The following is a 72,089-nucleotide window of genomic DNA, read 5'->3' on the forward strand; positions in this document are numbered from 1 at the left end:
GGTATGGCCGTACCGGGAGCGCTGGTGCACCCGTTTACCATCGCACTAAACGGAAAAAAATTCGCATATAAAGTGATATGTCATAGACCTAAAAACATTTTTCATGGAATTTATTGAGCGACGGAAAGTGTAGCCCTAGTTTAAATCCGGTCACTTTCCAGCTGATTCGGCGGGACACCGCAGGAAGCCGCATGGATTCCCAGATAGCTAGCGCGCACATATGGCATGTGATATGTGGTGCGAAGGTGGTGTCCTACCACTACGCGGAGGTCTCGCGCAATACTAAAATGCACCCCATGTAGCTGCTTCACAAAAAAAAACCGTTTTGGCACCCCGAAAATGAAAAAACCATCGCCCATGGGTCGGATTGGAAATCCTCTCCTGGGACCTTGCTTCCCATCCCAGGGACCACACACATGCCAAATATGGCCTCGTTCCGACAAACTATGCGGTGTCACGGGCCGTTTCCTACTCATTTTCCCTAAAAGCTATAGAACTCCGGACGTGATAGCCTTGTTTGTGAAGGGTTTTCCAAAATAATTTCCGTATCCTAATTCCGACTTTTAGAGTGGTTAGTAGGACACATAAAATTACGCCATGTGGCTCCGCGTGATTTTCTGACTTCGTTTAAATTGCCATTTGGCCAAAACGGCCCCCCATGGAGATGCGGTATGGCCGTACCGGGCGCGCTGGTGCACCCGTTTACCATCGCGCTAAACGGAAAAAAATTCGCATATAAAGTGATATTTCATAGACCTAAAAACATTTTTCATGGAATTTATTGAGCGACGGAAAGTGTAGCCCTAGTTTAAATCCGGTCACTTTCCAGCTGATTCGGCGGGACACCGCAGGAAGCCGCATGGATTCCCAGATAGCTAGCGCGCACATATGGAATGTGATATGTGCTGCGAAGGTGGTGTCCTACCACTACGCGGAGGTCTCGCGCAATACTAAAATGCGCCCCATGTAGCTGCTTCACAAAAAAAAAACCCGTTTTGGCACCCCGAAAATGAAAAAATCATCGCCCATGGGTCGGATTGGAAATCCTCTCATGGGACCTTGCTTCCCATCCCAGGGACCACGCACGTGCCAAATATGGTCTCGTTCCGACAAACTATGCGGTGTCACCGGCCGTTTCCTACTCATTTGCCCTAAAAGTCATAGAACTCCGGACTTGATAGCCCTGTTCGTTAAGGGTTTTCTAAAATAATTGCCGTATCCCAATTTCATCTTTTGGAGTGGTTACTAGTACACATAAAATGATGCCATGCGGCTCCGCGAGATTTTCTGACTTCGTTTAAATTGCCATCTGGCTAAAACGGGAACCTGAGGACATATAAGAAATTGATTGAATTATTTCTATGTTAACATGGTACTGTACATGATTCAAATATGCATGATTTTAACATGAACAGATAGAGGATGTTTTTCTGAAGATTTTGATACCTCATACGCATTTTTCTGACATCATATGAATTAGTTATGATTTTTACAAAATTAGACAAATTTGAAAATTGCCTACGTCGAGGGTGGCCGTCGGCGTAGCCCTATCTACGCCTAGGGCCAAAGATATGCCGAGGGCTGCCCTCGGCGTAGACCTCGCTACGCCGACGGCCGCGCTACGCCGAACGTCGAAAGGGCAGGCTGGCCTGGCCGGGCCATACGCCGACGGCCCCGACTTTTGGCCGTCGGCGTATAGTCTAGCCCTCGGCGTAGCCTCCCATTCCTGTAGTGTTAATGCGATGATTACTGACTTCTTTTCCTTAGCTTCTAAATGCTTGTGCAATCAAAAAATACCCACAACTTAATATCATTCCATCTGCTGTTATATGGAGCATGTGGAATAGTAGGAACAATTTAGTTGTTAACCGAAAAACTTAGATATCCATGAAGTAGTTGTGGGAAAATGATTCTATCCTATCTGCGAACATGGAGAATGCTATTCAAAGACCAGATTTTGGAGCCTGTGGATCAGTTCAGAGCTCTCTTGATCATAAATGAAGATCCTCCCGTTGCTTATGCCGGACTGAACTGCACGTCTGTCAGTTGGAAATGATTCTATCCTATCTGCGAACATGGAGAATGCTATTCAAAGACCAGATTTTGGAGCCTGTGGATCAGTTCAGAGCTCTCTTGATCATAAATGAAGATCCTCCCGTTGCTTACGCCGGACTGAACTGCACGTCTGTCAGTTGGATCACAACCTGGAAAACATTCTCTTCGACCTCGCATAGTGGGCGTGCTACAGAAGCTTACCTGAAGGAGCACCCTGAGAAAGCTGAGGATGCAGTTCATGTGATCTGGTTGAACACAAAAATCCTGGGCGTCAGGAAGCTGGGGGTTGGGGTCTAAGAGCATCTCCAGCCGCGTCCTCCAAACCGCGCCGGATTGAGCGTTTGGGGGACGTGTTTTGTTCGTGCCGTCTTTAGGGGACGTTGCTCCCCAGCCGCGTCCTCCAAACGCCTCCTCCAAATGAATATTGGTGCACGAAAATAAAGATTTTCATTCAATTTTGATTATATATTACAAAGTTTGAATGAAAAAGGCTAGATTTCATCTAAACCTAGACTACTGATCGCCCGGCGGTGCGTTCGACGGCCCCGCCCCGTCGTCGCCTCCCCTACGCCGCAGCTCCTCATGCGTGCCTCCTCTCCTTGCGTTCGGCGGTGGTCAGACGGTGCCGCTCCCGCCGCGCGTCCTCCTCCTCCGCCCTCCCCTGCTGGGCCGCCTGGAGGGAGAGCTCGACGGCACGACGAATCTGCGCCTCTTCGCGGGCACGGGCGTCGTCCTGGAGCTTCTTCTCCGACTCGAAGGACTCGACGAGCGCGCGTTGCTGATCGGCCGTCTCGTCCGGGTGCGGCCCGTCGTCGTCGGACCACTCGAACTCGTCGTCGTCGTCGTCGTCCTCCACCTCGGTCTCCTCCGCCTCGGCCTCCTCCTCCTCCATTGGCGCCTCCTCCTCCACATCTGTTGGCGCCTCCATCATTGCCGCCGCCAACACGGCGTCCTCCGCCGCCAACTAGTCCGCCCGCCTCCCCCATAACGCCTTCAGCGCCGCCTCCCGCTGAAGACGCTCCTCCGCCGCCAGCTGCCGCTGGTGCTCGACCGACTCCCGCCGCCGGTGCTCGATCGACTCCCGCCGATCTCGGTACAGCGCATCCCGCTCAGCGAGCTGGCGCTGGCGCTCGTCAGCCCACCGTTGCTCCATCTCCGCCCGGTACCGGCACCGTCGCGCCTCCTGTCTCGTCGAGGCGTTAGACGCCGCAACGGTGGCGTCCTGCTGCTTGATACGTCCAATTTGCATCACTATTTTATATCATAATTTGCTGTTATTCATTGATATATTTCATATTTGGATATGATACTTATGTTATTTCATCTATTTTGCATGTTTCATGATTATTGGAGGATCGCGCACCGGAGCTAGGATTCTGCTGGAAAAAGCACCGTCAGAATGCAATATTTCGGAAGATCAACAGTTGATGGAAATTATACGAAAAATCCTAATTTTCCAGATGACGAAGGGAGCCAGAAGGGAGAGAAGAGGGGACCCGAGGTGGGCCCACCCCATAGGCCGCCGCCTTGTGAGGAGGGGGCCCACAGCCCCTCTCGCCTCCTTTTCTTCGCGTATGTCTTCGTCCCGAAAACCTAAGCTCGAGGGGTACGTCGCGAAGAGCCATAGCCGCCTCCGCGGGGCGGAGAACACCAGAGAGAAAAGAGCTCTCCGGTAGGCTGAGATCTGCCGGGGAAATTCCCTCCCGGAGGGGGAAATCGACGCCATCGTCACCGCCATCGAGCTGGACATCACCTCCATCACCATCACCATCATCTTCATCATCATCACCGCCGTCTCCACCGCTGCACCTCGTCACCGTTGTAACAATTTGGGTTTGATCTTGATTGTTTGATAGGAGAAACTCTCCCGGTGTTGATTTCTACTTGTTATTGATGCTATTGAGTGAAACCGTTGAACCAAGGTTTATGTTCAGATTGTTATTCATCATCATATCACCTCTGATCATGTTCCATATGATGTCTCGTGAGTAGTTCGTTTAGTTCTTGAGGACATGGGTGAAGTCTAAATGTTAGTAGTGAAGTATGGTTGAGTAATATTTAATGTTATGATATTTAAGTTGTGGTGTTATTCTTCTAGTGGTGTCGTGTGAACGTCGACTACACGACACTTCACCTTTATGGGCCTAGGGTAATGCATCCTGTACTCGTTTGCCAATTGCAGGGTTGCCGGAGTGACGAAACCCGAGCCCCGTTGGTATATCGATGCAGGAGGGATCGCGGGATCTCAGAGTTTAAGGTTGTGGTTAGATTTATCTTAATTACTTTCTTGTAGTTGCGGATGCTTGCAAGGGGTATAATCACAAGTATGTATTAGTCCTAGGAAGGGCGGTACATTAGTATAGGTTCACCCACACAACACTTATCAAAACAATGAAGATTAATTAGCCGTATGTAGCGAAAGCACTAGACTAAAATCCCGAGTGTCCTCAAGAACATTTGGTCATTATAAGTAAACAAACCGGCTTGTCCTTTGTGTTAAAAAGGATTGGGCTACTCGCTGCAATTATTATTCTCGCACTTTACTTACTCGTACTTTATTCATCTGTTACATCAAAACCCCCTGAACACTTGTATGTGAGCATTTACAGTGAATCCTTCATCGAAACTGCTTGTCAACACCTTCTGCTCCTCGTTGGGATCGACATTCTTACTTATCGAAGATACTACGATACACCCCCTATACTTGTGGGTCATCAAGACTATTTTCTGGCGCCGTTGCCGGGAGTGAAGCGCTATTGGTAAGTGGAATTGGTAAGGGAAATTTCTACTATTTGTGCTGATTTTATTTCTGCCTGTTGCTATAACTCATTATGGAGAGATCTTCTCTTGAGTGTTTATTTGGGAAATCTACTACTACTGCAAAGGTAGTGGATGAGGCGCCAGGTAAGGAAGAAATACCATACAAAATACCTATGAAAATTATTGAACGTATAGTGGGTAACAGTTATACGGGGGATGGAACTGTCCACCACGGAGATCATTTACTTGTTCTTACATGAATTATGCGGTTTATTCAAGTGTGCAGGTATTGTTATGGATGAAGTGAGGAAGAAACTATTCTCTGTATCGCTGTCTGGTAAAGCGGCGCATTGGTATAAATTACTGGACAATGGGGATTCTCTTGAATGGAATGATATTGTGCCCCGGTTTTATTCTAAGTTCTATCCTCCAAGTGAGATTCACAAAGATCGGAATCGCATATATAATTTTTGGCCTCATGAAGGAGAAAGTATTGCCCAAGCGTGGGGGAGATTGAAGTCTTTAATGCTCAAATGCCCCATTCATGAGCTTCCTGGTAATATTATTATTGATAATTTCTATGCAAGACTTTCTTTTCAAGACAAGACCTTGCTGGATACTTCTTGTTCTGGATCATTTACACGCAACAAGGAAGAGTTTAAAAGGGACCTTCTTAATCGGATCCAAGAAAATACTGAAGGATGGGAGAACGACAAGGATAGAGAATCAGGTATAAATTATGATTATAAATGCATTGAAGCTTTTATGGATACTGATAAATTTCGTAATATGAGTGCTACTTATGGTCTTGATTCTCAAGTTGCTGCAAATCTTTATAAAGCTTTTGCTTCTCATTATGAATTTCCTAAGAAGAACTTTGATAAGTATCATGAACCGTATAAAGATAAAATTGATTCATCTATAAATAAATGTGTTGTAGTTGAAATTGTTGATCATGTTATTCCTGAAGCTTATATTGAAAAAACTCCTTTCCCTGCTAAAATGAAGGAGTACTCTGTTATAAATAGTGCGGTTCATAAAAGTGAAAAGAAACCTATAGAAACGGAAGAACAAATAAAAGTTGAACTCTGCTTGTTGCAATTGTTAAAGATCTTGTGACTGAAAATGTGGAGGATGGTCATATTATTTTTCGTGAAGATGCCTCTAATATTGTTTCGCATCCTAATAAGTCTAGGAAAGCTAGTGTTCCTATGCTATCTGTTAGAATTGGTGATCATTGTTATTATGGTTTATGTGATATTGGTGCAAGTATTAGTGCTATTCCTTATGAGGTTTACACGGAGATTATGCACGAAATTGGTTCTTGTGAACTTGAAGATATTGATGTGGTTATTCGGCTGGCTAATAGATAAACTATCTCTCCAATTGGTATTATTCGAGATGTGGAAGTTCTATGTGGTAAGATTAAATATCCTGCTGACTTTTTGGTACTTGGTTCTGCTGCTAGTAAATATTGTCCTATCATTTTTGGTAGACCTTTTCTAAATACTTGTGGAGCTATTATAGATTGCAAGAAAGAGAAAATTTTGACTAAATTTGTTGGTGAATCTTATGAGTTTAACTTCTCTAAATTTACCAAAACTCCTTATAAAATTGATTCGCCTAATAGTGATTTTGAAGTTGAACGAGTGTGCATCTATTGCTCTTGCTCCTAGTAATCCTTTGCGGCAACATTTGGAGAATAGTGAGAGTGAAGTTTTTAGGGAAGAAAGAGATGAGCTTGATGAAATTTTCCTTCGTCAACCTATTCTTAAGCATGATTTACCGGTGGAAGATTTGGGTACAACACCACCACCAAAGGAAGATCCTGTCTTTGATTTAAAATCATTGCCTGATAATCTTAAATATGCTCATATTGACGATAAGAAAATATATCCTGTTATTATTAGTTCTAAGCTTTCAGAGTTTGAAGAAGAAAGGTTATTGGAAATACCGAAGAAACACCGAGGTGCTATTGGCTACACTCTTGATGACTTGAAGGGGATTTCTCCCTCTATTTGCCAACACGCCATTAATATGGAAGATGATGCGAAGCCTGTTGTTGAACCTCAGCGTCGTCTAATTCCTAAGATGAAGGATGTGGTAAGAAATGAGGTATTAAGACTCCTTGAAGCTGGTATTATATATCCTATTGCTGGTAGTAGATGGGTGAGTCCTGTGCATTGTGTTCCTAAGAAAGGATGAATGACTGTTGTGCCTAATGATAATGATGAGCTCATACCTCAAAGAGTAGTCGTAGGGTATAGAATGTGCATTGATTATCGAAAAGTTAATAAGGTTACTAAGAAAGATCATTACCCTTTGCCTTTTATTGATCAAATGTTAGAAAGGTTATCTAAAAATACTCATTTTTGCTTCCTTGATGGTTATTCTGGATTTTCACAAATTGCTGTTAAAACTAAAGATCAAGAGAAAACCACTTTCACTTGTCCCTATAGAACATATGCTTATAGACGTATGCCTTTTGGTTTATGTAATGCTCCTGCTACTTTTCAAAGATGCATGTCTGCTATTTTTCATGGCTTTTGTGAGAGTATTGTAGAGGTATTCATGGATGATTTTTCTGTCTATGAGAATTCTTTTGATAGTTGCTTGCGAAACCTTGATAAAGTTTTGCAGAGATGTGAAGAAACTAACCTTGTTCTTAATTGGGAGAAATGCCACTTTATGGTTAATGAAGGAATTGTATTGGGACATAAAATTTCCGAGAGAGGTATTGAAGTTGATAGAGCTAAAGTTGAAGCCATTGAGAAGATGCCCTATCCAAGGGATGTTAAAGGTATTCGTAGTGTTCTTGGTCATGCTGGGTTTTATAGGAGGTTTATTAAAGACTTCTCTAAGATTTCAAAGCCTCTTACTAATCTTCTCCAAAAAGATGTACCTTTTGTTTTTGATGATGATTGCAAGGAAGCTTTTGAAACTCTAAAGAAAGCCTTAACAACTGCCCCTATAGTTGAACCTCCTGATTGGAACTTACCATTTTAAATTATGTGTGATGCTAGTGATTTTGCTGTAGGTGCTGTTCTTGGACAGCGAGTAGATAAAAAACTGAATGTTATTCATTATGCTAGTAAAACTCTTGATGCTGCTCAAAGAAATTATGCTACTACTGAAAAAGAATTGTTATCTGTAGTCTTTGCTTGTGATAAATTTAGATCTTATATTGTTGATTCAAAAGTTACAATTCATACTGATCATGCTGCAATTAGATACCTTATGACAAAGAAAGATGCTAAGCCGAGGCTTATTAGATGGGTACTTCTTTTGCAAGAATTTGATTTACATATTGTAGATAGGAAAGGTGCTGATAATCCTGTTGCTGATAATTTATCTAGATTGGAAAATATTGCTTATGATCCTTGATGTCTACGTTCCCCCTCCTTTCCTGTAGACAGTGTTGGGCCTCCAAGAGCAGAGGTTTGTAGAACAGCAGCAAGTTTCCCTTAAGTGGATACCCAAGGTTTATCGAACTCAGGGAGGAAGAGGTCAAAGATATCCCTCTCATGCAACCCCGCAACCACAAAGCAAGAAGTCTCTTGTGTCCCCAACACACCAAATAGGTGCACTAGTTCGGCGAAGAGATAGTGAAATACGGGTGGTATAAATAAGTATGAGCAGTAGCAATGGTGCCGAGAAAAGTGCTTGGCGTGTAGTTGATGGTGGTGGTATTGCAGCAGTAGTAACGCGATAAAACGATAAACAAGCGGTAGTAACGCAAGTAGTAGTAACGCAGCGGTAGTAAACAAGCGGTAGTAACTCAGCGGTATTTAGGAACAAGGCCTAGGGATTACACTTTCACTAGTGGACACTCTCAACATCGATCACATAACGGAACGAGATAAATGCATACTCTACACTTTTGTTGGATGATGAACACATTGCGTAGGATTACACGAACCCTCAATGCCGGAGTTAACAAGCTCCACAATAATGCTCATGTTTTAGTAACCTTAAGTGTAAGATAGATCAACGAGACTAAACCAAGTACTAGCATAGCATGCACACTTGTCACCTTCATGCATATGTAGGAGGAGTAGATCACATCAATATATCATAGCAATAGTTAACTCCATAATCTACAAGAGATCATGATCATAGCATAAACCAAGTACTAACACGGTGCACGCATCGTCACCTTTGCACACATGCGGGAGGAATAAACTACTTTAATAACAAATCACTAGAGTAGCACATGGATAAATTGTGATACAACATGCTGCAATCTTAAAGAGATATAAATAAGCACCTCACTATGCCATTCAACAGTGAATAAGTATTCTGTGAAATCTAGCCTAAGAGACCCACACGGTGCACACACTGTCACCTTTACACACGTGGGACGAGGAGTCTCCGGAGATCACATAAGTAAAACTCACTTGACTAGCATAATGACATCTAGATTACAAGCATCATCATATGAATCTCAATCATGTAGGGCAGCTCATGAGATTATTGTATTGAAACACATAGGAGAGAGATGAACCACATAGCTACCGGTACAGCCCCGAGCCTCGATGGAGAACTACTCCCTCCTCATGGGAGCAGCGGCGGTGATGAAGATGGCGGTGGAGATGGCAGCGGTGTCGATGGAGAAGCCTTCGGGGGCACTTCCCCGCTCCGGCAGCGTGCCGGAACGGAGATCCTGTCCCCCGGATCTTGGCTTCGCGATGGCGGCGGCTCCGGCAGGTTTACGTGGGTTTCGTCAATTGGTATCGGGTTTTCTGATCCGGGGGCTTTATATAGGCGAAGAGGCGGCGCGGGAGGGCTGACGGGGGGCCACACCATAGGGCGGCGCGGCCCCCCTCCGGCCGCGCCAGCCTAGGGTTTGGTGGCCCTGTGGCCCCCTCCGGTCCTTCCCGGGTGTTCCGGATGCTTCCGATGAAAATAGGAACTTTGGCGTTGATTTCGTCCGATTCCGAGAATATTTCGTTACTAGGATTTCTGAAACCAAAAACAGCGAGAAAACGAGAAGCGGCACTTCGGCATCTTGTTAATAGGTTAGTTCCGGAAAATGCACGAATATGACATAAAGTGTGCATAAAACATGTAGATAACATCAATAATGTGGCATGGAACACAAGAAATTATCGATACGTTGGAGACGTATCGGCATCCCCAAGCTTAGTTCTGCTCGTCCCGAGCGAGTAAAACGATAACAAAGATAATTTACGGAGTGACATGCCATCATAAACTTGATCATACTATTTGTAAAGCATATGTAGTGAATGCAGCGATCAAAACAATGTGTATGACATGAGTAAACAAGTGAATCATAAAGCAAAGACTTTTCATGAATAGCACTCAAGACAAGCATCAATAAGTCTTGCATAAGAGTTAACTCATAAAGCAATAATTCAAAGTAAAGACATTGAAGCAACACAAAGGAAGATGAAGTTTCAGCGGTTGCTTTCAACTTATAACATGTATATCTCATGGATAATTGTCAATGCAAAGCAATATAACAAGTGCAATATGCAAATATGTAAGAATCAATGCACAGTTCACACAAGTGTTTGCTTCTTGAGGTGGAGAGAAATAGGTGAAGCCGACTCAACAATAAAAGTAAAAGAATGGTCCTTCAAAGAGGAAAGCATCGATTGCTATATTTGTGCTAGAGCTTTGATTTTGAAAACATAAAGAGAGCATAAAAATAAAGTTTTGAGAGGTGTATGTTGTTGTCAACGAATGGTAGCGGGTACTCTAACCCCCTTGCCGGACAAACCTTCAAAGAGCGGCTCCCATTTTATTTTATTTTTGGATGGCACTCCTTCCAACCTTTCTTTCACAAACCATGGCTAACCGAATCCTCGGGTGCCTGCCAACAATCTCATACCATGAAGGAGTGCCTTTTTATTTTAGTTTTATTATGATGACACTCCTCCCAACCTTTGCTTACACAAGCCATGGCTAACCGAATCCTTCGGGTGCCGTCCAACAATCACATACCATGGAGGAGTGTCTATTTTTGTTTGTTAATTTGGGACTGGGAATCCCATTGCCAGCTCTTTTTGCAAAATTATTGGATAAGCGGATGAAGCCACTAGTCCATTGGTGAAAGTTGCCCAACAAGATTGAAAGATAAACACCACATACTTCCTCATGAGCTATAAAACATTGACACAAATAAGAGGTAATAAATTTTGAATTGTTTAAAGGTAGCACTCAAGCAATTTACTTTGGAATGGCGGGAATTACCATGTAGTAGGTAGGTGTGGTGGACACAAATGGCATAGTGGTTGGCTCAAGTATTTTGGATGCATGAGAAGTATTCCCTCTCGATACAAGGCTTAGGCTAGCAAGGTTGTTTGAAGCAAACACAAGGATGAACTAGTACATCAAAACTCACATAAAAGACATATTACAAGCATTATAAAACTATACATTGTCTTCCTCGTTGTTCAAACACCTTACTAGAAATTATCTAGACCTTAGAGAGACCAATTATGCAAACCAAATTTTAGCATGCTCTATGTATTCTTCACTAATAGGTGCAAAGTATATGATGCAAGAGATTAAACATGAGCACAACAATTGCCAAGTATCACATTACCCAAGACATTATAGCAAATTACTACATGTATCATTTTCCAATTCCAACCATATAACAATTTAACGAAGAGGAAACTTCGCCATGAATATTATGAGCTAAGAACACATGTGTTCATACGAACCAGCGGAGCGTGTCTCTCTCCCACACAAGCATGATGTAATCCAATTTATTCAAACAAAAACAAAAACAAAAGCAAACAAACGAGACGCTCCAAGAAAAAGCACATAAGATGTGATGGAATAAAAATATAGTTTCGGGGGAGGAACCTGATAATGTTGTCGATGAAGAAGGGGATGCCTTGGGCATCCCCAAGCTTAGACGCTTGAGTCTTCTTGATATATGCAGGGGTGAACCACCGGGTGCATCCCCAAGCTTAGAGCTTTCACTCTCCTTGATCATAGTATATCATCCTCCTCTCTTGACCCTTGAAAACTTCCTCCACACCAAACTCGAAACAACTCATTAGAGGGTTAGTGCATAATAAAAATTAACATGTTCAGAGGTGACACAATCATTCTTAACACTTCTGGACATTGCATAAAGCTACTAGACATTAATGGATCAAAGAAATTCATCCAACATAGCAAAAGAGGCAATGCGAAATAAAAGGCAGAATCTGTCAAAACAGAACAGTCCGTAAAGATGGATTTTATTAGGCCACCAGACCTGCTCAAACGAAAATGCTCAAATTGAATGAAAGTTGCGTACATATCTGAGGATCATGCTCGTAAATTGGCATAATTTTCTGAGCTTTCTGCAGGGCAGTGGGCTCAGATTCGTGACAGCAAAGAAATCTGGAACTGCGCAGTAATCCAAATCTAGTACTTACTTTTCTATCAACGGCTTAACTTGGCACAACAAAACTCAAAACTAAGATAAGGAGAGGTTGCTACAGTAGTAAACAACTTCCAAGACACAAATATAAAACAAAGTACTGTAGCAAAATAACACATGGGTTATCTCCCAAGAAGTTCTTTCTTTTTAGCCATTAAGATGGGCTCAGCAGTTTTAATGATGCACTCGCAAGAAATAGTATGTGAAGCAAAAGAGAGCATCAAGAGGCAAATTCAAAACACATTTAAGTCTAACATGCTTCCTATGCATAGGAATCTTGTAAATAAACAAGTTCATGAAGAGCAAAGTAACAAGCATAGGAAGATAAAACAAGTGTAGCATCAAAAATTTCAGCACATAGAGAGGTGTTTTAGTAACATGAAAACTTCTACAACCATATTTTCCTCTCTCATAATAACTTTCAGTAGCAACATGAGCAAACTCAACAATATAACTATCACATAAAGCATTCTTATCATGAGTCTCATGCATAAAATTATTACTCTCCACATAAGCATAATCAATTTTATTAGTTGTAGTGGGAGCAAATTCAACAAAGTAGCTATCATTATTATTCTCATCAAGTGTAGGAGGCATAGTATAATCACAACAAAATTTACTCTCAGCAGTAAGTGGCATCAAAGGACCACTATCATTATAATCATCAGAAATAGGAGGCAAAGTATCATCAAAGAAAATTTTCTCCTCAATGCTTGGGGGACTAAAAATATCATGAAAACCAGCTTCCCCAAGCTTAGAACTTTCTATATCATTATCAACAATGGTGTTCAAAGCGTTCATACTAATATCACTACCAGCATGCAAATAAGATTTCATAGGTTTTTTAATTTTCGCATCAAACAATCCATATTTTAAATCAGGAAATAGAATAAGAAGCTCACTCTTGTACATTATGCCAAACTAGTGTAAACAAGAAACAACAAGATGCAATTGCAGGATCTAAAGGAAATAGCTTTGAGCACACACACAACGGCGCCGAGAAAAATACTTTACACGGGACCGTAGTATGAGAGCCTTTTTACCTTTCCTCCCCGGCAACGGCGCCGGAAAAGTGCTTGATGTCTACGTTCCCCCTCCTTTCCTGTAGACGGTGTTGGGCCTCCAAGAGCGAGAGGTTTGTAGAACAGCAGCAAGTTTCCCTTAAGTGGATACCCAAGGTTTATCGAACTCGGGGAGGAAGAGGTCAAAGATATCCCTCTCATGCAACCCCTGCAACCACAAAGCAAGAAGTCTCTTGTGTCCCCAACACACCAAATAGGTGCACTAGTTCGGCGAAGAGATAGTGAAATACGAGGTGGTATAAATAAGTATGAGCAGTAGCAATGGTGCCGGAAAAGTGCTTGGCGTGTAGTTGATGGTGGTGGTATTGCAGCGGTAGTAACGCGATAAAACGAGTAAACAAGCGGTAGTAACGCAGTAGTAGTAACGCAGCGGTAGTAAACAAGCGAGTAGTAACTCAGCGGTATTTAGGAACAAGGCCTAGGGATTACACTTTCACTAGTGGACACTCTCAACATCGATCACATAACGGAACGAGATAAATGCATACTCTACACTTTTGTTGGATGATGAACACATTGCGTAGGATTACACGAACCCTCAATGCCGGAGTTAACAAGCTCCACAATAATGCTCATGTTTTAGTAACCTTAAGTGTAAGATAGATCAACGAGACTAAACCAAGTACTAGCATAGCATGCACACTTTGTCACCTTCATGCATATGTAGGAGGAGTAGATCACATCAATATATCATAGCAATAGTTAACTCCATAATCTACAAGAGATCATGATCATAGCATAAACCAAGTACTAACACGGTGCACGCACTCGTCACCTTTGCACACATGCGGGAGGAATAAACTACTTTAATAACAAATCACTAGAGTAGCACATGGATAAATTGTGATACAACATGCTGCAATCTTAAAGAGATATAAATAAGCACCTCACTATGCCATTCAACAGTGAATAAGTATTATGTGAAATCTAGCCTAAGAGACCCACACGGTGCAGACACTGTCACCTTTACACACGTGGGACGAGGAGTCTCCGGAGATCACATAAGTAAAACTCACTTGACTAGCATAATGACATCTAGATTACAAGCATCATCATATGAATCTCAATCATGTAGGGCAGCTCATGAGATTATTGTATTGAAACACATAGGAGAGAGATGAACCACATAGCTACCGGTACAGCCCCGAGCCTCGATGGAGAACTACTCCCTCCTCATGGGAGCAGCAGCGGTGATGAAGATGGCGGTGGAGATGGCAGCGGTGTCGATGGAGAAGCCTTCCGGGGGCACTTCCCCGCTCCGGCGGCGTGCCGGAACAGAGATCCTGTCCCCCAGATCTTGGCTTCGCGATGGCGGCGGCTGCGGCAGGTTTCCGTGGGTTTCGTCAATTGGTATCGGGTTTTCTGATCCGGGGGCTTTATATAGGCGAAGAGGCGGCGCGGGAGGGCTGACGGGGGGCCACACCATAGGGCGGCGCGGCCCCCTCCGGCCGCGCCGGCCTAGGGTTTGGTGGCCCTGTGGCCCCCCTACGGTCCTTCCGGGTGTTCTGGATGCTTCCGATGAAAATAGGAACTTTGGCGTTGATTTCGTCCGATTCGAGAATATTTCGTTACTAGGATTTACTGAAACCAAAAACAGCAGAAAACGAGAACTGGCACTTCGGCATCTTGTTAATAGGTTAGTTCCAGAAAATGCACGAATATGACATAAAGTGTGCATAAAACATGTAGATAACATCAATAATGTGGCATGGAACACAAGAAATTATCGATACGTTGGAGACGTATCAATCCTGTTCCCGTTAATGATAGTTTTCCAAATGAACAATTGGCTGTAATAAAGGTGAGCTCGCGAGACAGTCCTTGGTATGCTGATTATGCTAACTTTATTGTTTCCAAGTACTTGCCTCCAACCTTTTCAGCTCGGCGAAAGGAGGAAATTCTTTTATGACTTGATGCATTATTTTTGGGATGACCCACACTTATATAAAGAAGGAGTGGATGGTATTCTGCGAAGATGTGTTCCCGAATATGAACAACAAGAGATATTGAGTAAATGTCATGGTAGTGCTTATGGAGGACATCACGCCGGAGATAGAACCGCGCAAAAGGATCTACAATCAGGTTTTTATTGGCCAACTCTCTTCAAAGATGCAAGGAAGTTTATTTTATCTTGTGATGAATGTCAAAGGGTTGGTAATATCTCCAGACGCAATGAAATGCCTATGAATTATACTCTTGTTATTGAACCGTTTGATTGTTGGGGATTTGACTTCATGGGACCTTTTCCCTCTTCGAAGGTAACACTCATATACTTGTTGCTTGTTGATTATGTTACTAAATGGGTGGAAGCCATACCTACAAAAAGTGCTGATGGTGAGACCTCTTTAAGAATGCTTTTAGACATTATTTTTCCTAGATTTGGAATTCCTAGATATATTATGACAGATGGAGGTTCGCATTTTATTCATGGTGGTTTTAGAAAAACTCTTGCTAAATATGGTATTAATCATAGAATTTCTTCCGCTTATCATCCTCAAACTAGTGGGCAAGTAGAACTATCAAATAGAGAGATTAAATCTATCTTGCAAAAGACTGTTAATAAAACTAGAAAGAATTGGGCTAGTAAATTGAAGGAAGCACTATGGGCTTATAGAACTGCTTATAAAAACCCCATGGGAATGTCACCTTATAAAATGGTTTATGGAAAAGCTTGTCATTTACCTTTAGAACTAGAGCACAAAGCTTATTGGGCTGTTAGAGAATTAAATAAAGATCCTAAACTAGCCGGTAATAAGAGGTTGCTGCAATTAAGTTCTCTAGATGAATGGAGAAGTGAAGCTTATGAAAATGCTAAACTCTTTAAAGATAAAGTTAAGAAATGGCATGATAGAAGGATTATCAAAAGAGAGTTTAATATTGGGGATAAAGTCCTATTGTATCGGTCTCGTCTCAGATTCTTTGCAGGAAAATTACTCTCGAAATGGGAAGGACCATATGTTGTTGAGGAGGTGTATCGTTCAGGAGCAATTAAAATTAGTTCTCTCCAAGGCAATGCCACGCAAGTGGTGAATGGACAAAGACTCAAGCATTATATCTCAGGTGATTCTTATAATGTTGATGTTGATGTTATTCGAGTGGAAACACCGGAGGCTTTCATCAAGGGTCAAATTGACAGTCCGCCAGAACTCGACTTTGAATAGGTAACAGTACAGGTAATAAAAATTTCGCGATTTACTTTCCGAACATTGTTTTTGCTGTTTTTGGAAAATATGAAAAATTACGAGATCGAAACGGAGTGGAGGAGACGCACGAGGGCGTGCCCCCATAGGCCGGCGCGGGCCCCAGCCTGGCCGCGCCGCCCTATGAGCTGGCCGCCTCGTCGCCCCTTTCCGACTCTGGTTCGACCTGGTACTTTCCGTTTGTTGTGAAATTTTTTGCTATATAATCCCCCGGACCCCTGGAGGTCCGTATATCGTTTTCTCGACGTGTTTTGTTTTGAGCTGTTTCTGTCAGGATCTATTTTCAATCTAGGAGCACCATGGTCTCCAACAACAAGGACAAGGAGCCTTCGGAGGAAGGTATCCAAGACCCCGAGTTGAAGGAAGAAGTCAAGGAGGATGAAGAGGAAGTCGAAGAAGTTCCGCGAGTACGCCCGCGCACCACCGTTGCAAGCATCGGAGTGGTGTCAAACCCGTTCAACGCCAAGAAGAGTGCACGGATTAGCACCGGAGGAGGAGTTCCACGTCATTACCTAGCTCCAAAGACATCTTCTTCAGGCACTTACCATCCCTTCCACAATCTAATCTACAATAATCAAATTGAAAGGACTCCCAAGGCAGCATTGCCTAGCAATTGGGATATAGATCGTTCTAACACTGCAGGAAGGACGAAGCCTGAAGCTGAAGGGTGGGGAAATAACTCCAAGAATTGGGACTCGCCGTTTGATATACTTCTTAATCGCGTCGAGCACAATTCAGAGATGATCCATAACCTCATGTACAAGATTGATGAGCTTCAGGAGCTTGTGGAGAAGCTTGTCGGGAATTCATCACCACCATCGCCAAAGGAGTAATTCATCATCGGTATTGGCATCCCCTTGGTTTGTTCCAAGCTTGGGGAGTGCCGCGGTATCACATCATCACTACCTTTTACTTTTTACTATCAAGTAGTGTCATATCATGAGTAGGGAAGTTATCATATAAGATGGGTTGCGGTTTGGAAGTATCTCTCCTTTAGTTGGTTGTCTATGTATCCCTTGGTGTGAGTTATCGTTATGAAATATTAATGAGAAGTCTTATCATTTACATATTGCACACCTTATTTTAGTTTGCAATTTCTATTATATGATTGATTTTGATTTTAGTATTGGTACCACTTTGGGAGCATTGAGTAAATCTAATTGGTTTTGGCAAACTTAGCATTGGTCAATAGCAACAACACCTTGAGGTTTAAGTAGAAAAGAGAAATACATATAGTTGTTTCATTGTCTTCCTTTCTTGTTAGCTCATAGCTTATTATTCTGAAGTTAAAATTGTTTGTGCTTACAAGAAAGATGCATGATTGTTTCTATCACATGTATATTCGTTTGTTTCCCTCAACTTTTATGCTTGCTAATTAACCTTGCTAGCCAAAGACCTGTACTGAGAGGGAATGCTTCTCGTGCATCCAAACCTGAACCCAAACCTATGCCATTTGTGTCCACCATATCTACCTACTACATGGTATTTCCTGCCATTCCAAGTAAATACTTCATGTGCTACCTTTAAACAATTCAAAATTTATTACTTCTTATTTGTGTCAATGTTTTATAGCTCATGAGGAAGTATGTGGTGTTTTATCTTTCAGTCTTGTTAGGCAGCTTCCACTAATGGACTAGTGGCTTCATCCACTTATCCTATAATTTTGCAAAAAGAGCCGGCAACGGGGTTCCCAGCCCCAATTAATCAACTTTCATTAATAATTCTCTTCACATGTTTTGCTCGATTCATCGAGTAAGCAACTTAATTTTGCAATAGACACTCCTCCATGGTATGAGATTGTTGGAAGGCACCCGAGGATTCGGTTAGCCATGGCTTGTGTAAGCAAAGGTTGGGGGAGTGGCATCCTTAAATAAACTAAAGTACATGTGTAAACAAAAGAGAAGAGGGATGATCTACCTTGCTGGTAGAGATAACGTCCTTCATGGGAGCCGCTCTTTGGAGGTCTGTTTGGCAAGGGGGTTAGAGTACCCGCTACCATTCGTTGACAACAACAAACACCTCTTAAAATATTGCTTTTATTCTCTTTATATGATTTCAAAACTGAAAAAGCTCTAGCACATGATTTAATCCCTGCTTCCCTCTGCGAAGGGCCTGTCTTTTACTTTATGTTGAGTCAGTAAACCTATTTCCCTCCATCTCAAGCAAGCATTTGAGTTGTTGTGATCAAACTATTATATTGTGATTTGCTTCATCATGTCTTTTATTCTTCCTTGTTTAGTACAAGTTTTATCTGAATGAATATAGCTTTAAAAGTTATCAATGATCATTATGATTGAGTATGCAAGATGAGCCATATAAACTTTAACATGAGAGCGCTGCTCAATAGATAAGTATAATCTGTTAACTGTTCTCTGACCAAAAACAAAGTTTGCCATCACCAATTATGATTTCTTATGCACCTTTATTTGTGATTACCTTATACTTGCTTCAAGTTGAGTTATATGAGGAAGTTGTTTACTAGAATGTCTTGTGTGAATGAATATGATGCTTCTTGTCCGTATTTGATTTATCGACTCTTCACTCCATAAACATGTGGTCCTGTTTACCGAGTTCAGTTTCGCTTGGGGACAAGCGAAGTCTAAGCTTGGGGGGAGTTGATACGTCCAATTTGCATCACTATTTTATATCATAATTTGCTGTTATTCATTGATATATTTCATATTTGGAGATGATACTTATGTTATTTCATCTATTTTGCATGTTTCATGATTATTGGAGGATCGCGCACCGGAGCCAGGATTCTGCTGGAAAAAGCACCGTCAGAATGCAATATTTCGGAAGATCAACAGTTGACGGAAATTATACGAAAAATCCTAATTTTCCAGATGACGAAGGGAGCCAGAAGGGGGAGAAGAGGGGACCCGAGGTGGGCCCACCCCATAGGCCGGCGCGGCCCAAGGCCTGGCCGCGCCGCCCTGTGAGGAGGGGGCCCACAGCCCCCTCTCGCCTCCTTTTCTTCGCGTATGTCTTCGTACCGAAAACCTAAGCTCGAGGGGTACGTCGCGAAGAGCCACAGCCGCCTCTGCGGGGCGGAGAACACCAGAGAGAAAAGAGCTCTCCGGCAGGCTGAGATCTGCCGGGGAAATTCCTTCCCGGAGGGGGAAATCGACGCCATCGTCACCGCCATCGAGGTGGACATCATCTCCATCACCATCACCATCATCTTCATCATCATCACCGCCGTCTCCACCGCTGCACCTCGTCACCGCTGTAACAATTTGGGTTTGATCTTGATTGTTTGATAGGGGAAACTCTCCCGGTGTTGATTTCTACTTGTTATTGATGCTATTGAGTGAAACCGTTGAACCAAGGTTTATGTTCAGATTGTTATTCATCATCATATCATCTCTGATCATGTTCCATATGATGTCTCGTGAGTAGTTCGTTTAGTTCTTGAGGACATGGGTGAAGTCTAAATGTTAGTAGTGAACTATGGTTGAGTAATATTCAATGTTATGATATTTAAGTTGTGGTGTTATTCTTCTAGTGGTGTCGTGTGAACGTCGACTACACGACACTTCACCTTTATGGGCCTAGGGGAATGCATCTTGTACTCGTTTGCCAATTGCGGGGTTGCCGGAGTGACAGAAACCCGAGCCCCCGTTGATATATCGATGCAGGAGGGATCGCAGGATCTCAGAGTTTAAGGCTGTGGTTAGATTTATCTTAATTACTTTCTTGTAGTTGCGGATGCTTGCAAGGGGTATAATCACAAGTATGTATTAGTCCTAGGAAGGGCGGTACATTAGTATAGGTTCACCCACACAACACTTATCAAAACAATGAAGATTAATTAGCCGTATGTAGCGAAAGCACTAGACTAAAATCCCGAGTGTCCTCGAGAAGGTTTGGTCATTATAAGTAAACAAACCGGCTTGTCCTTTGTGCTAAAAAGGATTGGGCCACTCGCTGCAATTATTATTCTCGCACTTTACTTACTCGTACTTTATTCATCCGTTACATCAAAAACCCCTGAATACTTGTCTGTGAGCATTTACAGTGAATCCTTCATCGAAACTGCTTGTCAACACCTTCTGCTCCTCGTTGGGATCGACATTCTTACTTATCGAAGATACTACGATACACCCCCTATACTTGTGGGTCAGCACTGCTCCTGCCACGCTGCTGCCGCCGCGGCCTCGCCAGCAGCGGGGCCATGGGCGCAGGATGCCGCAGATCCGCCGCCTGCGTCGCCTCCCGCTGCTGGCGGGCCTGCTGCTGCATTGCCTCCCGCCGCTGCTGACGGTGTGCACGCCATCGCTCTTCCCGGGCCGCTGCTGAGGGGTCGGTGTCGACCTGCGTTTCCGGGACTGCAAGTGGAGGGGACGGCGGTGGAGGGAAGTGGCCAGCGCCGGGGCGGTTCGCCATTGCTACTGGTGGTGGAGGAGACGGCGGTGGAGCGACGAGGGCTGTGTTTGTTGCCGGCGGGGTGTGATGGCTACCGTTGAGCCGGGAGACCTTTTATAGACGCCGGCGTCGGGAAGAAAGCGCGGGAACAGGCGAGAAGATGCGGGAAGATCGCGCGGGAACGGGCGGTGGCGTGCGAACGCCGGCGACGCGTGGAGGCTGCGCAGCAACGACGAGACGTCTCGCCTGCCCCTCCGTCGCCATTAAGGCAAAGATGCCGCCGTGTGTCACTGCGCGCGAATAACTTCCGTCGCGAGGTAGGCGACGGTTAGGTTAAAATTAACTGTGCCGCTGACGGGTCGGCCCCGCCACTCCCCGCCTCGCTTTTCGTTGTGTCCGGCGTGCCCGGTGCGTCCCCTGTGGGACGGGGACGGGCTCGGGGCGCCGGACACCGTATGGGGGCGCGCCGGACAAAAATGGGCTTGGGGACGCGGCTGGAACAGTTTTTTTATCCGGCGCGCTCCAAATCCCTTTGGGGGACACGGCTGGAGATGCTCTAAGTTAAGTAGTTTTTGGGTGTGTCAGTTCCAACTTATGTATTACTCCCTCCGTTTCATGAAATTTGTCTGAGATTTGTCAAATCATGTGGCCCATACACCATTATTACACCGTCCAAGGCGGTAAGCCACCCACCGGCGAAAAACTACGGTGATGGAGAAGTTCCGGACAGAAATGTTGTCTGCATTATAGCAGTCCGAACGCCAAAGCAGCAGGACTAGCCCCTTTGTACCATCAGCATCGATCGCGGCATGGGAGTCGAAAAGAGTCCCTGCAATCTCATTTCTACAGTAATACTGTCCATGAAAGCAGTCAATTTGGAGTCCTGCATACTGATATCATTTTGCAGCGCATGCAGTGAATAAGTGCCCTAATTGCAGCCCTTGTAGACGGGTGATTCAGTCCCCTGAGATGCGAGAGTGTTTCATCCATTGGAAACTAGTTAAACCACAAGCAGACCCTGTAAAGTCTAAATGGCACACGAACAGACCAAATTTTACAAACAGGTACAGATAAATGGTCACAGACCAAGTCCAAGTCACACGACGAACACAGTGGCTACTAGCAACAACAGCTAACAAATCCTGGAACTGAAAGTCCACAAACACAAACACAAAACCGACAAAGTTTACAGACAGACAACACATAGCAGGCATCTAAATGGCACACGAACAGAGCAGAAATTTTACAAACAGGTAGTACAGATAACTGGTGCTTCAGACCAAGTCACACCACGAACACAGTGGTTACTAGCAGCAGCAGCTAACAAATCCTGAACTGAAAGCCTACAAACACAAATCGGCAGCCACCGCCCATGGCGCCGCGCCTATCATTCCAGGAAGGTGTCATCTCGCTTGCGCACCTCCACCTTGAGTGCGTGGTCGTCGCCTACCCCTACCCCGCGCAGCGCACGGAAGAAGCAGACGTCGCCGACGCCGAGGCCGTTGTCGACGCAGAACTGGTGCCACCCATACCTGAGCGTCGCGCGGGTCTTGCCATCCGCCCGGACGTTGTGCTTCAGGGACACGCTCCACTTCTCCCCGCGCATCCGCAGCACCACCTCTCTCCTCCTGTCGTACCCGTGCGCGTTCTGGAACGCCGGCGGCACGTTCTGCACCGCCAAGGCAAGGAATTAGCACAACTGAGCTAGTAATTGTACATGATGTTCTCAGCGTCTCATTACCAGGTACTGCTTCTGCCTGTCGCCCAGGTGGCTCGGTTTCAGCGTGACCGTGAACTGCGACGTCAGCGCGTCGTCCATCTTCATCTCCGCCGTGCTGCTGCTGCTGATGTCGTTGCTGACACTGTCCATGCTGTTGTTGGTGCCGCTGTGGCTGCTGGTTCCACTGCCTGTGTCTGGCCAAATGCGAAATCATCCTTCTTAATTCTGTTCTTGCAAGCTAAGACATACTAGAAGAGAAAGAAGAAGCGTGTGTACTGGTGTCGTCGTCGTCGTGGTAGTGTCTGCGGCACATGCTTCCGTCGAACACCTTGACTGTGAGAACGGCGTCGCCATCGTAACTGAAGACGAGGAAGTTCCCGAGCCCAATGTCGTGAGCACGGGCGAACGGCTGCCAGCCGCGCTCCAGGTACATGTGGCCTTCGCCGTCGAACAGCACAGCCACGTCCCACAGGCGACGACCGCCGCTTGCTTCCCGCAGCTTCACTTCACGGGGCTCTTGCCCGTCCAGCAACTTGGCGAACTTGTCAGGCACCCTCTGCAGCAAGGATCAAGCTCAAGCAGCGTTCAAAATTTAACCGACAAAACTTCAGATATCAAAGTGTAGAAAACAGCGAGGAGATCATATCCAACTAGGATGTACTATGTACCTACCAGTTTTTCCCAGGTATTTTGGAGTATGATCATGAAGAACTCGAAATCCGACAAGTCTGGGAAGACGGCCGTCTCCGCTTCCATCTTTAGCAAAACCCTCTGTTTCTTCTTCCTCTTGCTCCTCCCTCCGTCGCCTCTCACATGTGCAGCAATGGTATTAATTAAGCTTCTTCTCCCGGATACCTCCTACAGGCTACAGCCTCCACTCAGCTCCTTATCGTTCATGCTACAGGAAAAGTAAAGATGGATGCATCAAAGCCACTGCTTTCATCTTTGTAGGTTCCGTCTTCATGTACAGTAGTTTCCATCCCATGTCGGCTTGTTGGGCTACTTCAGGAAGATCGCAGCCGTTACGTGTCGACCTCCAGTGGTGGGCTGTAAGTGTTAGCTCCAAAATAGCCCTTCCATTTCAGCACTAGCTGTAAGTGTAACTATGACATTTAGAGCGTCTCCACTAGGATCCCCATACAGCATCCGACGTAGCTGTATTTCGGCTTCTATAGCAGGGCTTTAAATGACAATGGGGGTGGTGGGGGGTGACTCCTAGCCGTGTTCTCCATAAAATAATTCAAACATTGAATTTATTAAAAAAATGATTTAGATAGTTCAGCGACAGTTTGTACAAAATTTGGAAAAAGACATAGAAATTTAAAAGCTAAAATTAATGGTGGCTATGGCCGAGGCCTAGGCGTCGGCACATCACCGCCGCGTAGACGTCCTAGTCGTTGTCAGGCTCCTGCTTCGGCGGCGGGCGTCGACGTGCCTGCGTGGTCTGTTCGACGGGCCGGCGCCGCCATCGTCCTCCAGGTCGACGAAAAATCTAAGGTGGCGTGCGCGCTCGGCCTCCTCGCGGCGGTGCTCCATCTCCAACCACTGCTCGAGGAACTTGTCCGTCTCCTCGAACGAGGAGCTCTCAGCGATGCACTGGCCCAGGAACCCCTCTGGGTGCTCCTCGCACTAGTACAGAAAAGTGTACCAGTCGCGTGTCATTTTTGGCTACCAATCCCGGGCCACCTCAACAGTGGTAAGTCTTACCAGTCGCGTGTGTACCCGACACGCGACTAGTATGGCAGGTCCTAGTCGCGTGCGGGTCTAGACGCTGCCACTGAAGTACTAGTCGTGTGCGTCGGTAAGGTCTGATGCTAGTGTGATTTTTTGCAATTTTTAAAAAAAGATAGGACCATTGCCCAGCGTCCACCTGATATTACATAAAACACCCTAAAAAATAAAAGAAAGCAATCGAGTCCATGTCATCTCCTTGTGGCGTTGACGAGAGGAGATGGCCAGTAGGAGGTCGTCGAAGCCGGCGTCGGCGGTGGCGAAGCATGGCATCAGAGCAGGTTTCGACGGAGGCCGGAGCAGGGCACCGGATGTGGGTGGAGGATCAGGGCACCTGATGTGGGCGAAGGAGCAGGGCGCCGGAGGTGCTCAACATCATTGGAGAGGAGGTGGTCACCGTCGGAGAGGAGGTGGTTGCTAAAGGTGGTACTCGTCTTTGGGGAGAATGGGAAGAAGTGGAAGAGGATGAGAGAAGAAGGTGGAAGAGGAGGAGACGAGAAGGTGGAGAAATGAAAGAGAAGTAGAAAAGAAAGGTGGAAAAGTGGAGAGGAGAAGGTGGAAAAGTGGAAGAGGAAGAGGGGATAAGGTGGAGAAGGGTAGATAAGGTGGGAAATTTTAAAAAATTGAAAGGACGAGATGTCGCCTAGAGGGGGGGTGAATAGGCGTTTAAAAACTCTTACAGATTAGGCTTGTAAGAATGCGGAATTAAACTAACGTTTATTTCACAAGCACAAATCCTAAATAAGCTAGGCTCAACTAAGTGCAACAACAACAACTAGAGCTAAACAAGATATGCACAAGATGTATGTAGCACAAGTGATATCAAGATATATGTACTTCAAGCACGATGGCTATCACAAGGAAAGTAAGCTCGGGTATAAAAATAACCGAGGCATGCGGAGACAAAGATGTATTCCCGTGTTCCCTTCCTTTGCAAGAAGGTACGTCACGTTTGGAGAGGTGGGGGTCCCACGAAGGATTCCCCAACGCCACGAAGGCTCACCTTCTTCTCCGAGCCAAAACCACGAAGGATAATGGCCCTTTCCTTATGGTTAGTTTTTCCTCCACTCCGGAGATGGCAAGCTCCACAACCACTTCACAAGCTCCACGAAGGAGAATCCCGGGCCCCTTCACAATCTTCCACGAAGAGGTCACCGGGACACCAACCAAGCCAACTAGGAGGTCACCCTCCAAGAGTAACAAGCTCACGGTCTCTCACTCGAACTAATCGTGGTGGAGAGCTCAATACTATGCAATGATACAAAGCAAGAACATTAGAGGTGTTCAAATCCTTCACACTCAAATCCCACCCAAGCAACAAATGCTAGGATGAGATTAGAGAGGAAGAACAATGGAGGAAATCAACAAATGATCCCAAGATCTAGATCCCAAGAGTTCCTCTCACTTAGAGGAGGAATGGATTGGTGGGGATTGTAGATCTAGATCTCCTCTCTTAGATCCCTCAAGAATGAGCAAGAATCATGGGGGAATCAAGAGATCGGGTAAGTTCTTCAAAGTCAACAATGGAGGAGAGAGAGTGGAAGAACTTGTATAGTGATACGTCTCAAACGTATCTATAATTTCTTATGTTCCATGCTACTTTTATGAAGATACTCACATGTTTTATACACACTTTATGTCATTATTATGCATTTTCCGGTACTAACCTATTGACGAGATGCCGAAGAGCCAGTTGCTGTTTTCTGCTGTTTTTGGTTTCAGAAATCCTAGTAAGGAAATATTCTCGGAATTGGACGAAATCAACGCCCAGGGTCTTATTTTTGCACGAAGCATCCAGAAGACTGAAAGGATTACGAAGTGGGGCGACGAGGCGACGCCACGCCAGGGCCGCGCGGCCAAGGGTGGGGCCGCGCCGCCCTGTTGTGTGGGCCCCTCGTGTCGCCCCTAAACCTGCCCTTCCGCCTACTTAAAGCCTTCGTCGCGAATACCCCGAGCACCGAGAGCCATGATACGGAAAACCTTCCGGAGACGCCGCCGCCGCCAATCCCATCTCGGGGATTCGGAGATCGCCTCCGGCACCTGCCGGAGAGGGGAATCATCTCCCGGAGGGCTCTTCATCACCATGATCGCCTCCGGATCGATGTGTGAGTAGTTCACTCCTGGACTATGGGTCCATAGTAGTAGCTAGATGGTTGTCTTCTCCTCATTGTGCTATCATGTTAGATCTTGTGAGCTGCCTATCATGATCAAGATCATCTATTTGTAATGCTACATGTTGTGTTTGTTGGGATCCGATGAATATTAAATACTATGTCAAGTTGATTATCAATCTATCATATATGTTGTTTATGTTCTTGCATGCTCTCCGTTGCTAGTAGAGGCTCTGGCCAAGTTGATACTTGTGACTCCAAGAGGGAGTATTTATGCTCGATAGTGGGTTCATGCCTCCATTGAATCCGGGACAAGTGACGGAAAGTTCTAAGGTTGTGGATGTGTTGTTGCCACTAGGGATAAAACATCGATGCTTTGTCTAAGGATATTTGTGTTGATTACATTACGCACCATACTTAATGCAATTGTCTGTTGTTTGCAACTTAATACTGGAAGGGGTTCGGATGATAAACTGAAGGTGGACTTTTTAGGCATAGATGCATGCTGGATAGCGGTCTATGTACTTTGTCGTAATGCCCTGATTAAATCTCATAGTACTCATCATGATATATGTATGTGCATTGTTATGCCTTCTTTATTTGTCAATTGCCCAACTGTAATTTGTTCACCCAACATGTGTTTATCTTATCGGAGAGACACCACTAGTGAACTGTGGACCCCGGTCCATTCTTTACATCTGAAATACAATCTACTGCAATACTTGTTCCTTACTGTTCTTCGCAAACAAACATCATCATCCACACTATACATCTAATCCTTTGTTTACAGCAAGCCGGTGAGATTGACAACCTCACTGTTACGTTGGGGCAAAGTACTTTGATTGTGTTGTGCAGGTTCCACGTTGGCGCCGGAATCCCGGTGTTGCGCCGCACTACACTCCGCCACCAACAACCTTCACGTGTTCCTTGACTCCTACTGGTTCGATAACCTTGGTTTCTTACTGGGGGAAAACTTGCTGCTGTACGCATCACACCTTCCTCTTGGGGTTCCCAACGGACGTGTGCTTACACGCCATCAAGCATTTTTCTGGCGCCGTTGCCGGGGAGATCAAGACACGCTGCAAGGGGAGTCTCCCACATCCAATCTCTTTACTTTGTTTTTGTCTTGCTTTATTTTACTTTATTTACTGCTTTGTTTGCTCTTATATCAAAAATACAAAAAAATTAGTTGCTAGTTTTACTTTATTTACTGTCTTGTTCTCCATATTAAAAACACAAAAAAATTAGTTGCTTGCATTTACTTTATTTACCTTTTGTTTATTTCATCATGTTTCCTCCTAAGTACACTCTAAAAGACATACCGGTAGGACGAGGGTCTATAATTGGAAGAGATAATATAGAAGATTTTTTCACTCATGTTAGTACAGCTGGAGATTTTGAAGATAGACGCTTGGTAGAACTTGCTCCTACTTATGAAATTGCTGCTGCTTCTTTAGTACACATGTTGGAAACTATTTTTTTTTATCTCAATCCTATAATTTAACACATGTTTCTTACACTCTGTGATATGGAGGAATGAGAAAAGAAAGATTTTGTCTTAGAAACCCTTCTTAAAGAATTTGGTGGTGTAGTAAGAGAGGCTAGAAAAGTCTTTATTAAATATAAGATACTTGGCTCTTATACCAACTTTGCTAGTACCCTTGAAAAAATGGAAAAAGATAGATTAAAGTACACTAATAAAGTTAATTGTGAAGGGGAGATTAAGACATCAATACCTTGCAAGCTCCTAGGAATGCATGAAGCTCTCGAAAATAACTATGGTTGGCTTGTTCCTGAAAATTTGTTTGATGAGAATAGCAAGCCTAAGAGTAATGAAAAAGGAGCCTCTGAAACTTACATAGATAAGATACAATGCATAGTTGAGAAAACTCCAAACCCCTCTGTTGATGCTTCACCTCTCGATAATACTTGATTCACACTTTCTGTGCCTAGCTGGCGTTAAAGAAAAGCGCTTATGGGAGACAACCCATTATTTTACTTCTGCACTTTATTTTATATTTGAGTCTTGGAAGTTGTTACTACTGTAGCAACCTCTTCTTATCTTTATTTTATTGCATTGTTGTGCCAAGTAAAGTCTTTGATAGTAAAGTCAATACTAGATTTGGATTACTGCGTAGGAACAGATTTCTTGCTGTCACGAAATTGAGCCGCCCCTGCTGTAGAAAATTTAGAAAAACCTGCCAATTTACGTGCGTGATCCTCAGATATGTACGCAACTTTCATTCAATTTGGGCATCTTCATCTGAGCAAGTCTGGTGCCTCTAAAAAATTCGTCTTTACGAACTGTTCTGTTTTTACAGATTCTGCCTTTTATTTTGCATTGCCTGTTTTGCTATGTTTGATGGATTTCTTTGTTCCATTAACTTTCAGTAGCTTTGTGCAATGTCCAGAAGTGTTAAGAATGATTATGTCAACTCTGAATATATAAATTTTCAATTATGCACTAACCCTCTAATGAGCTTGTTTTGAGTTTGGTGTGGAGGAAGTTTTCAAGGGTCAAGAGAGGAGGATGATACAATATGATCAAGAAGAGTGAAAAGTCTAAGCTTGGGGATCCCCCCGTGGTTCATCCCTGCATATTTTAAGAAGACTCAAGCATCTAAGCTTGGGGATGCCCAAGGCATCCCTTCTTCATCGACAACTTATCAGGTCACCTCTAGTGAAACTATATTTTTATTCCGTCACATCTTATGTGCTTTACTTGGAGCGTCTGTTTGTTTTTGTTTTTGTTTTTGTTTGAATAAAATCGGATCTTAGCATTCTTTGTTTGGGAGAGAGACACGCTCCGCTGTTTCGTATGAACACATATGTTCTTAGCTTTATTCTTAATGTTCATGGCGAAGGTTGAACTACTTCGTTCATTGTTATATGGTTGGAAACGGAAAATGCCGCATGTGGTAAATGGTATAATGTCTTGAATAATTTGATACTTGGCAATTGTTGTGCTCATATAGATCATGTTTAAGCTCTTGCATCATGTACTTTGCACCTATTAATGAAGAACTACATAGAGCTTGTTAAAATTTGGTTTGCATGATTGGTCTCTAGAGTCTAGATATTTTCTGGTTAAGGTGTTTGAACAACAAGGAGACGATGTAAAGTCTTATAATGCTTGCAATATGTTCATATGTGAGTCTTGCTGTACCGTTTTATACTTGAGTTTGCTTCAAACAACCTTGCTAGCCTAGCCTTGTATTGAGAGGAATTCTTCTCGTGCATCCAAATCCTTGAGCCAAAAACTATGCCAATTGTGTCCACCATACCTACCTACTACATGGTATTTCTCTGCCATTCCAAACGGACGTGTGCTTACACGCCATCATACAGCCAAAGGTGGAAGAAGGCCTATTTATAGTCTGGGGAGAAATATAACCCTTGGGTGAGTTTCAGCTCAGCACAGTCGAGGAGGCCGGTCAACCGGGCCTAGGACCGGGCCGTCCAGTCCAGGGGCCAGTCAGACCGGGCCACAGGCCGGACCCGGCCGGTCCAAACCGGACCTGGCGTCGGACCGTGACCGGGGAGGATCGGGGACTTACAGAACATGCCCCCGGATGGCACCGGTCCAAGGGCCGGTTGGCGCCGGGCCAGCCGGCGCCACGGCCGGTCCAACCGGACCACAGACCGGCCAGGGGCTAAACAGCTTTTCTATATTTTAAACAGAAAATGCTCCCGAGCTAAGATTGACGTGAAACCAATTTTGTTGGAAAGATAACGACAAATATGGAGACTCCTCACAAGATATTTTTAGATGATTTTAGAGAGGGATTCTCCCACCATCAAGAAACGGTGAAGATGTCCAAACTCGAAAACGCAATAGAAGATGCATGCGGATTCCATTTCCGATGAACTTGGGCTTGTTGTAAAGCTAGCAACAAGCTCAAGAACCTCTCACCGAGAAACACCAAGAAGAATAGGGATATGCAAGTATGCAAAGGGTTGAGCTTCCTAAGACGATGTGATCAAGTTACCCAACCGAAAGCCCCTCTTGATAGTGCGGCTATCTATCCTATAATCCGGTCTCCCATCAACCACCTTGAGACCGGTAAAACGAAAACCTATCAAGGCTATACCTTTGCCTTGCGGATCCCGCTTGATCTTGATGATAACTCTTCAAGCTGCAATCAAGCCGGAATGCCTCACTTGATCATTGTTGCTTCGTGAAGACTCACAAATGTTTTCCCATACACTATGATGGGAAAGCTCCATTGATGCACATCTTCACATGTCCATTATCACAAAATGGACGTCAAGCTTCAATCATATGATCCTCTCGAGATGCTCAACTTGAACTTGCCCAACTCAACCTTGATGACGATCACCACTTGACGTCATCCTCTCATGGGCTATATGAGATCTCACTTTTGATGCATGCCCGTGGAAAGATACCTAACCCACATAGACAACACAAGGGAACATATATGATGGATTAGTTCATAAAGCATGATTGACACGGCTTACCATACCACATGACTTCTCGTGGCACATTCTTCGTGCTTCATGTGTTGACAAAACTTGAATCTATTCTTCACTCTTTGTATTGGTCAACCTTGTATCTTCTCATGCTCTATCATACTATCTTGAGGTGTATAAAGAATTCTTCATTTGTTTTCATGCTCTAAATCTTAGTCAACCATAGCTCAACTTATGAGACTATCATGACACCGACTTAGAGCTATAACTTGAATTCTTCACTTGGAATCAAGCACTCAAGATCTTGATCATTCATTGCTTATCACATAAGCTAGAGAATGGCTAATATTGAGTTCCACATAAGAACTCCATCTTCATTTCTTCTCCTTGATCATATCACATATATATCTTCATATCGATGATCTTGATGCCAATACACAAGGTATATATTTATCTTCATGGCATCCATACTTGAATCCAACACATGAAATACAAGTAGTACCTATGGAATATTCCTTTATATAAACTCAATGAAAACATTAGTCCATAGGGGTTGTCATTAATTACCAAAACCACACATAGGGGCAATGTACCCTTAAAAAATAGAGAGACAGAATTTTTTTTTGGAATTTTTGAGATATGAATTTTTTTGGGCTGAAATCTAAAACCTTAAGAAACTTTTTTTTTCTTTTTGATTTTTTTCAGAATCTAAAAAATCTCTAGAAGGCCAAAGACGGTTGAAATCAAATGTAAAATTTTACGTTGATACATTTTGACATGAATAACTTTTTCATCTGATGTCGTATGCAACCAGAAAAGCCGTTTTACCGAGCCATAACGCTTTTTCGCATAGTATATCCAAATTAATGTTTGTTATTTTTTCTTAAAACTGGTTGACATAACACATGGTCATCTCGAAGGTTTTTATTTATTGAATTTTCTATTATTTTATTTGAATTTTTTTCAAAATTGAAAAGGCGATATCAATGTAGGAATGGTGCAAATTCTGAGAACAAGTAGTAGGGTGCCTAAAATAGGGCACGCAACTAGTATTTTGGTTGATTCGCGCCCGTCAGCTCAATATACTGGGTGGGTAAAAGCACACACGACTGCTATGCAGATAGCAGTCCCGTGCCGCATGCTGCAGGTACTTTCTGGAACCGAGTACAGCCGAGCCTTACCTACTAGTCGCGTGCGAAACTCTCCGCTACGTTACCATTACGCGCGTACCAGTTGGGTGCATGTTTTCGGCTCGCGGCTACTAATACCGGCCGCGTGCTTTCAGATTGGTGCGCTCGGCTGCCAATGAACACCCTCCTATAGCGTTTTCCCTAGTAGTGTCACCTTCATCCGCAAGCCCGCCGCCTTGTATTTCGGTAACATCATGCATTCCCTTGCTTCCCACTTCGGCTTGACAAGAGAAGGGGCGTGGCAGTCGCGGATGATGAGGCCTCAGCCCCTACGCGGGAGGTCTTCATACTCTTCCTTCACCGGTGCGACGTAGCGGGGCGACGGCGTGTAGTACGACAAGCAGCGGGCTGGTGACAAGGAGGAATGCGAGGAAGAGGAGTGTGAGGAGGAGGACGCCTGCTGGTGGCGTGCACCACACCTACCTAACGCTTGCTGGCAGCATGGGTTCGGCTGCGTCGGCGGTATCGTCAATGTGGGGTTGTTCCCGTCGGAGATGTGGTCGAGGACCCAGGCGAGGGTCCTCCCAGGGGCGCTCCACCACCGCCAACGCCCCTCGAGGTTGACGTTATCAAGCGGTGATCCGATCCTCGTATTGCCGCGTGATGAAAGTCGACCACGCGATGTTGTTGTCGGGGTCCCTACACGAGTAGTTGCGCTCCTTCGTGTGAGGAACGACCAGTAATGGTTGTAGATGGCCACCCGGCGCGCCGCTCCGACTGGCACAAGCGGCACCGGCAAGCCATCGGCGCCAAGTACCCAGCCCGATGGACAACACATGTCCGGCGGGACAGGGTACCCCGCTTGCCAGAGCGCCCGAGCCTCTTCGACGAGGAGCCATCGCCGCCCAAAGCCGTTCACGGCGGTGCCTTCACCTTCGTAGCGTTCCATGGAGTCGTGGTGGAAGCGTGGGTTTCGCTCGGCATTCTGCTCGTTGGAGGGGGAAAGCTAGGTGGGGAGAAATCATGGTGACGGGAGGTTTTTATAGTGACGGGAAGGGCAGGCCCTGGCGGCCATTAACCCTGACGCCTGCCCCATCGACGGGACGCGACGATGCAAGCATTGATGGCGAGCATGCCTTAACGCGGCGCGGAAGGTGAGGAGGAAGACGACCAGTCCGAAACCGCTGACGGCGCTGGCCCATGATGATCGGGCGCTTCGTGCCTTCTTTTCCCGCCAACTTCCATCTGCGCTTTCATTAGCCTCTGCGTGGATTGGGTTCGGCTTGGAAGCGCCGGATTACTAGTTCCATGTCAGCGTCTAACCAAAATTTGGATCTGGCTGGGCACTTTTTTTTTTTCGCCAGCGCCCTATAGCCCTCTTTAGGGCCTTTTAGGGCACCCGAGGCTCTCACCGCTGCATATCACCATATGCGATATAATTTAGAGCTGGTTATGACAAATAATTGTGTTCAAAATCTTTTATGGTATAAACAGAAACTTTTCTGCTCCTTAATTTTCTACCCTTGCTGGATATTGCAGCCTAATTATATTTTGCCTAATTATATTTTGCCGTCTGCGCCTGTGGAAGTTTTTCTTTTTTTTTTGGACAGAGTAATAACCTTTATTATTCAAACATAGTCATATCTGTTACAAGCCTAGGCATAAGGAAACTGGGAGAATCATCTAACCAGAAACCCAAATTGGATCGGCTGGCTTGCCTAGCTAGTACATCAGCTGCCTCGTTGGACTCACTCGGGCAGTGGTGAAAGGTTACTACTACAAACTCTCTAGCTAATTTTACACACTCATTTAAAATTGCAGCTGCTGGTCCTAGGAACTGGGCATTGCCATTTAGCGTCCATAATAGTCATGCTATCTGAGTTGACGACAATCCGATTATAGCCCATATGTAGTGCTAGTTGGAGGCCATGCTACACTGCTAGAGCTTCTGCTGTATCAACGCTATCAGCCGCAGTAATAACATGATTACTCGCTCCAACGAAGAACCCTCTGGAGTCACGCAATATAGCTCCTGTGGCTCCTGTATGTGTATCTATATCAAACGTTGCATCAGTATTTAGCTTGATCAGCCCTTTGTTCGGTTTTACCCAACCATGCCTCTTAACTCCCTCCTTCCTCGATGTCGTTGCTGCTACGTAGTTTGCAGCCAGGACAGTGATAGACATCGCTGACCTATGTGGAGCTTGTACAATATCTCCTTTCATGGCCTGTCGTCTCTCCCACCAAATGTACCATGAAGCTACTGTAATCATAGTTTGTAGGTCAGACTGCCCTAGGACAGGCGATTTCTTCTTTTCCATCCCTATCAGGTATTCTAGAGATACCGAGCCTGATCTGTCATATGCTAGGGCTTACTCAATTACCTTATCCAGACCAAGCGCCTTCCATACTGCTGCAGCTCGATCACAGGTGAATAAAGCATGTCTCATATCCTCTGCCCCCTGTGCACAGACCGGACATTGAGCAGGAATTTTGATATGTCGATCAGCAAGAATTGCTCTACACGGTAGGGTACCATGCATTGCCTTCCAGCAAAATATCTTGATCTTCGCTGGTATTTTTAATCTCCATAATTTTCCCCACACGTCATTAATTTTCGCAGATCCCAAACCCGATGACCGCCTCAATTTACGTCCATGTTGGTGATCCCACTCGATATAGTATGCTGATTTCACAGAAAACACACCCAGTTTTGAATGATGCCATGCCACAAAATCTTCCATATCATCAGAGAGTGGAATTTGAAGAATTCGAGTAGCATCAATGTTCCAGAAATTATCCCGAACAATCTCCTCATCCCAGTGACTCGTTGTTGGATCAATGAGCTCATGAACATGTGATAACAGACAATTTCCTTTGGGCGTCAAAATCTTTCTGGAATTACTGCTAGGAATCCAAGCATCATTCCAAATGTTCACCTTGCTCCCATCTCCAATACGCCAAATATATCCCTTCTTTAGACATTGAACCCCAGCCATAATACTTTGCCAAGTGAAGGACGACCCTTTCTTTAGATTTACTGATAACAAATCTTCATTTGGATAGTACTTGGCTTTTAGGATAGTGGCACAAAGAGACTCTGGATTGGTGATCAGCCTCCAAGCTTGTTTTGCCAACATCGCCAAATTGAAACAATGGATATCCCTAAAACCCATTCCTCCTTTTTCTTTTGGTACACACATTTTCCACCAAGCAAACCAATGCATCCTCTTCAGGTTTTCCTCGTCACCCCACCAATAATGCGACATCGCGTCAATAATTCCCTTACAAATTGATTAGGGATTTTGAAAACCGACATTGCATATGATGGTATGGCTTGTGCAACCGCTTTGAGAAGCACCTCCTTTCCTCCTAGTGATAAGAGTTTCTCCTTCCAACCTTCTATACGCTGACATATCCGATCAACGAGATATTGGAAGCAGTCACTTCTATCTGCTCCAACATGAGTCGGCAAACCAAGGTATTTGTCAGTTAACGATTCAGTTAAGATATTCAGAATAGTGCATACCCTGGCTCGCATGTCCACATCTGTATTCGGACTGAAGAAAATACAGGACTTTGCATCGCTCACGAGTTGCCCCGAAGCTGCATAATACTGACTCAAGATCCTCTTCAGACAATTTGCATTCCCTTCATTTGCCTGCATTAGCACTAGTGAATCATCTGCAAAAAGCAGATTAGTCACATAGGGAGCCTCCCTACATACTCTGACTCCCTGAAGCTCTCCGGCCTGTTCTGCATGATCAATCAAGCTTGTCAGGCCTTCCGCACATAGTAAAAAGAGGTAGGGAGATAGTGGATCTCCCTGTCTCAATCCTCTAGTCGGTTTAATTCTGCCAGTTTCTTGAGAATTGAAGCGGACTCTGTATTCAACAGTAGAAACACATGACATAATCATCTTGATCCATCTCAAATCAAACCCCATCTGGATCAACATTTTCTCCAAAAACGACCATTCAATCCGATCGTACGCTTTGTGCATGTCTAGTTTAACTGCACATAAGCCCACTTTGCCTTCTCTCCTCTTTTTTATTGCATGAAAACTTTCATATGCAACCAGGACGTTGTCAGTAATGAGTCGTCCTGGTACAAATGCGCTTTGTGTCGGACTGATGATCTCTGGGAGCAAAACCTTCAGTCTCGATGCCAACATCTTCGAGATGATTTTATAAACAACGTTGCATAAGCTTATTGGCCTAAATTGAGAGACTTGTTCAGGGTTTTGTACCTTTGGTATCATAACAATAACTGTGTGATTCCATCCTTCTGGTACTACTCCCGTATTGATAGCATTCAACACTTCTTCAATCAGCTCATCTTCCATCATGGTCCAAAACCTCTTGTAAAAGATCGCATGTAGCCCATCCGGCCCAGGCGCTTTGAGATCGCCGATGCTAAAAAGTGCCTTTCGCACATCGTCCGCCGAAAAGGGGGCGAGCAGTCCCCTACTCATAGCTGGTGTAATCCTCCTCTGTACTTTATCAAGTACCTCTGGGCCTGGTTCCGTCACCTCCGACTGAAATAGCCTAGAGAAATAGTTAGTGACCAAAGAATTCAACTCCTCCGTGCCTTCTTGCCATAAACCATTATCATTCTTCAGTTTTTTTATGTTGTTCCTTTTCTTCCTCTGCGTTGCTACGTGGTGAAAGAAAGAGGTGTTACGATCGCCGTGTCGCAACCAGTTAGCTCTTCCCCGTTGTAACCAGACAATCTCTTCTTGCTCAAGTAAATTTTCAATAACAAGTTGTATCTCTTTCTGCCTTGCTAGAGACTCGGCCGACACTGGGCCTTTTCGCAGCTCCTTTCTGAAACTTGCGGATTCTATGTTTCGGTCCTCTTAATTCCTTCCTATCCCAGTTATGGAGCTCGTTATGAACAACCTCTCTTTTTTCCGAGAATGTTCTGTTTTTCTTTTTGAATCTTGGGTCTCCTTTTCTTCTCTCCGGTTTGTATCACTGGAGAAATGCTCTAGCAGATGTTGCGAACCACTTCCTCTGTTCAATATGTAAGCAATGTCTGTATGGATGATGCACACAGAATGCTCAACCAGGAATAGCACTATAAAGTAAAAACACACACAGCTATATACCAAGCTCACAATATACCAAGCAAAATACGATTTTTTGAATAAGGCCCATTTCTCCCTCTGGGAAAACCAGAAAACAAGCTATATAGCAACTTCACTTAAGCTCGGCACAGCTAATAAAGAAGACAGATCTTTTTATTGATTACCAAGGGAACCATGTCATCCAGAAGTTGGCCACTGGTAACTGGTTTTGATCAAAGCCAAACTGACAGTCTTACACTGGATTGACAATGAGTTGGACGAACAAAGTACCATACATAGCATACAAGCCCACAGGGTCACAATGATGCATACTTGTACCCAGCAAAGATGCCTAGCAAGTTACGGGGCTTGTCAAGGAACGATGGCATATTATTGTATAAAATTCTAACTAGATAAAATGGCACCATTTGCTCGATCTGGAAAGGAGGAAGCAACAAAGTATCCCAGACATCATAAACGCATGAAGGAGCATCGCCTCTTTTGATGAAATGCTCAGCCTGGAAGAACAATGAACAACTATATCAGACATCAAGCACAGAGGCAGCAAAGACATTATTTTCGAACCTTGTGCTTAGTAATTCACATGAAGGCATGAAAATAACGTTAAGAATTTGCAGAATATCAGAAACAATAAATAATATCAGAGATCCCTAAGATGCGACAACTTCTCTTTCAATATTCCCTCCGTAGTACTTCAATGAGACGATGATCAGGAGCCATTATATCAGAACTCTACAGTATTGATCCTAGTATAATGTCTAACATTAATCATCATTTGCTACCTTCCACAGGCTAACCAGCAGCAATTAGCAATTTAGCATTACAAAAGTTTAGTTTAATTACATAAGATGATCTACTGTGCCTGGGAGCTAACCTGAGGTAGCGGTACCTCCGGACCCAAAAATAGTAGCTCTTCAAGATCTACCGTTAATTAGAGTAGGGGTACGATTGACCTTTCAACCAATAATGGAGTTACGTCCCATGGCCTGCCCACACGTCCCTGAAACTTTCACGGGACGCCGCCACCATGGCCCGTTGGCACGAGAGAGGCAGTGGCCTGTGGCCATCGTCTTGACAGAACCAAAACTAATGCAATGATGCTGCTCGTGAGTGCCTGCAATAGTGGCCATGGCAGAGCAACCGCTCGAGTTCTACCCGGCGCTGTGACTATTGGCCGCATTCTTGTGCTTACATACTCAGCCGATTAGAGATGCAATTAGTGGAAAATCCCCTGAACTACACACATTCATCTAATCAGGTTTATACAATGAGGTTCTAGGATGCAACGGCTATCTGAGTAGGAGATGGCGGCTCTCTGCACCCGATAAAAGAAGTAGATGCCTAGAGGGGTGATTGCAGGACAAATCGGGAAGAAGCCTCTGCCACTCCAACACCTTCGTCGAGGCAATCAGATTTGGAAGGCCGCTGCTGTATCTCCGACTGATTTGGAGATGTCAAGAGCAAGGGCTGTCGTTCGCGTTGACCTTTCGGTTCAAAGTCAGAGGCATTAACTAAGGGACAAAATCCCGAGGCTATCTTCCCAGATTGGTACATAGTCTCAACCCCTCGTGGTCGGCCAGGTGGTACAAGCAGGTACCATTCGTCCTGGACCTTCAGATGCAACTACACTGGACGTCTGGGAACTTTTCAAGCACAGTAGAATCGCTCTAAATAAAATGGTATGGGTGTCATATATTAATATGATGCTTGCAGCTGACCTGATGCATTGCACACTGATACTGTACTTCTACCCCTTTATATATATCATAGTCAGACTACAATACAGCCAGTGTAACCGGCCAGGACATATTCGGAAACAGGGTATGGTCAACTGGTTGCCGACCATCACATCACTGCTGGCACAATAACTGGCAAGAACAGCAGCCCTCAGTGGCCTGGGGCCGGGGGCATAAGAGCAGTTGCCCTAGAGCATAAATTAGGAATCCTTTCCATAAACCTAGCCACCTATGTATTTACGATATGTTAAACAAGATTATGAATAAGGAAAGAATCGGTTTAAATGAGTTCATGTGAAGATAGGTTTGTGAGTCGGTACAACTATATCATTGAGTTGTAATTCCTATATAAGGAAAGTCCAATGCTTCCCTCCCTCCCATGCATCTACTATTTACTACACCCAGCGATTGGGAAACCGCCGTGACAATGTGTCCTCTAGTTCAGAAGTACAGTAGAAGAATAAGGGAAAATCAGTCAAAAGCATGGAAATTTTGTCAAACATGTTTTTCTTCATATTAAGGCTCAAATTAGTAGGTTCAATTTCGAGATGCATATTTTGTTTTTCTAGAGCTTCAATCATGTGACCATAGTCAAGGGATTAATAGGTAATGCAAGCCCTTTGGTGAGTACATTGGAAAGTGATGTTTTCCTAAAAGTGCATCAATTAATTATTGTTCCACCCCTCTGGATAATCAGTTATCACTATGATATGATACCAGAAAAAATAAATATAACATATAGCACTCACCTCATCAATGAAACCCATGGTGTTAACTCAGCAAACTTCCTGTGTAAATAGCAATAGACCTGTAATCTTGCAGGTTGAACATATCTGTGAAAGTGTCAGTTTTTGTATCATAACTTATAAGTGTATCCTTGGATTGCATAATGAAGATTATCGTCTCATCATCCAGCAGCACCAAAGGATAAGCACGGCGATAGTGACTGCGGTATCTTATGCTGTACTTCTTAACCCAGAGACCTCTCTCAACATCCATCAGAAACCATAGGTCCATGGAAACACGATGCACAAGATGCACTATCACTAAGGATCCATTCAAATTGGTTATCGAGATATGCTCCACAGCTTCAGGGCTCCGAGAGGTAGTTATCTTATTGGCACCCATATAATAGCTGGTCACTGATTCTGGGCCACTGATGGTAGGCATCCACTCCTCTGACTCAAGGTTAAACGGAGTTATGGTGCCTGGTTTGAACAAGGTCTTCAAATATCTGTAACAAGGGTCAACAAAACCGAACAAGAAATACACAACCCCATCAATGACCACGCTTGTGATCTTGTTGTTGGAACAAACAGGGAGTGGAGGGCCTGGCTTTGGCCTCCACCGCGCATGGTTGCTGCCGGCGTCGAGGGTCATGACTTCGCAGAGGTGCTGCGAACCAACGGGCGAGCCAACATGGAGGAATCGGAGCGCCTTGTACTCTCCTGTTGAGGGCACCTTCCCAAAAGCACATGACTCCATGGAGACGAATCTTCTCTCCAGTAAATCCGCATACTCCTCGGAGACGTCTGAGGAGGGGGCGACAGTAGCGCCGGTGGCCGGGTTAAGCGCGGTGACAGCCAAGGGGTGGCGCCCTCCAACCATGCAAACGCGGTCAAGGTAGGTGCGCTGCAATCTGAGGTCCTTGTCGCGGGTGTGTATCTGCTTGATGACATCCCCGGAGCAGAGATCAACGATGCTGACGCCGCAGTGCACGTCCTCGCCGGGGTCAACGAAGCTAGTTGCGAGGAAGGGGCGGGTGTGGCGTGCCGCATGATCCTTGATGAAGAGCGGGTCGGAAGCGAGGGAGCGCCACGAGCGGCAGACGGCGCGGAGGCGGCAGAGGTCCTTGGCCGGCAGCCGCAGCAGGATCTCGTACAGCCCGTCGGTGGGCAGCGCGGCGGCGCCGGATACGTCGGAGGGATCCTGCTCTGAACGCTTGCTCGGCGTTGGGGACGCCATCGCTGACGCCGGCGATGCTCGATCTGCTGCAAAATGGCGAGAGAGAGTACCTGAATTGGGTGATTAAGACATGGCGGGCTCGAATCGAGCCTCGCGGGCGTAGACAGCGTGACAAGAGAGGAGTGGGTGGTGGAGGGAACATACCGCGGAAGCGCCGGCGACGGGGGTGCGAGCGTACGGGCGGCGGCGAGGTCAGGGTTCCATGGGAGAAGACTGGATCCACTGGAGCCTGGAGGGGTTAGGTGAAGAGAGCGGTGGGCCAGTGATAGCGTGGCAGGCTATGTGGGCTAGTCTAGCAGCGAAAGATAACCGAGCAACGCGGAAAAGGAACTGATGTCACACTTCTTCTTCGGGCAACTGACACGATTCTCCAATTCCGGCCATCAACCAATCATTTACCACCTTCAAACAAACCCGAGCAATGCAATAGAGGTATATACACCTCCAGTCCCACAACTTGTCTATAATGTGCAAATTAGTCCCACTTCTTGTAGAATGGACTATAGCAGTCCCACAATTTGTCTTTTATGTGCAAAACTAGTCCAAACAACCGAGAAGCGGACACTTGGCAACGTTCCTTTTGCACAAATGCCCCTCCATATTTTCCTCTAGCATATGTGGCCGTTTCGTGATGCCTCCTCATACGGTCCCGCCTGTCAGTTGATGAAGAAACACATAAAATAACTTAAGTAGGCGGCGGGGACCGAACTCACGACTTCAGGTCACAGATTTAAAGGCCATAGGTGCCAGCCACTTAATTTTAAGCTTGATGTGTCAGCTTGAACGTTAAAATATTCTAGTCTCGTGCAGGGCGGTATGCTGGTGTTGTTCACCTCAATGCTTAGAAGTAAGAACATCTTCAACACAGGCGCCCATCTTTGGTGCGCTAATTTTTTTACAGGGGTCGGTTTTCACTTTTTTAGATGCGGGCGCGTCTCTAGGTTTTCGGACGCGAGGAAATAGCGGTTCACGAGAACGCTGTAAATACAGCCCTAAAATTAAGTATTGAAAATAAGATCAAATATACTACTAAAATATATTTTAAAACAACGACAAGAACGATAATTAAACGGATACAATACATGTAAAAATTGAAGAATTCGAAGTCCGATCCTGACGACTCTGACGGCTCAGTCAGGACCAAATCCGCCCAACGTTCATTGTTTCTGCCGATGGTCGTCGGGCCAGCTTCCCGCGCCTCGATGAACGGTTTGCGCGCGCGACTGGCTTCCTTCTCCGCCCTGCGCTCTGCCTTCTTCTGCTGGTAGAAGGCGCTCTGCCCGAGGCACCATGTCGCCACGTCGTAGGCACGCGTCGCCTGCTCCACGGTGGCGAAGGTGCCGAGGGTGAGGCGAGCGCCGCCGGCACGGATCTCCACGTAGAACGTGCCGCACGGGCGGGCGCGCACACCCACGAAACCAGAGCAGTTGCGCCGGGGGCCATGGCGGCGGCGCGGTCTCGACGGCGGTGGTGCGCGTGGAAGGGGAAGTGGCGCGTGGCAGGCGGGAGGGCGGCGCGTGGCGGGAGAGACTTTTCAGAGGCGGTTGAGGACGCATCGCGCGGCCGTTTTATACCGCGCGCTCCGCGGGCACCAAATCTCCTGCGCGCGGGGCAAAAAATTTAGCGCGCGCACTATTTTCACGCATCTGATAGTATTATTACTCCTTTTGTCTCGAAATAGATCGTAAATTTAGCTAAATTTGAATGTATCCAACATATATTTCGAGATGAAAGGACTACATGATATATTGTGGTTACCATGTTGCACTTCTCTATTTGGGATAAAAAGTAAGAATGGTAGATCGAGACGATGCAGGGTTGCTTATGCCATTTGACTACCTGATGAAGATCTTCACGTTCTGGAAACTAGAGGAACACGGCAGCAAAGTAAGCTTTATACCAGCAAACCATGTTTCAGGAGATAATACAAGCGCGTTGCAACATCGAACACAAAAAAGTGCTTTCTCAAGTGGCTTCCACGTATAGCCTGTTACCTAAGCTCGTGAGTTCGAACTCTCACCTGCACAACTTATTTTATATGTTTCTTCATCGTGCTAGAGGTAAATATGCAGGGGCATTTGTGCAAAACGAACGTCGCCACGTGTCAGCTTGTCAGTTGTTTGGACCAGTTTTGCACGGCAAAGACAAGTTGTGGGACTACTATAGTCCATTTTACAAGAAGTGGGACTAATTTACACATGGTAGACAAGTTGTGGGACTAAAAATGTATATAGCTCAATGCTCACGCCACATTTGTCTTCGGTTATGGTCTGCGTGGTATCATGGCATGTTAGGTTTTTGTTTAAAATCGACTACAAATCCATACTATCCAAAAAAATAAAAAATAAACTCCAAAAAATAAACATGCATGAAGAGGCGGCGGGTTATCAAAGACGTGTGGTGCACGAAAACATGGATGAAGAGAGGATTTCTTTTGGGGGCTAATCAACATGTAATAACAAGTAGTCATAGGTTGACTGAACAAACTACTAGAGGGGGAGGACCACAAGGTTAAACAAAATCAAATATGTAGGTTGTACGAAAATATGAACAAGGAGGGGACATATTTTTTGGCCCAATGAAAAGATTGACACATAACAATGGCATGGAGACTCGAGGCATGATGTTTATGGTGTAGGTGCCAAATACATAGGGCATGATAGCGTCATATATAGTTTCTATTTTTTTCATAGGTTGTAGTACATCATGCAATTTCATAGTTTTATTTGTATTTTACAATCCGAACAAGTTAATACATACGGTTTATGGTAGTAAAGGATCCTCTCATGATTGAGGTGCAAGCCTCATGCTGCTGCTCACTCTCCTTCTCTTATGTATTCACCCGCCACATCCTTTGAAACCAAAATGGATAGCATCAAACAACATGCTTGAGTTTGACCATAAAATTAAAAGGATGACATTTTATTTTGAAAAAAGACCAATTTGCTCTCTTCCCCTCGTGATGTGTAATTACCACGATAGATTCCATTTCTCTCTCTATGTGTGTGCATCCGAGATGGTGTTCGTGCTACCCCCGAAGTTGCTATGTTTTCCTATTTTTCGTGGAGATTTTTTAGCCCCTTAGGTGGGGATGGACGAAGCAACTACGTATACATGTTATTATCGATGTGAGGGACTTGGAGTGTGCGCGCATGCACGTGGTTGCATGCACGTGTGGAGAAAGTTACTTCTTGTTTTTTTTCTGTCCTCAAACCCTAGACTATATGGAGAAAGAGACCACCAAAGAAGACAATATCCCTCTATTCATAGGCTTCGCGAGCCGCCCTCTTTTCCCCTCTCGCTCTCTCCCGAAGCCTCTTCGCCTGGTCATTTCTTCTCCACCACCGGGTGCAGAGATGGCAACGGGATGGTGTCGGATCTAGATATAGGTGTTGTTTTAGTTTAGTTTTTACCTATATGGAGATTGAGGGTAGGTCAACGGTTCTAGGCGGCCAGATCCGTTGTGTCATGGGCATCCTCCTCCTCGCAGCTCGTCGTTGGTGGAAGGCGGTGCTGCAAGGGAGGATGAGGAGCTCGTTGATACATCGCAAACATATCTATAATTTTTTATGCTCCATGCTTGTTTTACACCAATTGCTATATGTTTGCACTTCGTGGCACTTTTATGCATTTTACGGAACTAACCTATTGACAAGATGCCATAGTGACAGTTCCATGTTTTCTGCTGTTTTGTATTTTAGAAAAGTTGTACATGAAATATTCTCGGAATTGAACGAAACAAAAGCCAAAGTTGATATTTTACCGAAAAGAAGACAGAGTCCAGAGGAGAGATGGAGGGGGCCAGGAGCCAGCCAGACCATGCCTAGGCGCGGCCTGGCCCTGGCCCGTCACCGATGTCATCTTCCAGACGAGTTTCGGGGGTCAGAAGTTCCTGTGTCGGCACTCTGCCGGGACGGGGATTGACCCCCGGAGCCATCTTCATCGACTCCACCGCCTCCACTCCGACTCCATGATGGTTCGTGAGTAGTCCCCCCTTGGACTACGGGTTCTCGGCTGTAGCTAGTTGATACTCTCTCTCCCATGTACTTCAATACAATGATCTCATGAGTTGCCTTACATGATTGAGATCCATATGATGTAATCGGTGTAGTGTTTGTTGGGATCCGATAAATTGTGGAATTGTGATCAGATTGTTCATCATATTATCATACAACTGTTATTTAAGATCTTGCATGCTCTCCGGTACTTGTAGTTACCCTGATCAAGTAGTTGTATGTATCTCCAAGAGGGTGTATTTATGCTCGATAGTGGGTTCATGCCTCTAGTTTTCTGGAAGAGTGACAATAACTTCTAAGATTGTAGATGTGTTGTTGCTACTAGGGAGAAAACAACAATGTTTTGTCTAAGGATAATTCTATTTTAACTTTACACACATTGCTTAATGCGATAATCTGTTGCTTGCAACTTAATACTGGAAGGGGTTGGGATGATAACCCGAAGGTGGATTATTAGTCATGGACGCAGTTGGATTACGGTCTATGTATCATGTTGTAATGCCCAATTAAATACTACAGTATCTTTTATCTTATCATAGCATGCATGCCCTCACAATTATCAATTGTCCAACTGTAATTTGTTCACCCAACACATGTTATTTGGAGAGTTACCACTAGTGTAGATAGCCGGGAACCCCTGTCCTTCTGTCATCATCATTGCTCTACAGTCAACTCCGCACTGGAATATTTTCTGGTGCCATCTCCTCTGTGCTACTGTTGTTGTGTTACTATTGTCATTGCTCTCATATTACTACTGCTTTCACATCACCCTGTTACTAGTGCTTTTGCAGGTGCAACTGAATTGACAACTCCGTTGTTAAGGCTTATAAGTATTCTTTACCTCCCTTTGTGTCGAATCAATAAATTTAGGTTTTACTTCCCTCGAAGACTGTTGCGGTCCCCTATACTTGTGGTTCATCACTCGTGCATCTCTCCCAATAAGGTACGCGCCTGGAGTTTTTGCGCTCTGGCGGTTCCGCACGGCACCAGGCGGTCGTCCTCAACCTTCTACATCAAGCTTCCATGGCGGAAGGCAATGGAGGAGGCTGTTGGCACGGGCTCCCTAAATAATTGCGGCTATGTCCACTCTAATGAACTCGGTGTCGAGATCCTCCACTTGGCCGGCCTTGGAGGCGAGGGAGAGGAGGAGTTGGACTCTCTGTGCGGACGTGGAAGATGGCAGGGAAATCTTGATGCTGCAGATGTAAGCTCTACCACGGTGGTCCTTGGGCCATCGATCTATGTCGTAGGTCGGTATTGCCTGGCACCGTCGAATGGAAACTTCCTCGAAGAATCAATCAGCTGAGGACTCATTCTGGCAATCTCTGCCTCGCCCCTACTTCTCATGGTCGAATGGAGACCATCTTTGATCTCGAGATGCCATGGAGGCGTCTGTTCAACCTCCGTCAGGGGAGGCCCTTCCTTTTTTTGACACTTGTACCGTAGGGGAAGCCCCTACGGTGTAGCTTTTTATATATATATATATATATATATATATATATATATATATATAGGATAAATACTTCCTACCCCTGGGTGTAGTTACACCCATATCTAATATACTACCATACAGAAGTATATACGATACATTATCGGTTTGAGTATGTTTGTATACTATATCTAAGATACCCCAGACCCAGTTTGGTGAAAAAATTCAAGTGAACCCATAGTTTGCACAATATATCCGAAATACATGCATATGTATACGTAAAAAATGAGACTACGTAAAAAAATGTACATACTGCCTACAAATTAGTATATATACTTCCAAAATAGTTTATATACTTCATATTACATGTACATACTATTCGGTATGATAGATACTCTCTAAATTATGAGAAACACGCGTGGGTGTAACTACACCCGGGTGTACTATGAATATGTCCTATATATATATATATATATATATATATATATATATATATATATATATATATATGAACAAATAACAAACTGTACAAGGGGCAAGAGAATTACCCCAAAAAAGAGGAGGCCCTTCCTTGACTCCTCGGCAGCGCTCATTGTCTTCCTCTCCGCAAGTGGCAAGATCCCCGATGGTGCGGAAGACGGCTGTTCATGGAATCAGTTCTGCGGTGACGACCAGGGACATGATTGCTTTTTTTTCTAGCTTTTTGAGGGTCCCCTGTGCTAGTATCCAGGACTGATTTGTATTTTATCTATTGTTTAGGGTCCTGTATGTAACTGGGTATGTAACCGCCTATGTTTAATGCAGCTTTCGGGAGCCTTCGGGTCCCTTCTCTTGTTCAAAAAAAAAAGAAGACAATATCCATGCATGAGGCGGCGGGGATATCAAAGACGTGTGGTGCATGAAAACATTGATGAAGAGACAAAATTTACACATAACAATGGCATAGAGACACGAGGCTTGACGTTTATGGTGCAGGTGACAAATACATATGGCATGATAGGGCCTTATATAGTGTCCTTTTTTTGTACATAAATTGTATATACATCATCAAATAAAGACATCTCCGTATTTTTATCATGGAGTGAGCCTGTTGGAGAAATCAATCAATTTTTTTTCCATGTACATTGTACCTTTTGCGGAGGATATGTGCCTACTCAACTTTCCTATCTTCTGAAACCAAAAGAGATAGCATATCAAACAACATGCTTGAGTTTGACCATAAAATTAAAAAATGGCATTTCTATCTTGAAAAAGATCAGTTTACTCTCTTCCCCTTAAGTTGGGGTGGAGGAAGAAATTACATAGAAATGTTATTATCGATATGACGGACTTGGCATGTCCGTGCATGAAGTGGGTGCACCGTTTGTGGATAAAGTTGCTTCTTGCATTGTCCTCAAACCTTAGATTATATGGGGAAAGAGACCAACAGAGAAGACAACATCTATATGCATGAGAGGATTCAAAGACGTGTAGTGCACGAAAACATGCATGAAGAGTCGGCGGGGATATCAAAGATGTGCGGTGCACAAAAACATGGCTGAAGAGAGGATTTCATTTTGGGCATAATCAACGTGTAACAAGAGGTAGTCGTAGGGTAACTAAACAAACTACTAGAGGGCTACAAGGATAAATAAAATCAAATATGTGAGTTGTACGAAAACATGGACAAGGAGGGGACATATTTTGGCGCCAATGACAAAATTTACACATAACAATGGCATGGAGACGCGATGATTGACGTTTATGGTGCAGGTTCCAAATACATAGGGCATGAGTGCCATATATAGTTTCTATTTTTGTACATAAATTTTAGATACGTCATCCAAGAAAGACATTTCCATACTTTCCTTTGTATTTTACAATCAGAACAAGTTAATACCTACGGTCTATGGTAGTAAAGGAGCCTCTCATGATTGCGGTGCGAGCTATGTTCCCGCTCACTCTCCTTCTATTATGTATTCACCCGCCACATCCTTTTGAAAAAAAGACATATCATCAAACAACATGCTTGACTTTGACCATAAAATTTTAAAAATGCCATTTTCATCTGAAAAAAGATCAATCTGCTCTCTCCCCTCATGATGTGTAATTACCACGATAAATTCAATTGCTCTATGTGTGTGTATGTATGTGCATCCTAGGCAGTGTTCGTGATACCCCCAAAGTTTCTATGTTTTCCTAGTGTTTGTGGAGATTTTTCATCCCCTTAGGTGGGGATGGACGAAGTAATTACATAGACATGTTATTATCGATGTGAGGGATTTGGAGTGTCCGTGCATGCACGCGTGTGTGGAGGAAGTTGCTTCTTGTTTTTTTCCTCAAACCTTAGGCTATATGGGGGAAAGGGACCACCAAATAAGATAATACCCATGCATGAAGGCAGCGGTGATATCAAAGACATGTGGTGCACGAAAACATTGATGAAGAGAGGATTATTTTTGGGGGGATAATTAGCATGTAACAACAGTGGTCATAGGGTGACCGAAGAAACTACTATGGGATCACAAGGATAAATAAAATTAAATTTGTGCGTTGTACAAAATATGGACAAGGAGGGAAAATATTTTTTGGCACCAGCAACCAAATTTACACATAACGGTCGCATGGATACGCGAGGCTTGATGTTTATGGTGAAGGTGACAAAAACATACGGCATGACAGTGCCATATATAGTGTCCATTTTTTGTACATAAGTTTTAAATACATCATCCAATAAATGCATTCCATATTTTTCTCACGGAATGAGTCCATTGAAAAAATCAATCAATGTTCTTTCCATATATATTTTACCTTTTGTGGAGGATCTGTTCCTACTCTACTTACCTATCTTCTGAAACCAAAAGAGATGGCATTAAATAACATGCTTTGAGTTTGACCATGAAATTCAAAAAAAAAAATCGTTTTATCTTGAAAAAGATCAATTTTCTCTCTTCCCCACGTCATATGTAATTGCCACGATAAATTCCATTTCCCTCTCTCTGGCATCCTAGGAGGCGTTCGTGCTACCCTGAAAGTTGCTATATTTCGCAAGTGTTTGCATGTGGAGATTTTTCATCCTCTTAGGTGGGGGTGGAGGAAGCAACTACATAGACATATTATTATCAATATGATGGATTTGGAGTGGCCGTGCATGCATGTGGGTGCATGCTTTTGTGAAAGTTGCTTCTTGTTTTTTCTCAAACCCTAGATTATATGTGGAAATATACTATCAAAGAAGACAATATCCATGCATGAGGCAGTGAGGATATCAAATATGTGTGGTGAAGGAAAACATGGATGAAGAGAGGATTCCTTTTTGGGGCAAATCAAGGTGAAACAACAAGTGGTCATAGGGTGACCCAAGAAACTACTAGGGTGTCACAAGGATAAATAAAATAGAAGATGTGGGTTGTACAAAAAAATGTAGAGAAGGAGGGGATTTTTTTTTTTGGCGTCAATGACAAAATTGACAGATAACAGTGACATGGAGACGCGACGCTTGACGTTTGTGGGGAAGATGCCAAATACATAGGGCATGATACTGATAGTGCCATATATAGTGTCCATTTTTTGTACATAAATTATAGATACATCATCCAATAAAGACATTTCTATATTTTTCTTTGTATTTTACAATCAGTCAAAGTTAATACCTACTATTTATGGTAGTAAAGGAGCCTATCATGATTGAGGTACAAAATTTTCTTCTTATTTTTTTTATCCTCAAATCCTATACTATGGGGAAATATACCACCAAACAAGACAATATCTATGCATGAGGCGGCGGATATATCAAAGACGTAAGATGCACGAAAACATGGATGAAGAGAGGATTCCTTTTGGGGTATAAGCAATGTGTAACAAAAAATAATCATAGGGTGACCGAAGAAACTACTATTTGGTCGCAAGGATAAATAAAATCAAATATGCAGGTTGTACGAAAATGTAGACAGGTAGGGGACATACTTTTTGGCGCCAACTACAAAATTGACACATAATAATTGCATGGAGACATGAGGCTTGACGTTTATGGTGTAGGTTTATGGTGTAGGTGGCAAATACATAGGGCGTGATAGCTCCATATAGTGTCCATTGTTTGTACATAAATTGTAGATAATCATCTAATGAATACATTTCCATAATTTTCTTGTATTTTACAGTCACAACAAGTTAATACTTACGATTTATGATAGTAAAGGAGCCTCGCATGATTGAGGTGCATCAAACAACATGCTTGAATTTCACCATAAAATTTAAAAATTGTCCTTTTTATATTACAGAACTTTTACGGTACGTGTAGTTTGGAGTACCGAGTAAATCTTGCCCCCAATTTAAAAGCGTAGTTTAATCCTTTTTTGTTGGTCTTTATGTAATTTCCAATCTATAGAAACTTAATTATGTTTAAGTGATACTTCTCTTAGCTACTCGACTAATATGTACTACCTAAAACTAGCAAAAAAACCTCACTAATCTCTTTCACTTCTTCGTATACTAGTAATAAGAGATTTAGTACTTTTCAACTCTATCCACACCTTGACCACTTTAAAGGAACCGGTCTCCGTTATAACCTTCTAAAGTCCCATATTGATCCCCATAATTACTCCACCACGTAAAGCTTCCGCTTACGTGGTAAGTGGGTTTGCAACAGTATCATACCAAATCGCTCGAGCACATATCATCGATCGTGAATGGTAACATACAACAAGCCTAGCGGCTCCCGTTTATTCCTCTTCTCTAATCGCATCATCTATGTTAACTTTGACAAAACCCTAACCGGGTGGTTTCCATTGAGGAGGATATCTCAATGGTTGTGGTTTCTTCTTTTTAGCAGCATGATGAAGATCAACCATCGTCTCAGTGGCCCATCTGGTGGACTGAAGTACCGAACACCTCACATTCACCATGCCATATGGAATTTATCATCGTCCACCGCATAAGCTATACATAATTAAGATCATACAAATTTGTTCTTCCAACACGAGATTCCTCCGACCAAGTCACAACCTAAGAATTATGGTGTTGGTTGATAACCTTGATAGTCGTTGCTTGTTTCCTCTCTTGTCATAAAAATTGAGCCCAAGAACACTCAAAAGCTCGTGAAAATTGTATCCTTTTCGACTCCACAAGTTTTGTAGAAACTAATGTGTTGTGTATGTGTGTTTCCTTCAAATTATGCCGTCACGACACATAGTTATTGATTATTCTCCACACGAGGGAACACATCTTTGGCAGAATAAGCAAAGTCCTCAGGTGAACTTTCCACTCAGAGCCAGCATAAAGAAAACCCTTAGCGCTCAACAAACCCGATATGCTATCTATGGATGCAAATATGATCAGTTGGGTGGCCTCTACCCTCCCAGAGATCCACCGGATGGTAAACCCTTAGTGCTTGGAAAAAGCCAGTATGTTATTTACTAGCGCAAAGATGACCAGGCAGGTCACCTCTTCCTCGCTCACAGAGATAACGTGGGACAACCTCCCAACATTCGGAATACCCAGTATGTCATGAACTGACGCAGTTATGGCTAGACAAATCATCGGCATCCTTCTCAAAAGACAGAATTGGGGAAAATTGCCATTGTTTGGTCAAGTGCACATCTAGAAACAACGACGGTGAAGGAAAGACAATGTAAAAAACCCCATACAACATTTGCTTCTCTCAAATAATGCTTTTGCAAACTTCATAATTCAATTTGAGGACTGAACTTGTATTTACAAAAAAATGTGGAAGCGCTACGACATATTTCTGATATTTTATGTGAATGACATATCATTGATTGGAAAATGATGTATCACATTAAGACGTCACCGGAAATAGTTTTTCGATGAAAGACTTAGGAAAAAAACAGAATATTGGGCATTCAGATATATGAGCATAGATTGAGACACCTACTACATTATTCCAAAGTACGCAAATTAAGGGAGTGGTGTTTTGGAACATGGGAGCATATGCTCCCTATATTTTGAAATACATTTTACATATATTGTAAAGTTCAAAAAAATTGAAACAAAAAATCCGCACGTACATCTTCACGTGCTACGCGCTCACAAAGTCGTTTCATAAAAAATGAACTTATCATGTGACGTGTGTAAAAAAGACAAAATTCAGTGCTGAAAACAATGCTTTTCACAGGATAAGTTTTCTCTTTTTTACATAGGCCACAAAAAATATTATTTTTTCGTGAAACTTGACGCATACACATATATTATGGAGATGTACATGTAGAATTTTTTGTCAAAATTTTTCCACACTTCGAAATATATTTTGTTGGTAGAGGGAGCATACGCACTCGGGAGCCGAATTGAATTTCCGGCAAATTAAATACTATTGAAGTAGTTCGGTACAGAAACACAAGAAGGGTTCTTGTCTATGGAAGAGGTTGAAGCAAGACTCGATGTTTTTTGACACCTAACGAGCAAAACGTATGCGTGATTTTTCAATCATGTAAGGTATGATATGTACACAAATCATATGAGCCCTATGTTCTAGAGTGTTATGAGCATATACGAGAGTGATCCATTGTAGCGGCCTAAAAAAAAATCCCCATAATAGATTTGTTTGTTGTTTTTATTTTATGCATCATCATGGCATCAAACACCTTGCATGTTTTCGCAATCCTAAAACTATTTTATTAAAACCCTATTTCTGCTTTGCTAAAATATTCCGGCTATTTTATAATGCCGCTCCTCTCTTTTTCTTATTTTATATCAAATTAAAATCAAATAAACATTTTAAGTCCGCTCCTTTGAATAAAATGTTTTGCAGTATTTTTCTATCTTTCTCCATCCCTCCTTTTTTTCTCTACCCATATCTATATCTCTCTTTTAATTCTTTGCTTCCTCCTAATTGCTAAAGAGGCCGTGAGCCTTGTGGCTTCCTCTGCTGTAACCCATCACCTGGAGAGGCAGCTAGCTTCTGTTCATCTTTTTCCCTTCACGCTCGAGGCGTGAGCTTCTGGTCGATGTCACCATCCATCCACCTGCTCCCCTCCTCTTTAATCCCCAGCCTGAGGCTTCTCTGAAAAGTGAAAATCCTAGCGCTCTTCCTCCTAGCCCCGCAGCCACCTGCTTTCCCCTCGTCCTCGCACACACAAAAGGAAGAAGAAAAACAACAGGTTCAGTTAAAATTCAGAGAAACATCGGGACATCACCGCCAGCTCTTTGCCATGGCGTCGTCGTTCCGGCCATTCCGATGTGACTCCGGCCTCCCCGAACCCCCCATGACCCTCCTGCTGAGATCCTCCGCGTCCTAGACCTCTCCCCATCCTGTTTTCTGTTCTCTGTTGCTCTACCGGCGTTGACTGTTCATCACCGTCGCAGGTGCTCGATGCCGGCCATGCTGCAGTGGTCCCCCCATCTTCGCGCCGCCATCTACTGGTTCACCACGTCGAGGAGCATCCAGCGCGCCTTTCCCTGCTCCTCGAATCGCCCTGCATCATCGAGCCCATGCTCGACTGAGATGGCCTCTGTTTCCCTGAAGCTCTTCGTCCACTCCGTCCACTCCGTCCGTCAGGTTCAGAACGTGGCCTTTGTCTACGTCTTCTTCTTTTGCGCATGTACCTTGTAAACAACACACGGTAAGCCAACTGATTCTGTTCCTTGTAGATCCATCAGCGTGTCCTTGGTCTGTATCAAAAACGACGCGCGCCTGCATTCATCAATATCCAAGCAGCAGTATTGGTTCGTTCCTTTGCTGTGTTGTAACTGAACGTGCGGTTGAGTTCAAGTTCAGTCTTAAGAAAAGAGCCACCCTTTTATTCTTTTCATCCTCTGACTTGTGTGGTTCCTTCTTCAGACTTCAGTGACAGTGAAACCAGCCCAGCAGCGCTACACTCCCATCGACCAACCTAGCTGCTATCTTTTGCCTTTGCTCCACGCACAGATCCTATGTTTCCTTGCCAGCATTCCACATACACAATCACTTTTCCTTTTTCACTTGCTAGCTATGCACGGCAGCCAACCATCAGCAGCTTGAGCTGCCATCTTGGTGCGTGTTCAGCAACATCAGTTGCATCGCTAGCATGAGGCAAATAAATCATAGTGCTAACTTCTTTGTTTGATCCAGCTAGTACGTGCAATCTCATTCTGTGCCACACAACACAGGCTGGCTATTACAAGCAGTTCCTATAGTCAAGTTTCCAATCTCTTGGCTCTTGTGTATTCCGGCGCAAACAACAGTGCAGCAGCGCAGCATTCTGGTCATGGAAAAAAATAGCGCGCTATTTCAGCGCTAATAGCACGCTATAGCGTTTCTAGACAGCCGGCGCTACATTATTTCGGCGCTATAGCGTGCTATTAGCGCGCTATAGCACGCTAATAGCGTATTTTTCGGCCGACGCTATTTTGTTATAGCGCGCTATTTTTTTCCTTTATTCTGGTACATCTCAGCTCAGCCATTTCGTTTGTTTGTCCCATGTTCCTGCATCAGCTTTAGTTCAACAAAATGCTCACATATGAATTGATATCTTTTGTTCTTTCCGGTGCAACCGCTAATTCCGGTGTCTGTTACTTCGACTACGTTCGCTTCGACACCAAGAGAAGGGCTTGGACCGAAAAGACGATGACGAAGCGATACTCCCTCCACATAACCAACTTCGCCGCTTCACATCTCTCTGGTGATCTTATTGATGTGCACCGTGAGACCGCGACCCTAACCTATTCATATTTTCTAAATGTGACATATATAACTTGTTGCATCATATCATATCATGCTACATCACATATATGGGTGTCCGGGTTATAGTGATTCACCTAAATAATTAAATATGGAATTGAGCGGGATCGTTATATTATCTTATCCCGGTTCCACTTAACTTTGTGTAGCTCACCCATGCCATGTGTTGCCATGCTAAACAACATTTAATATGCGGGGTAGATAACTAACTTGAACCTAATATTTAAGTATTGGGATTCTGACTCCGATTAAATTAGATAAATGCATCGCATCATCTTTGCCATGTCATGCATATCATCTTGATCATGCTGGATCTTCTTTATCCGTAGTAGTAAGACTTGCATACGTTGTGTGTTCCAACATTTGCTTCTTCCCGGATAGGATCGCGAAGTGGTGCTGTGAGATACGACGAGTTCTCCGGCTGTTCTTCGACAATAACAGGCAAGCATTTCCTAAACTCATGTCTCTGCAGGAGTCGCTCACCTATTTTATTTTGCCTTCTTCCTTATGCTAGCCTTGAGTTACGTTCTTGTCACGTGTCCTATCCACTTGTTACCTCAAGCAGCCTATATTGCCTCCACCAACCACCTACAACTATTGTTTGGTTTCGGGTCTGCCTTGCGAGTCGTAGTGCATGCTAGTGCTGTTTATATCTCTATACTGTTATCGTTATCTTATCGGGTTATCAGTTTGGGGATTATGACACATGGTTTATGGATATATCTGTTGAGGGTATTGATGCGTGTAGTTGACACGTCCGTTGGGAACCCCAAGAGGAAGGTGTGATGCGCACAGCGGCAAGTTTCCCTCAGTAAGAAACCAAGGTTTAATCGAACCAGTAGGAGTCAAGAAGCACGTTGAAGGTTGATGGCGGCGGGATGTAGTGCGGCGCAACACCAGAGATTCCGGCGCCAACGTGGAACCCGCACAACACAACCAAAGTACTTTGCCCCAACGAAACAGATGAGGTTGTCAATCTCACCGGCTTGCCGTAACAAAGGATTAACCGAATTGTGTGGAAGATGATTGTTTGCAGAGAAAACAAGTAAAACAAGTATTGCAAGCAGATTTGTATTTCAATATTAAAAGAATGGACCGGGGTCCACAGCTCACTAGAGGTGTCTCTCCCATAAGATAAAAGCATGTTGGGTGAACAAATTACAGTCGGGCAATTGACAAATAGAGAGGGCATAACAATGCACATACATGTCATGATAAGTATAGTGAGATTTAATTGGGCATTACGACAAAGTACATAGACCGCCATCCAACCGCATCTATGCCTAAAAAGTCCACCTTCAGAGTTATCGTCCGAACCCTTCCAAGCATTAAGTTGCAAAGCAACAGACAATTGCATTAAGTATGGTGCGTAATGTAATCAATAACTACATCCTCGGACATAGCATCAATGTTTTATCCCTAGTGGCAACAAGCACAACACAACCTTAGAGGTTTCGTCACTCCCCTGTGTCAATGCAGGCATGAACCCACTATCGAGCATAAATACTCCCTCTTGGAGTTACTAGCATCAACTTGGCCAGAGCCTCTACTAATAACGGAGAGCATGCAAGATCATAAACAACACATATGAAATAACTTGATAATTAACATAACATGGTATTCTCTATCCATCGGATCCCGACAAACACAACATAGAGTATTACGGATAGATGATCTTGATCATGTTAGGCAGCTCACAAGATCCAACAATGAAGCACAATGAGGAGAAGACAACCATCTAGCTACCGCTATGGACCCATAGTCCAGGGGTGAACTACTCACTCATCACTCCGGAGGCGACCATGGCGGTGTAGAGTCCTCCGGGAGATGAATCCCCTCTCCGGCAGGGGTGCCGGAGGAGATCTCCGTAATCCCCCGAGATGGGATCGGCGGCGGCGGCGTCTCGCAAGGTTTTCCGTATCGTGGTTTTTCGCATCGTGGGTTTCGCGACGGAGGCTTTAAGTAGGCGGAAGGGCAGAGTCGGGGGCTGACGAGGGGCCCACACCACAGGGCGGCGCGGGCCCTCCTTGGCCGCGCCGCCTTGTGGTGTCGCCACCTCGTGGCCCCACTTCGTATGCTCTTCGGTCTTCTCGGAAGGTTCGTGGCGAAATAGGCCCCCGGGTCTTTGTTTCGTCCAATTCCGAGAATATTTCGTTACTAGGATTTCGAAACCAAAAACAGCAGTAAAACAGGAACCGGCACTTCGGCATCTTGTTAATAGGTTAGTTCCGTAAAATGCACGAATATGACATAAAGTGTGCATAAAACATGTAGGTATCATCAATAATATGGCATAGAACATAAGAAATTATCGATACGTCTGGAGACGTATCAAGCATCCCCAAGCTTAGTTCTCGCTCGTCCCGAGCAGGTAAAACGATAACAAAGATAATTTCTGAAGTGATATGCCATCATAACCTTGATCATACTATTTGTAAACATATGTAGTGAATGCAGCGATCAAAACAATGGTAATGACATGAGTAAACAAGTGAATCATAAAGCAAAGACTTTTCATGAATAGTACTTCAAGACAAGTATTAATAAGTCTTGCATAAGAGTTAACTCATAAAGCAATAAATCAAAGTAAAGGTATTGAAGCAACACAAAGGAAGATCAAGTTTCAGCGGTTGCTTTCAACTTGTAACATGTATATCTCATGGATAATTGTCAACATAGAGTAATATAACAAGTGCAATATGCAAGTATGTAGGAATCAATGCACAGCTTCACACAAGTGTTTGCTTCTTGAGGTGGAGAGAGATAGGTGAACCGACTCAACATAAAAGTAAAAAGAATGGTCCTTCAAAGAGGAAAGCATCGATTGCTATATTTGTGCTAGAGCTTTTATTTTGAAAACATGAAACAATTTTGTCAACGGTAGTAATAAAGCATATGAGTTATGTAAATTATATCTTACAAGTTGCAAGCCTCATGCATAGTATACTAATAGTGCCCGCACCTTGTCCTAATTAGCTTGGACTACCGGATCTTTGCAATGCACATGTTTTAACCAAGTGTCACAATGGGGTACCTCCATGCCGCCTCGTACAAAGGTCTAAGGAGAAAGCTCGCATTTTGGATTTCTCGCTTTTGATTATTCTCAACTTAGACATCCATACCGGGACAACATGGACAACGGATAATGGACTCCTCTTTAATGCATAAGCATGTGGCAACAATTATTATTCTCATATGAGATTGAGGATATATGTCCAAAACTGAAACTTCCACCATGATTCATGGCTTTAGTTAGCGGCCCAATGTTCTTCTCTAACAATATGCATGCTCCAACCATTAAGGTGGTAGATCTCTCTTACTTCGTACAAGACGGACATGCATAGCAACTCACATGATATTCAACAAAGAATAGTTGATGGCGTCCCCTAGAGCATGGTTATCGCACAACAAGCAACTTAATAAGAGATAAAGTGCATAAGTACATATTCAATACCACAATAGTTTTTAAGCTATTTGTCCCATGAGCTATATATTGCAAAGGTGAATGATGGAATTTTAAAGGTAGCACTCAAGCAATTTACTTTGGAATGGCGGATAAATACCATGTAGTAGGTAGGTATGGTGGACACAAATGGCATAGTGGTTGGCTCAAGTATTTTGGATGCATGAGAAGTATTCCCTCTCGATACAAGGTTTAGGCTAGCAAGGTTATTTGAAACAAACACAAGGATGAACGGTACAGCAAAACTCACATAAAAGACATATTGTAAACATTATAAGACTCCATACCGTCTTCCTTGTTGTTCAAAACTCAATACTAGATGTTATCTAGACTCTAGAGAAACCAAATATGCAAACCAAATTAGCAAGCTCTAAGTATTTCTTCATTAATGGGTGCAAAGTATATGATGCAAGAGCTTAAACATGAGCACAACAATTGCCAAGTATCAAATTATCCAAGACATTTTAGAGTTACTACATGTAGCATTTTCCAATTCCAACCATATAACAATTTAACGAAGAAGAAACTTCGCCATGAATACTATGAGTAGAGCCTAAGGACATATTTGTCCATATGCTACAGCGGAGCGTGTCTCTCTCCCATAAAGTGAATGCTAGGATCCATTTTATTCAAACAAAACAAAAAACAAAAACAAACCGACGCTCCAAGCAAAGTACATAAGATGTGACGGAATAAAAATATAGTTTCAGGGGAGGAACCCGATAATGTTGTCGATGAAGAAGGGGATGCCTTGGGCATCCCCAAGCTTAGACGCTTGAGTCTTCTTAAAATATGCAGGGGTGAACCACCGGGGCATCCCCAAGCTTAGAGCTTTCACTCTCCTTGATCATATTGCATCATACTCCTCTCTTGATCCTTGAAAACTTCCTCCACACCAAACTCGAAACAACTCATTAGAGGGTTAGTGCATAATAAAAATTCACATGTTCAGAGGTGACACAATCATTCTTAACACTTCTGGACATTGCATAAAGCTACTGGACATTAATGGATCAAAGAAATTCATCCAACATAGCAAAAGAGGCAATGCAAAATAAAAGGCAGAATCTGTCAAAACAGAACAGTCCGTAAAGATGGATTTTATTAGGCCACCAGACTTGCTCAAATGAAAATGCTCAAATTGAATGAAAGTTGCGTACATATCTGAGGATCATGCACGTAAATTGGCTTAATTTTCTGAGCTACCTACAGGGAGGTAGACCCAGATTCGTGACAGCAAAGAAATCTGGAACTGCGCAGTAATCCAAATCTAGTACTTACTTTACTATCAAAGACTTTACTTGGCACAACAAAACTCAAAACTAAGATAAGGAGAGGTTGCTACAGTAGTAAACAACTTCCAAGACACAAATATAAAACAAAAATACTGTAGTAAAAACATGGGTTGTCTCCCATAAGCGCTTTCTTAACGCCTTTCAGCTAGGCGCAGAAAGTGTAACTCAAGTAACATCAAGAGATGAAGCATCAACATCATAATTTGTTCTAATAATAGAATCATAAGGTAACTTCATTCTCTTTCTAGGGAAGTGTTCCATACCTTTCTTGAGAGGAAATTGATATTTAATATTACCTTCCTTCATATCAATAGTGGCACCAACGGTTCGAAGAAAAGGTCTTCCCAATATAATGGGGCAAGATGCATTGCATTCAATATCCAAGACAACAAAATCAACGGGGACAAGGTTATTGTTAACCATAATATGAACATTATCAACTTTCCCCAAAGGTTTCTTTTTAGCATTAAAAGCTTGATCCCCATCACAATGAAGGAAATCTCCTCCCACTACAGCATCTAAAGCATATCTATAACGAAGAATAAGTCCAAAATAGAAATTAGTAAGGAGCAAGCTTAAGGTCATTTTAGGTTCAGTTTTACTATAAGAATTAAAAATTCTAGACCATGCTTCTTTAAAATTCTCTTCACCTCCTTGTTTAAAAGTGAAGATTGATTCCTCAGGTGATAGAGTAACAACTACGGGACTAGACATGATAATAAAGTAAATGCGAGTAACTAATTTTTTTGTGTTTTTGATATAGAGTGCAAGACAGTAAATAAAGTAAAACTAGCAACTAATTTTTTTTGTGTTTTGATATAAAGTGCAGCAAACAAAGTAGTAAATAAAATAAAGCAAGACAAAAACAAAGTAAAGAGATTGAGAAGTGGAGACTCCCCTTGCAGCGTGTCTTGATCTCCCCGACAACGGCGCCAGTAAATTTGCTTGATGCGTGTAGTTGACACGTCCGTTGGGAACCCCAAGAGGAAGGTGTGATGCGCACAGCGGCAAGTTTCCCTCGTAAGAAACCAAGGTTTAATCGAACCAGGAGGAGTCAAGAAGCACGTTGAAGGTTGATGGCGGCGGGATGTAGTGCGGCGCAACACCGGAGATTCCGGCGCCAACGTGGAACCCGCACAACACAACCAAAGTACTTTGCCCCAACGAAACAAGTGAGGTTGTCAATCTCACCGGCTTGCCGTAACAAAGGATTAACCGAATTGTGTGGAAGATGATTGTTTGCAGAGAAAACAGAGAAAACAAGTATTGCAGACAGATTTGTATTTCAAGTATTAAAAGAATGGACCGGGGTCCACAGCTTCACTAGAGGTGTCTCTCCCATAAGATAAAAGCATGTTGGGTGAACAAATTACAGTCGGGCAATTGACAAATAGAGAGGGCATAACAATGCACATACATGTCATGATAAGTATAGTGAGATTTAATTGGGCATTACGACAAAGTACATAGACCGCCATCCAACCGCATCTATGCCTAAAAAGTCCACCTTCAGGTTATCGTCCGAACCCCTTCCAAGTATTAAGTTGCAAAGCAACGGACAATTGCATTAAGTATGGTGCGTAATGTAATCAATAACTACATCCTCGGACATAGCATCAATGTTTTATCCCTAGTGGCAACAAGACAACACAACCTTAGGGGTTTCGTCACTCTCCCAGGTGTCAATGCAGGCATGAACCCACTATCGAGCATAAATACTCCCTCTTCGAGTTACTAGCATCAACTTGGCCGAGCCTCTACTAATAACGGAGAGCATGCAAGATCATAAACAACACATATGAAATAACTTGATAATTAACATAACATGGTATTCTCTATCCATCGGATCCCGACAAACACAACATAGAGTATTACGGATAGATGATCTTGATCATGTTAGGCAGCTCACAAGATCCAACAATGAAGCACAATGAGGAGAAGACAACCATCTAGCTACTGCTATGGACCCATAGTCCAGGGTGAACTACTCACTCATCACTCCGGAGGCGACCATGGCGGTGTAGAGTCCTCCGGGAGATGAATCCCCTCTCCGGCGAGGTGCCGGAGGAGATCTCCGTAATCCCCCGAGATGGGATCGGCGGCGGCGGCGTCTCGGTAAGGTTTTCCGTATCGTGGTTTTTCGCATCGTGGGTTTCGCGACGGAGGCTTTAAGTAGGCGGAAGGGCGTAGTCGGGGGCCGACGAGGGGCCCACACCACGAGGCGGCGCGGGCCCCTCCTTGGCCGCGCCGCCTTGTGGTGTCGCCACCTCGTGGCCCCACTTCGTATGCTCTTCGGTCTTCCGGAAGGTTCGTGGCGAAATAGGCCCCCGGGTCTTTGTTTCGTCCAATTCCGAGAATATTTCGTTACTAGGATTTCGAAACCAAAAACAGCAGTAAAACGAGGAACCGGCACTTCGGCATCTTGTTAATAGGTTAGTTCCGGAAAATGCACGAATATGACATAAAGTGTGCATAAAACATGTAGGTATCATCAATAATATGGCATAGAACATAAGAAATTATCGATAAGTCGGAGACGTATCAGGTATCATGGTTACTTGTTAATAGTTGTTAGCGGAGGCATCGGTGGGTCAGCTGATCGTTTTATGACGGCTCACTTGTGTTTCCATGAAACCTAGGACCACGAGTTCTTGTTATCTATTTCGAGACTGAGCGCTCTAACCACACGTGGGTATGCCTATGCGTCTCCCCTCGACCACTGTCGGAATCTACAGCTTTGTCCGATGGCCATAACTAGTTTATATGTTTTCCTTTGGTTATTGCGTGCATGCCGGCTTGTTAGTTATTTACTTTGGGAAGCCCACAGGTGCCTTGTATCCCTTGTTTCTGGTATGCACGTATAGGATGCGGTACGTTCGTCCATCGATGTTGAAGCGGGTCATTCGCCCCAGTGTGTGTTCTGACCCTCGGAAGTCGTAGGCGCAAACAGCTAAGTCTGTCTCAGAGATTCGACCGGACTTCAATTCGGGTTCAACTTGGTTAGGTGGCTTCCTGGACATTGTTGTGGTGAAGGTTGTGCGAGTCGTGATATGCACCTGTCGCAAGTGAGTTGATCGTGCGTGTGGGCACATTTGGGAACCCCTGCAGGGTTACATCTTATCGATAAGTCGTGTCCGCGGTTATGGACGACTTGGAGCTGTATGACTCGACCATAGACAACTTACACATGTTGTTCATTAATAACGTAGTAAGTTAGCACAACTTCAATAATAAATGGTTAAAACTTGTCAAGAGTGTGAATGCCTTTGTAAGTACTTCCATGCGAGGAGGGGAACACATCGGTCGGGTTTTGTTTGCAGAGTATAGAACTGTTAGTTTATGCGCTCTCTCACCTTCTCTGATAGAGCGACTGTTGTAGAGTGTCTCTATAGGTTTTTAGTGCTTGCGCGCTGCCGCTTAACCCCACCATATTGCCTATGATGTTCCTCTTGCGTCCTCTAAGTCCCCTGTGTGCATCAAGTACAAAGGACGACTGGTTGATGAATGCTTACACATCTTGAAGTCTTGTTAAGTACGAACCCGTACTTATTGCTGCTTTGGGATATAACCGGGCAGGTATGAAGATTGGTACGAAGAAGACGACGTTAGCGAGGTTACCTTCCGGCTTGGCTTGGGATGGACGTCATTGGTTATCTTCAGGACTCTTAGTCCAATTCGTATCTTGTCCGTACTCGGACGCACTCGACATTTCTGTATGATTCAGATCTTTGTATTGTATATTTGTATCTTGATTCGTTGGAGTCGTTGTTGTAATATATCTGCTTTTTGTGGGCTCTATTGTAATCATGTTGTAATGTTACCGCTCGTGTTAATTCCTCTGCCATCACGTGTGTGATTTGTCGTGCACGTCGTGTCGGAGAGCGTCTCTGGATCGATATCGTGCGGATTTCGATGGGACCGTTGGAATCCTCATGGTACCGGTTCTGGGGCGTCACATCCATGTGATGATTATTTGAAAATATGCAAGAATATTCTTATGTACTTCAGAAGAACGAAGGATATGATTTTATTCGCTATTGACAAATGGCTCGTTGTGTGCAATGAGATGGAAAAGGTTCCAACGCTGGATTAAATTTTAAGAGTGTGACATATTCTACAAACAAAGGAAGGCTAAGTATATTAATGTATTGTCACATCCCGGAATTTTCTAAATTTTGGAATGAAAAATAAAAATAAATTTGATGCTTGATTGTTTGAACTTGATTGAAAATTCACAAAGAATTAAAACTTTTTAAAGTTATTTAAAAGTAATTTTCAAAATGGAATTTTCATAAACCTTAGTTTCAAAAGAATTGCCAACAATACTCTATTTTGTTCGGAGTTTTTAAAACTTATAAAATCTTTTATTTGAGAAACAGTTAAAACCCTAAAAGGGCACTATAGCCACATAGATATATATGTCAAATTTTAGTTTTATAAAGTTTATATTTTTCCTAATTTTAAACTCATATTAAAGTATTTTTCATGATGAATTTAACGGTACCTTATTTGCCTTTTTTTGATTATTTTTCATCCTTCAAAAATATATTTTAAATTTCTGGATAAAAAAATAAAAAAGCGGCCAGGCTGAAACGGCCCAGCTTACCCCAGCACGGCCGCCTGGCCCACGCGCCCCACCTGACCCAGCTCATGCACGCGCTCGTGCCCAGCCCAGGCCGCACGCGCGTCTCAGCCCCGCGCTGCCGCCGCCACCCAGCTCCCCAGCGCCCCCCAAACCCTAGCCCCAGCCTATATAAGGACCCCCAGGGAGCTCCAACACGCACACCACAGGCGCCCGACGCCCCTCTATCTCTTTCCTGCGCAACAGCACACACGGAGCGTCGCTGCTACTCCCTCTCACGACGCTACATGTCTATGTTCGCGTCGCCATCTTCATCACGCACGAGATCACCACTGAGAAAATGTCGTGGCTCGACACATCGTTGTTTGCGTCACCATCTTCATCACGCACGAGATCACCATCGAGAAAACGCGGTAATAATCCTATTTCCGCTCTGTTTTATCTAGACTGTTGTACACATCTTCGTAATTTTATTTCCTTAGATCTACACCTCCGTTTAGAATAGTGGTTCTTCCGTTAAGTTTGTAATTAGAATCTCTATAACTTTCGTGTAGGAAGTTTTTCCATCCGACCAACTTGTTCGAACAACTTTTCGTACACCATTAGAACTGTAACCACTTTTGTCTAGTTTTGTAAAATCCATATCTTTAGTTCTGTACTTGGATTTCGACAAACCCTATACCGTTGGAATCAGCAAATCGCGTAGATCATTTTAGATATTTTGCGTGACAGTTTTGCCCACTTTATTTTCGTGATATTTCTTCAATCCGCAACATCGTCTATAAAATAATTATACAAACTTTTTCCGAGATATTTCTGGCGTTAAGCGTGTAATTGAATTTTCTACAACTTTCATGTAGAAAGTTCTTCCATCCGAAAAACTTCTCCTAACAACGTTTCGGACGAATTTAGACCGTGGAATGTGTAATCTTGTAAAATCAATATATTTCGATCTGGTTATCCAAATCGCGCAAAGTCTATACCCTTGAACTCATAAAAATATGAACAACATTTTGAAATGATAAAATTTGAATTTTGAACTACTACAAAATATGTGAATTTGAGCACTTTCATCATAGGTTTAATCCTATAAATATTTTCAACATAGTTCCTTTTCCAAAAATGATCCTTATGATCATACCCAACTTCCAGAACCATTTAGAAATTATTTATTATGTTCAAGGATAATGCATATCTTACCCTTGGTTGTCTAGTTCACATTACTCAAATTACAATTGAGCTATTTGAGTAAATTGTGACATATTATAATTTAGATTTTTCTTCTTACCAATGAAGTGTGAAGATACTATACACCATACCACGTAGGATTAAATTCATTTTATCCATTAGCATCTTTGACCCACATCTTTGATACCATTCACGCCTATACAACCTCATGCCATTCAACCCTTTCACTTAGTTCGAACTATTTGAATTTCAAATGAGTTATTTGAGTAATTCAATATATCACAAATCCATACCCAAACCTATGTGTAATTTATACTATTTTGAGTAATTCTTGTCACACCTATTCAATAGTATTGTTGTTGCACTATTTGTCACTTATGTGATTCAATTCACATGAGCCGTTCCAAATTCTTTTCATGCTTTTGTAAAGCATGAAGATTTTTCAATTATATCTTGGATGGTCCCTTACTTTCTAATCATGTGAATTTCCAACCAAACTCTCACAGCCATATCTTGCAAGCCAAACCTCATGCCACACCTGTGTACCATAGAGCGATTTCCGATTGTTGTCTTGTTTGATTCTGTTGTTGTTGTTGTTGTTGTTGTTGAATGGTGTGTTTATGTTGTGCTATATTTTATCTTATAGTTCGTGCGAAGAGCGACGTGTTTTGTTGAGAGAAGTGAACGATCTTCAATTACCAAAAAGGCAAGTGACATTAAAATCCTACTTATTTTAATTATGCATTAGTGTTTTCAAACTAGTATGCATGGTAGGATTTTGATTTTCAAAAGTAAAGTATTATGCTATGCTTAGCAAACCCTAGTAGTGTGTAGCTACTCCTGAACTCATTGCTAGGATGCCTTACTTTTGCTTGCAACATCAAATGCCAAGTGTTGTTCCGTTATTGGTTGGGATTGTTTGAAAATTTTAAAAAAATTAACAACCCTAATGAAATACCTGGGTGGATTGGTTGATTGGTGGGCGGCTGCTCAGGTCCACGCTCCTAGTCGTTTAGCTAGTGGGCCGAACTGGCGAATCCCTGAAAGTTCGCATATTGTAGAGTGGTCGCTTTTGACTGCACACCTGGTTTTCACCAGGGGGATCGTGTGGGGGTTTACTACCCGTAAGGGGTTTTAAGCTTGTGAGTTCTACTTGTGGTTGGCCACCCGGGATTAAAGAGATTATTATGCCATCAATGTTTTAGATAGCTTCTAGTGCAACCTTATGGTATTATGGGCTCTGCCGAGATTAATTAAGTTGTGAGGCTCAATTTGTCAGCTACGACATTTGGTTGTGGCGACGGCCAAGGGGAACGGGTCTAGCTAGTTGTTATCACCAGAATTTGACCGGATCAGAGGTGGACCGCGATTGGAGATGGGCTTGAAGAATATACATGGAAGAAATACATGAATCGGCCTTGTATACAAAGTTTGGGCTAGTTTGCCCATGTATCTGTAACATAGTAGGATGTTCCGATTATGCGGTGAAAACCCTAAATCGTAGTAGGTCGTTTTAGCTTTATCTTGATCAAGCAGGACCACCATCTGATCGTACACCTCGTACGCATCATGGGTGGATCGGCTCCTTGAGCCGATTCACAGGACAACCTGAGAGCCGATCGAGGCTCGTATATATGCCATACAGGAAACTAAGCGAGGCACATCCAACACCTTCCTGACCAGGTATAGGTCAGGTGGCACGCCCTTGCATCAGCATCGGACGTGCGTGCCGAGTCTTTGCGGGCCGTCGCTCGGAGGGACCAGGGCCAGCCGCAGTCCTGGGAGCCTCCCGGCTCTACGGTGTTGCCCGTCGCTGCTCGCCGGTGGGTTTCTGACCGCAACACATTCTGGCACGCCCGGTGGGACCATCTTCGACATCAACCGCATCGCCATCTACATCTGAGATGGCGGAAGGCACTCCAGTCAAGTACGAGGATCTGACCAAGGAGCTCAAGAAGAAGCATGACGAGGTCAAAGCGATCCTCGAAGCCGATCTCATCGGCTCTTTTCACAGAACCCGCTCACATGGCATCAGGTGGAAAGGGTTCTCACCTGAAGGCGCGCTCGATGGAGTGGACCTGTCCGCCCCGTCAGAAGAACGCACCAGGTCTCTGCGTCAGGAGATTAACTTCATGGTAGCTCATTCGCTACACCGCCATTCTGAGAGCCTGGTGAACACTTGGGAGCGTGTCGCTCTTCGCGTGATCCAGGAAATCATGAGGCATCAGTACTCTCCGTCAGGACCAGCTCTGGGGACTCACCAAGGAGAGATGCCACTCCAGTCCCGTCCACCGCTGCCGTTCGCGTTGGCAGCACCAGAAGTGCCGAGTTCATCGGCATACGTCGTCTACAAGATCGGTGGTGACCCTAGTGACTACCAATTCTTGCATGAGGCGCCTAAGGAGATCCCTCACGGATACACGTGCACATACGTGCCAGACTGCAGTAACTGGGCACTCTCGAACCAGGCTGCAACGGCAGGGACTTCCGGAACAGCAGGAGGAACTTCGGGAACAGATCTTGAGAAGCGAGACGTGGCTAGCTAAGTATGCCACTCCGACAAACCTCCAGAGCTCAGCTCTTGCAGTTGGCTCAGATTTGGAAAAGCAAGCATGGCTGGCTAAGTATGCCACCCCGGCGAATCTTCAGAGTTCGACTCCTGCAGCCAGCACCGCGGATCAAATCGGTACAATCTCGAGAGACCGAGTTCGGCATGGTGCCGAAAAGGAGGACAATCGGCTATTCCAAGCCGTACCCCAACGAGTACGAGTTGATCCCGCTACCACCCAAATATCGGCTCCCTGATTTCTCCAAGTTTAATGGATCGGATGGTTCCAGTTCCATCGAGCATGTGAGCCGATATTTGGCACAGCTGGGCACGATCTCAGCGTCAGATGAGCTGCGCGTGAGGTTCTTCGCACGAGTCCCTCACGGGATCGGCTTTCGGGTGGTACACATCACTGCCACCGAGATTCAATCCGGACTTGGAAGCGGTTGGAAGAGCGAGTTCCACATGCGGTATCACTCGGAGGCTTCCGAGGCTGGCATTGCCGATCTAGCGTAAGTACGACGAAGCGCGGGGAAACAGGTGTCGGAATATGTCCGGCGCTTCAGGACCATTAGGAACCGATGCTATTCGGCTCATGTGAGCGAAAAAGAAGCGATCGAGTTGGCGGTGGTGGGTCTCGCATCACCGATCAAGGACGTGGCCTCCCAAGCGGACTATCCTTCATCGGCGCACATGGTGCGAGGCTGTCGGCATATGAACAGCGCCACCCGGATGTGTACCGGGATAAATTCAAACGTGCGGTGGTCCTGGTTGAGGCAGATGAGGATGAAGGCTCTGCGGGAGATCAAGAGGTAGCAGTAGCTGAATGGACTCGGGGGGCAAGCCCCGTGTCCTGCAAGTGGGTTAAGCCACAAGGTCCTCCAAGAGGGTTTGACTAGAATGTGTTGCGGTCAGAAACCCACCGGCGAGCAGCGACGGGCAACACTGTAGAGCCGGGAAGCTCCCAGGACTACGGCTGGCCCTGGTCCCTCCGAGCGACGGCCCGCAAAGACTCGGCACGCACGTCCGATGCTTGATGCAAGGGCGTGCCACCGACCTATACCTGGTCGGGAAGGTGTTGGATGTGCCTCGCTTAGTTTCTGTATGGCATACACGTAAACATTAAATACGAGCCTCGATCGGCTCTCGGGTTGTCCCGTGAATCGGCTCAAGGAGCCGATCCACCCATGATGCGTACGAGGTGTACGATCGGATGGTGGTCCTGCTTGATCAAGATAAAGCTAAAACGACCTACTACGATTTAGGGTTTTCACCGCATAATCGGAACATCCTACTATATTACGGATACACGGGCAAACTAGCCCAAACTTTGTATACAAGGCCGATTCATGTATTTCTTCCATGTATATTCTTCAAGCCCATCTTCAATCGCGGCCCACCTCTGATCCGGTCAAATTCTGGTGATAACACATGCCCCCTGGTTTTGGAAATGTCAATTCCAAAATCACTCTGCTTTTTTTCTTCGTCGGGTCATGTCGTGGCAGAGCAGAACCGTCGCAGTATCCTTCATCATGATGCCTTGCCTCTTCCACTTCTCCGCGCGACCTGGCAATTTTTTTTTATTTTCTGCTGGGCACCACTTCCTCGGAAACTGCTGTGGCATTGAATCTCCACTATATCCCCTTTTATTTATCTGTGCCGAACGGTTTGCCGCTTCATCCCCTTGCTCTGTTCTGTCCATCAGCACCCAAAAAAAACCTCTTTCCCTGTAGCAATGTCTTCCTCTTCCTCTATCTCCTCAGGCCTCTCCCTCCAATCTTCCTCCTCGAGCGAGCAGGAGTGGAACTTCGACCACATACCAGATGGCCCACCCGAAGCACTCGTCGGGTCGAAGGTGACTTACCTCTCGACCGATGGGGAGGACGACCTCGAGTTCCCCATCGAAGGGGAGCTGAAGAGCGAGAGTGAAGACGACCTCCACTCCTGGGCGAACCCCACCTCCTCCGACAAGGAGGAGGAAGAAGAAGAAGTAGAGGAGGAAGAGGAGGAGGATGATTCCTCCTCCTCCGCCGGGTATCCGCCGGCGAAGCGCTCCCGCGCGTGGGCGGACAGCGAGGACGATGACGAGGAAGGAGAGAAAGAGGAGGAGGATGATTCCTCCTCTTCCGCTGGGTATCCGCCGGCAAAGCGCTTCCGCGCTTGGGCGGACAACGAGGATGATGATGATGACGAGGAAGAAGAGGCTCCGGCCGAGGGCTGGGGCAGCAGCGACGAGGAATTCTTTGGAAGTAGCGCCGACGGCAGCTCCGATGCCGACGATGAGGCCAGCGAGGATTAGCCATGTAGGATTAGTAGTTCCTGAGCAATCGGCTCTTCTTTTGTTCTTCCTTTCTTGAGCAATCGGCTCTTCATTGTAAAAATCCTCTCTTATTAATGAAGACATTTCTCAGCTGATTCTGTCCCTTTTCCAACTTTCCGGTTAAAGTGAGTCAACACATTAAGAGCCGATGGCAGAGCATCGGCCCTCGCCATAAAACGCAAGCAAGGCCAACTCTATCGTCTTTTCAAATGGTAACCCGCGACTTACCTGAAAGAGCAAAACTCAAATCCCCAAATCGCCGTTTGAACGAGATCAAACCCACGGCCACATGAACCTCGGATGTCAACCGCGCAGGTTCGTAACTGCAAGGGACTCAAAGCAACCTCATCCAACGCCCATGCTATGGTCTTAGTCCTGAAGGTGATCCTTAACCACTCCTTATTGTTCGAACATAGTGTCTTGCTTTATCTTTTGCATCAACAGGAACGGCCCTGACCGTGTAGATGATGATGGCTTTCCCTTTCCAATTCCTTTCAGCAGCTCTAGTGGTCTTCTCTTGCAACAACTCACCACCTTGGAAGAGGGTTATGATGGCGGGCTAGCCGATGAAACCCCAATCGACTTCTAAAAGCAGAGCATTCACCAAATCAGCTGCCCCCCGAGCCTCGGCTCAAGGCGAGAACGGCGTGAGGACACACGATTCGGACAAATGGACCTATGCTCGCGCAAACTCGAGAAAACCACCACACGAGCCAGCCAAACTTGCCACCATCGATCACCTTTTCTTCCGTTGAAAGCCGATATCGTAAACGAAACATCAACGGCTTAATGAGCGAGAGGGTTGGAAGTCCCAAAAGAAGGCTCCGGCGAGATCCTGTGTAATTGTGCTAGAGTCGATGGCTGTGCATCGGCTGTTCCTTAGCTCTAAAGTTGATGTCCGTGCATCGGCTGTACATCGTGAATTTTTTTTTACTGGCCGATTTTTCTATCGGCCCCCAATATTTCGTTGCACATGCATCGCACATGTTCATCTGATTAGGTGCCCCCCGAGCCGATTCTGCCAGGTAACCGCTGATATCGGCTCTGTGGTTAGCCAAGGCACTATATGTGAACGTCGGCTCTGTTAGGACCAGTGTTGACTTCTTCCAACTCATCAGCCGACGTAAACCCATTGCCCATTGGATCGACGTTGAACCTAGGCAGAATGCATGGCGAAGATAATTTTGGCCGATTGCTGGAATCGGCCTCCATGTTGATTGAATTGCTCAATGAAGGTTTTGCAATGTTCCTCCATAGATCCTTGGGGCCGATCACATGGATCGGCATCGCCACGTTTGTCCATAGATGTTGCTCTTGTTACACGGTCAGGCCGGTGGATAAAACCAGCCTAACCCCGTCCTTTGTCACGTCGATGCGCTCGCAATCGTCCAAATTGATGCCCGAGAGTGGCTCTTGGCCCGATGTCTCCCAAACGTTCATGCCGCCCGTTGAAATCTCTGGCTGAATCATCCGCGTGGACGACTTCCACTTCATCTCCATCCCACCGTATTAGGCATTGGTGCATCGTGGATGGAATGCAACGATTGGCGTGGATCCAATCTCTCCCTAGTAGGACAAGCATAGGTGCTCTTGCTCGTCGACAATAAAGAACGTCGTAGGGACGGTTTTCCTTCCTACGGTCGGATCCACGTTCGTAACACCTTGTGCGTCGGATGCTTGGTCGTTGAAATCGCTCGTTGTCACATTGGTCTTGATCGGATCCGAGCCGGAGCGTCCCAACCGACGTAGCATGGAGTATGGCATAATGTTGACTGCCGCTCCGGTGTCCACCAAGCATCTTGTTGATAGGCT

The 72,089-nt window shown here is 44.4% G+C and overlaps 2 protein-coding genes across 2 annotated transcripts; both read right to left on the reverse strand.

Moving 5' to 3' along the window:
* Window positions 1-22,257: 22,257 nt before the first annotated feature.
* Window positions 22,258-23,346, reverse strand: LOC124672466 (B3 domain-containing protein Os03g0212300-like). The gene is made up of 4 exons (XM_047208688.1): window positions 23,263-23,346; window positions 22,867-23,146; window positions 22,612-22,778; window positions 22,258-22,539 (listed from the first exon to the last, which is right to left on the reverse strand). The coding sequence occupies exons 1-4, from the start codon at window positions 23,344-23,346 to the stop codon at window positions 22,258-22,260; spliced, it is 813 nt and encodes a 270-aa protein (XP_047064644.1).
* A 13,871-nt stretch (window positions 23,347-37,217) lies between these two features.
* LOC124676170 lies at window positions 37,218-40,815 on the reverse strand. Its single transcript, XM_047212244.1, has 2 exons — window positions 39,568-40,815; window positions 37,218-37,579 (listed from the first exon to the last, which is right to left on the reverse strand). Exon 1 carries the CDS (start codon window positions 40,781-40,783, stop codon window positions 39,590-39,592), a length of 1,194 nt encoding a protein of 397 aa, XP_047068200.1. The 5' UTR covers window positions 40,784-40,815; the 3' UTR covers window positions 37,218-37,579; window positions 39,568-39,589.
* Window positions 40,816-72,089: the final 31,274 nt, after the last annotated feature.

The sequence above is a fragment of the Lolium rigidum genome, chromosome 7, assembly GCF_022539505.1.
Source record: "Lolium rigidum isolate FL_2022 chromosome 7, APGP_CSIRO_Lrig_0.1, whole genome shotgun sequence".
Classification (NCBI taxonomy): domain Eukaryota; kingdom Viridiplantae; phylum Streptophyta; class Magnoliopsida; order Poales; family Poaceae; genus Lolium; species Lolium rigidum.

Bases quoted from the DNA above. Each gene is read 5' to 3' on its own strand.
- LOC124672466 (XM_047208688.1), bottom strand. From the start codon at position 23,346: ATGGAAGCGGAGACGGCCGTCTTCCCAGACTTGTCGGATTTCGAGTTC. The intron at 23,147-23,262 runs GTAGGTACATAG...TCCTTGCTGCAG, and splicing joins AAAATACCTGGGAAAAACTG to AGGGTGCCTGACAAGTTCGC. The intron at 22,779-22,866 runs GTACACACGCTT...GGCCAGACACAG, and splicing joins CCACGACGACGACGACACCA to GCAGTGGAACCAGCAGCCAC.
- LOC124676170 (XM_047212244.1), bottom strand. From the start codon at position 40,783: ATGGCGTCCCCAACGCCGAGCAAGCGTTCAGAGCAGGATCCCTCCGAC.